The following is a 72089-nucleotide window of genomic DNA, read 5'->3' as shown; positions in this document are numbered from 1 at the left end:
CGTTTTTATATAGATTAGACTGTTGGTTTTTCTGTTTGAATGGTTTTACACTAGAAATTTTTTTGGGCCCCTTTATAGCTTGCTGTTCGGTGTGAGCCAATGCTCCGTGTTGAAGGCCGTACCTTGACCTATAATGGTTTAATTTTATAAATTGTAACTTGGATGGAGATTTGTTTCATTGGCACTCATACCACATCTTCCTATATCTATTAACTTTTATCAGTAGATATGATTTGTACGTATTAAAAAAGTGTTTCGTTTGGTCTTTCCTTGATTAAACCAATAAACTCATCATAGAAACCATGATTAAAATTGTGTACGCCAGACGCGCGTTTCGTCTATAAAAGACTTATTATCAGTTGCGCTCGAATAAAAAAAGTTGAAAAGGCCAAATAAAGTACGAAGTTGAGGAGCATTGAGGACCCAAAATTCCGAAAGGTTTTGCCAAATACAGCTAGGGTGATCTGTTCCTTGGATAGAAAATCCTTAGTATTTTAAAAAATTCAAAGGTTTGTAAACAGTTAATTTAGAGTGAACTGGGATTCAAAAAAGATTGAAATTTGCATTTATACGAATATATCGATCGTTTTTCCTCGACTTATGATTTTTAATTGAACCCTTGGCATCTTCTCATTTTTTGTGGTGGCGAAAGTTAATATTCTATACGACAAGATGTGAACACAAACAAGACAAATCTCTGAACATATGGGTTGGCTATCACTCTAATGCATTTATTTTTTTTATGCAGACGTCGACAAAATTCGTAATAAATCATTGGAATCAAAGAATAATCCAAACTGGCGATCTACAAAGTGGAACACAAGCAAGATAGTGCAATATTTCATGACACAAAATCATACATTTCATTTGTACACGTACTAGACAATACACAAATATACGAACAACACTTTATTTCGTTTTTTTCCCATCTCAAAGTGGCAGTGAGGACTTTAACTCTGAGCATAGTTAACATAATTGCCGTTTCTAGATAGTCGTAGCACCTGTTGGAGTGAAATTCTGTTTTTAAATGGGGATTTTTATGCCGTGATTTAATTCCGCGAGAAGTTTAATATAACTGAAAATTAGAGAGTTTTAAATTTGTTTTTTTTTTTATGTTTTGCTTCCCTCTTCCGAGAAACAGTACTTTTGTGTTGAAATGAAATATCATTGATATGTTCATTTATTGTAAATTGACTGTTTACAAAACGTTGAATTATTGGAAACCCTTAGGTTTTTCTACCCCACGTATAGATTGCCTTAGCCATATTTGGCACTACGGTATACAATTTACGGCATTTAAAGCTCTACAACTTCGTATTTGTAATGATCTACCAACTGTTTTAATTTGAGTGCTACTAATGAGCCTTATGCAGACGAATCGCGCGTCTGGTGTACACAATTATAAGCCTAGTAGTGTCTTAAATGAGTTTCTAGCTGAAAATTGCAAAACTAAATAGTATTTATTCCATAGAACAAACTTTCCAGTTTAAAGAATATATAAAATGATGCAACATTAGGAACCAAAATTATCATGTTCGAAAATGTCCAGCAGTTTTAACAACGAAAATCAGAACGAATTATTGCCATTGTTTTTGGATAAAATTCAATAGGTCGAAAGTTAGAAAGTATTATATATTCATTTTGTTGAAAATATTGAAAAGATATTTTTCTGTAATTTCTAAATAGATGTAAATTTAGTTGCAATGTATTGTAAAGCTAATGATTATATTATCCAAGTACTTAGTTAAGACAACAATAATAATTGCACCGTTTCAATTAGATTGCCTTTTTATAAATGAATACACAATCCAATTCTAAAGAGATGAAAATGCTTTTAAGAGATATAAATGCTTTTCAGATTCTATAAACGGTAATTCTTCTATCCTGGTCACAAACCCATAAACTGTTATCTTTTGATGCCAAACATGTGGGTGATTCTAATCCCTGGCGATGGTCTAACAGAATGGAGCAAGCATCGCCACTTTTGCTTATTAGAAATACAACATTATTACTAGGGTCAGAAACGAAAACACATTCATATGCGTCATTATGGCATATTCCGTTAGGAAAAAACTTCTTTCCAAGATTTAAAAACTCGCGTGCGTTAACGGTAAACTTGATAGATCTGGATTGTATGTTATCACTTCATGCTTTCTGGTTGACTTTAGTTTACTATGCACATTGTGATAGGAAATGCACAAAAATTGGTCACATTCAATGCATTTCCTGTATACCATAGAATTATTTTCACATAAGTCACAAATCCTTTTTGAACTAGTGATCTGGAAGGAGAGTAGTGCCTCAATATAATAATTTCTTTTCAATCCTTTGAGGCCACATTTAGATGTTTGGTGACATAGTGGACAACATATCCGATTTTCTTGCTGATCTCCAATAAGTTGTGTCACACAACCCAGGCAAAATGTATGGTAACAATGTAACAAAATTGGATCAGAATAAAATTCCAAGCATATAGGGAATGTTAAAAGATCATCATCAATTTTAATGTTCGATCTCTCAGAAGCCATTTTCTTTTAACTACTTCCGATTTAGTACTATATCTATCTATTCACGTTAGTTATACAGGTAAGTTAAATAGTTTTATCATCCGACTTTACTAAATATTGGTTTCATATAAATAGATTAGAAACAAAACACCAAACAGGTATTAGGAAGAAAAATAGTTTACAGCATTATATGATTAAGAAAGCTATATTGTTTCATTCCCTCTAATACATTTCATCCCCGGTTTTCGGTAGGGTTCGTGTTAGTTTTTGATGTATTGTTTTGTGGACGTTGTATTTTCGTCGATTTTCGGCGCACCTGAGATCAACCCCGGTTTTTTGTTGGGCTTGTGTTGCTCAGACTTTAGTTTTCTATGTTGTGTTTTGTAAACTGTTGTTTGTCTTTGGTCTCTTTCTTTTTTTGCCATATCGTTTTAGTTTATTTTCGACTTTGTTTGTCTTTGGTCTCTTTCTTTTTTTGCCATATCGTTTTAGTTTATTTTCGACTTATGAGTTTGAATGTACCTTTGGTATCTTTCGTCTCTCTTTTGCCATATCGTTGTCTATTTTTCTTGCATTTTCCTTATAATGCCATAACGATAAACTTTTAGTAATAAAACAAGAGAAATGAAATGATATCTATTTGAATTTGTTAAGGTGGCTGTATGCTTAAGATATTAAGCTACATATTACCTTCAAATTAAGTAGGTCTATTCACTAGGAAAGTAAAAGAATGAACCCGAGGATTATTCAATGAACGCTATCATATTTTTCAATTTTGATCAATGAATAATCTTGTACTCATATTTTCCGTATATCGGGTCATTTTTGTGAGGGGTTATGTTCGCAATCTGGCCTTAAGAAGAAAACAAATAATCTTTGCCGTGTTCATTGTTTGCATGTCGCAGCTTTGTGCAGTGTATTCAATGGACTATGAAGTGTTTGCGAGGCGCCATTTTCGGAAAATCTCCTTAATCTATGAAAATTAGACACAAGCGAAATTTTCCCGATATACGATATATGTCAAAGGTAGTAAAAAAATCACAGGATAAATTTCGGAAAAATATTTCCTTCTGCCAATTTAAACTCATGCAAGATTTTCCCGATATACGATATCTGTCAAAGGTAGGGAAACAATAGAAGAAATTATGTACCAACAAAACTAAATTAGCAAACCGACAAGGCCAAAAACAAGTCAAATCTAACCAATGGATTTCAAAATGTACACAAAAGTGCACAAATGGTTACATTCCGCATGTCTTAGATAGAATCCAGTCGTGTAGAGTACATTTACCAAAAAGAAATTGACATATCAATGAAGTATTTCATGTCAACACAAAAGTGCTGACTGCTGGACTGGTGATACACTCGGGGACGAAACGACCACCAGCAGTGGTATCGACCCAGTGATCGTACAAGCTCATCAAAGATAACAGGCTTGTAATTATTTAACGCCAAACGCGCGTTTCGTCTACATAAGACTCATCAGTGATGCATGTTTATGAAAAGATTTTTAGTGTGATAAAAGCTTTAAAAAATCAAACTTTAAGGAAAATTAATGTGTCACCAGTCTTTATGCATTTTTATATGTAGATAAATCTAATTGATACTTACGTACATAAAATATACGACGTAATCATTATAATGGTATGAGATAAGATCAAGTCAAGATTGGAGACAACAACATCTTTTTCTTTCATGTACATTTTGAAAGCAACAACATCGACTGATTTCTCAAAAATTTGAGTGAAAAACTTTGATAGTCATAGCAAAAACAAATTCTGGATAGGTGGAACTGTGCATTTTTAATAATCAGTCGAGGAACACACATCTTATTCTCATTATTTAACATCATAACACAGTTTATTCTGTGATTTGTTCATTGTTTTTTCTACATTGGCTAGAGGTATAGGGGGAGGGTTGAGATCTCAAAAAAACATGTTTAACCCCGCCGCATTTTTGCGCCTGTCCCAAGTCAGGAGCCTCTGGCCTTTGTTAGTCTTGTATCATTTTTAATTTTAGTTTCTTGTGTATAATTTGGAGTTTAGTATGACGTCCATTATCACTGAACTAGTATACATATTTGTTTAGGGGCCAGCTGAAGGACGCCTCCGGGTGCGGGAGTTTCTCGCTGCATTGAAGACCCATTGGTGGCCTTCGGCTGTTGTCTGCTTTATGGTCGGGTTGTTGTCTCATTGACACATTCCCCATTTCCATTCTCAATTTTAAGTATGACTGAAAGAAATCATAACAATAAAAGAACATTATATAACATTGGTACGTATTTTATTCACCCCGTATTCAAAGTTCATTCAATTTAATTAACCACATTCTTTATCGGATATCATATACAAGATATATTATGAAATATTTTTGGATCTCATGATTTTTCTATAAGGTGTTTAACTATGTGCAACCAACAGAACTAACCTATCTGTACTTAAGAGGTTCTAGATGGGCAGGCTTATTTTAAAGAGAAGAAAATCAAATATACACAGTGATAAATCCCATTACATTTGTGTAGGGTGGCATGGTGTCATGCAAGCACGTACAACGGTATAATATATTTTGTAATGTTTTTTGTACTTGTGTATTTGTTACAAAGATTTGTTAACTTTTATACCACAATGTTATGAACCTTTACTTAATCTTTGATCGAGACGAAAATGGAGTGGGTTGAGATCGATTGAAATAAATTCTTTAAACCTTTCCACACAATATTGTGCCTGTCGAAGTCCAGAAACTCATTACTTTCTGTCTTTTGAAATATCTTATTATATGTATTATTGTCATTTTGGGGGAATATGTGTCGATGGCAAAACTTAGAAAATATATTCTAATTTTTTTTCACTCTTCTTTTCTGAAATCTAATGAGACGCGAGGAGACTTGTTTTTATATGTTCCGTTGGTTGATAAAGTCTACCGTTTGATTTTGTTAGTTTTTATGGACTTCCCCTTTTTGAATTTACCTTGGAGATCGATATTTTTTTACATACTTTTTTCAGAACTTTACATATTTATTTTGTTATCGACCGCTATCTGAGCCTTTAGACTATATATTTGTTTGGTTATCACGGGTTGTTGAGTTGCTGTCTCATTGACGTGTATCCTAATTATATAAGTGTCTGATATTCGTATTTTACAGGCTGAGTTCTTTAATAGTCTGAGCTTGTGAAATTTTATAGCTTCATAGAACTCTGAAAGAAAGAAAAACCAAAGCGTTGATTGTAATTCCTTCAAAGATGTTTCTTCCTGAAAAGGTTTATATCAAAAAGACCAACAAACCACAACTGTAAAAACCAAGAAAATAAAACGATTGAAGTAACAACCTTCACCCTACTAGTAAAAACCATGTCACGTCATCTTTATGTATTGAACCATATGAAATTTGAATTAAAAAAGTTATTAGGCTAAAAATACTTATTATTCAACTAATATTTCATAAATTATTTAAAATCACCAAATACAATACAATCAAACAATTTAATAGATAGCATTATATCACAATATTAAGCAAAACGGTGAATTCAGTGTTTCTTGTATACGATGTACAGTTTGTATCAAATTAATTCCAAAATTACAGCTGTGAAATATGATTGCTATTTCTATTTCTAAATATAAACTTGATGCCATGCCAACTTATTTATATCTCGTGAAATTTCATTTTCTTCTGTGTACACAATAATTTACTGCAAGTAGCTTCATTTTGTGTTGCAGATTAGAGTGGTTGACTCGGAGTCAGATTAAATAATGTTTCTGCTAAGGGAGGCATGTCTTCCTGAAAAGGTTACCCTGTGACACGCATATTGAATATTAATTAATTTCCTTATGGGAGAGGATCGGAAAAGGATGCACCAAATTTTTTGAAATGTATAACGCACGTCTGGATTATAAAATGTTAATACTGGTATCTATGTTCCATACAAAGTAACTGAAGAACTATAAATGGGGGTTGCAATACACATGATTGAAAATACTTTCAAAGAAATGCAAAAATATATATATATTTAAGATAACAATAAATAGTTCATCAATTATAATAAACAATAATCTTCATTGTCATATAAACAAATTAAACATGTTTGTGACAAAGGCATACATATATATATATATATATATATAGCAATGCAATATAAATAATTGAACATAATGTATATAATATGAAAGAAAAAAATAAATCAAAATAAACAAATTATTCTAACAAAAATCGTTTAAATTCCAACAAGTCTTATTTTATGCTAGACGTTTTAACAACAGTTACTGCTATTCTTTTTGGTTTAGTACTGAAACATTTATTTATTTTATTTTGGTCAAAAGCAATTGAAAAATCCTCACAAAAAGGTATATAACATATAAATACGATCTTTTATCAGAGGCGCTGTCTGATATTGAAAAAGTCGGTGTGACTCATAACGTAAGTCGAAGAAGGACAGACAACACCATGCCAAGATAAAATATTTAAGAACAAACAAGAATCACAAAACAATATACAAACAAAATTGAGTAAAACGAATTTCCAACCACCAACAAAACAATAAATAATAATAAATAACTATGAAAATAACTATATAAATAAATAAAGTGCTCAGGAATGTTCACAAACATTTCATGTTTTCTCCGGAGTTTTTGTTGTCTATTGTTTTATGACTTTCTTCACTTCTAACGGGACCTCTGTTAATGTCTTGTATATTTCTTTCAGAATTTGTTGTTTCTTCGACTTTTTGTTTTGCCTGTTTAATAGGAGACGGTTTTGTTTCTAAAGGTTAGGGACCTCACGCTGCTCTTGTATTTTTCTGACTAACAGGTTTCTGGTTGACATTTTGAGTATCCGTGATCACTTACGACTAAAGTTGATCGTAAGTCATGAACAATTCAGTATAACTAAGATCAACTTTAGTCGTAAGATTTCTTTTGAAACTGATTACTGATCTTTGGTCAGAGTTTTGGCTCACAGGTTGTTGATATGATTTTACACTTACTGGTCTATGACTAACTGTTTCGTTAATTGTTCTTTTATAGGATTGTTTGTTTTATTGACTTAATGGATTCCGTTTTGACCTGATCTGACGGCTACTGGTCTTTGCCTTACAGGGTTTTCAACTTTTGTCTTTGTAGGTATTTTCTTTAGATAACCCTTTCCAGTAGTTTGTTCATCCGTAATTGCCTTTGTGTTGCTTTCTTCTCCAGATGCGACTATCAGATAGTGTTCTCCTATTTTCTCCATTAATTTGCCACATTTTTGCCCGGTCCATCGCATTTGTAGCTTTTCATCACGATAAAAATTTATAAACAGTAACTGTGTAAAAACCATACTCATTGGCCCTGAAGGTGGCCAATCCATTTTCTCTAAAAGTAATGGAATGATCGACTTCTTGAGAGAATCGGACAAACTCACTTCCCCAGAACATTTAGCAGTTTCCAGTTGTTTTAAACCTGAAATAACGAACGAATATTTCAGGTCGTTTTAATTCTCGTGCACAATTGTTTTAAACTCTAGAAAAACGAAAAGATGTTTCCAGTCTTGTGTATCTCCTATTCTATTCTTTTTATCAAGAGAAGAATGAAAATAGTCACTAGAAGTCACTACTTTAACTGAGTCGGTCTTTATCCAGACATTTCTTTTGTATCTTAAGACCATGAAAAGTGTATTCATGTTTTATTTTTTTTCACTTTTTTTCAAGTAAACAGTGCTGTGGCACTAGCCATGGTTTGTAACATAGAAAGATATTTCACATTTGATTTTATTTGTAGTTTTTTACTCAAATTATGGGTATATTCTGCCTAATGCAAAGTTTATATCATATAAGTGGGACCTTTTAGATTGTATAGCTCCAAATGATTTTATACATCTACATATACCCCAACGACACTTACCAAGGAGGAAATCCTAAATATTAAAAGGTCAGTTCTATGTTTTTTTTGAAATTCTACCAAAGAAGAAGAACTGGATCTTCCTTCACTGTATTGGATACCTAAATTACATAAGTGTCCTTACGAGCAACGTTATATTGCAGGGTCTTCTAAGTGCTCCACGAAACCTTTAAATTATTAACATCAATTTTATCAACAATCAAAGCCGGGCTTCAAAGTTATCGGGAATTACCTACTATGGTGGTTCCGTGAATCAAATGGGGATACTTAAAAATTCGAAAGATCTGTTCAAGTACATACAATCTAAGTCTCTTTCCTCTTATAATAGTATTAAAATATTTGAAGTTTCTACCCTTTACACAAGTATTCCCCATTCCAAACTAAAACAAAATTGAAAGAACTGGTCATGCTTTGTTTCAGAAAAGAGAATGGCAAACGCAGAAACAAGTACATGTATCTTGTCTTAAGGAGGGATAAATCGTACTTTGTAAAATTCGCTCTTATTCAAACCAAAAATTCTCTGAAACTGACATTATCAAGATGCTTGATTTCTTCATTGACATTGACAACATATTTTTTACGTTTGAAGGACGTGTTTTCAACAAATAATCGGTATGGGTATGGGAACCAGCTTGTTCCTTTATTCATATGAGGGTGTCTTCATACAGGAGCTTCTTAGAAAGAATGAAAAGAAGCTAGAGGTATTCTTTTAACTTCATGATATATAGATGATGTCCTCTCACTAAATAATTCAAAGTTTGGCGAGTATGTTAAACGCATCTTCCCCATCGAACTTGAGATAAAGGATACAACAGATATAGTTAAGTCTGCCTAATAATTTGACTTACATCTAGAAATTGACAATGAGGGTTGGTTGAGAACAAAACTTGCATATGGAGTGTATATCTCCCAGTTAATACGATATTCAAGAGCTTGTATTTCCTATCATGATTTCCTTATTAGAGGGTTGCTGCTTAGAAGGAAGCTATTGAACCAAGAGTTCCAAGTGTTGAGGTTGAAATCATACCTTTTTCCGTTCAATTTTATCTTAAATTAAGCTGCAAGTTATTACTGTTGAATAATCGCAATTTTTTTTTATCCAGGGCATTTTTATACTTACTATACGGTATGGTTTTGTCTTATTGTTGAAGTTAGAACAGTGACGTTTAGTTGTTTACATCCTTATCCTCTGGTATTTTGGTGGATATTTATCTCATTCAGAATCTTACCTCCATTTCATGTGAAACCAAATTAAAACAGTGGTAAAGGAGATAAACAGTCAGTATGTAGATGCGACTTTTTTATACAAACATTTGAAAATCCAACAATATTTTACAAAATTATCAAATGCATGAAACATTCTCCAGAGTTCACAAAATATTTAATCTGCTTCCAAATAGGAATAAACTGTGACGTTATGTGATTAATATAGATTTTCCAAACATTATATGTTAGAAAGAAAAATTTTGTCTTGTATTCATTCCGAATAGAACTGGGGCATATATCAAAATAACTCAGTAATGTACACAAAAGTATTTTCACGTGCTGAAATCTTTTAATAACTCATCTTATTTATGAATAACAGCTATAATCGTACGTAAATACAACTTGACTACAGAAAAAAATATATGCAAATTATACACACACAAATTGTCTACAAAAATATAAATAACAAAAAACTAAATAAATGTAAAACAAAAAAACCCTAAAAATACATAATCTGAAATCAGTCAAACTAATCACGTTCCTCACAAAAAATATATCTGAATACTGGATTTTTCTGATAACTTGCACCTAATGATGGACAATGATCAGCAACATACTATCCAACAGTTATCAGCAGTAATTATCGTAAAAACAAGAGTCAGGAGATACAAAGGGGACATTCAAAACTCTCAAGTCGAAGAAAAACTGACAATATAAATAAGAAGATGGGTTATGAGTGCCAATGAGACAAGTTAGTCAAGTATGATTAAAAAAAAATAATTTGGAAAGAAAGTTTGTACTTGAAAATCTTTTATACGCGCCTTTTGTAGTAAACAAACCATTATGAACTGTTTAGGAATACCAACTTCTTCATATTAAAAAAAAATGATGTGATATGATTGTTAGTGAGACAGCTATCCATCTAACACGAAATAAATGGGAAGTGCGTACGGCTTTGTGTGGTAATATGTAAGAATTCAACATAGGTTTACATCGACAATATTTTGTAATTTTGTATTTTACATGACCGATGGTTTACGAATTTGGTGCTGTCTTAGGTTTAGATTTAAGTCAATTACCTTTACGTTATTACGTGATGCCCGATCACTTGAAATTACTTATTAAAGTATTTTATAGGATAACACGGCGGATGTCCCAAGTGGAGCAGGAACTGATAACCCTTCCGGCGAACTTAGGACCACCCGGTTTCCGTTGGGGTTCGTCTTGATCAGTGTTTAGTTTTTATATGTTGTGGTTAATAGACTGTTGTTTGTCTTTCGTCGTTTTTCGTTTTTTGCCTTGGCGTTGTCAATTTGTCTTCGACTTATGAGTTTGAATATCCCTTTGGTATATACCGCCTCTCTTGTAAAATAAGCTAAATATGCCCCTTCCCCGTATCATGACGTGGTTTAAAAAACACTAACTTGAGTTGAGACGATTGCGCAATAGCAAGTCAATGCATCATAGTAAAAAAGTTAAAATGGACTAAACACATCGAATCAACATTATTGACTACGATTTCTCAAGATAAAACATGCTAAAGAAGAAATATAAAAAAAAATGTATAAAAAAATAATTTGCATGTAGCTATTTCAAATTCGAAATTAAAAAGTTGACGATTTCTCAGATAAGGATAAAAGTTTGCTCACCTTCATAGATGTATGTAAATAATCTTGCTTTTTTCACTTGGTACACTTTCTTAGATATTAAAATAAGTGTTTCCATCTTCACATGCAATAAATGATTTCCATTTTAATGAAACAAATAAACGCTTCTGTTTTTTTGTGTGTAAAAATATTGAATCTAAATTTGTTCATTTTTAACATCTATAGTTACACATGTGTTTAATGTAATGTTTGTAGTAAAAATAATATCGTTCATAAAAGTCAGATTTTTCTCTGATATATTATAACTAATCTATAAAATTAAACAAGACGATGATTGTGCACTCTCTGTAGTTTTGGTTTCTGTTGTTTTTGGGTTCGTTTCAGCAACTATGTTGTCTTTTATATTCTTTTCAGTGTTTTCTGATTCAATGGCTACCTGATTTTCCGTATGATTGATATTTGTAGGTTTGGATTTTCTTACTGGAGAAGGCATTGTCTCTAAAGAATGGGGACTCCCTACTCCTCTGGTATTTTTCTGATTCATAGTTGTCTGTTCAGGTTTTTGATTACCGGTTCTTTGGCTGGGTTTTCGGCACTGAGCAGACTTTACACTTGGTCTTTGATTAACGATTTTAGTACTTGGTTCGTTACTAACAGTACCCTTGTTATTGCTGTGTTTGCTTCCACTTTGTGCCATGGGACGTTGGCCTGATTTCACACTTATTGGTCTCTCATAGACGGGATTTTCCTCTTTTTTCTTGTTGGGAATTGCTCGGTGGTTTCCATTTTCAGTTTTTTGCCCTTTATGTATCACTTTTGGCTTGCTTTCTTCTCCCATTGTCACCATTGGACAGTATTCTCCGATTTTGTCCATTAACTCATCAAATTTTGGCCCGGTCCATCTCATTTGTACCTCCTCGTCTCGATAAAAGTTGATAAACAGTAACTGTGTAAAAACCATACTCATTGGTCCAGAAGGTGGCCAATCCATTTTCTCTAAAAGCAATGGTATAATTGGTTTCTTCAAAGCATCAGCCAAACTCACTTCCCTACGACAGTTAGCTGAGAGTGAATACTTTTGGGTAATGATTGTAAGTACTACTTTACATCCTCGTACACCAGAATCTATTTTCTCATATAATGAGTCTCCTCCGCCCATTTGATGGATGTCCATCCAACAATGCAGACCTAAGCTCGTCAACCGTTGATACATGGCCATAATCTCTTTCTGTTTACCCCACTGATAGGATATAAATACTTCCGGTGACTTCTTTTCCTAAACAAAAAAAATCATTGATGAAATTGTATGCATAAACATGTTAAAACAATTCACAACTCCGCTACAGTACAGATCTAACTAATTTCTCGGATTTGAACAAAGATAATGCGACAGGCTTCACTCATGGAGTAGAAAAAACTGTGACCATCCCTTAACACCAGGTATGCTTCATGTTGTACAATCCTAGATTTTTAATGCTTGTAATTTGCTGTTAGCCTTTTCGTATTTTCCTTAAGTCAATTGGGTTTTATTTCTCCTGTCTGTCTGATTGATGGTTTTTGTACATTTTGCAATGTACAAATTATGACCTCTAAATTTAAAAATATGAACTAGATTTAGAAACAAAGTGAATTTTCAAAAAAAGGAATCAGAACTAGCGTCTTTTCTTTATGCTTTATAAGTAACTGATCTAGGGAAAAACGTTAACAACTTAATAAGAAGATTTGTAAATCAGCTTGCTGAGCAAAAGCAATGCCCAAATGTGATAATATGAAAATGCTTTCTTAAATATGTTTTTATAAATTGAAGTATTATTTTCATTTATATTACCAAAAGAATGCAATAATGATATATGTGGGGTTTATTTCTTATCCTTCGCCTTTTTATGCTCTATGAACATATAAAACCTTTTTTTAGTTTTTCTTTTAAAATTTTAATCTTCAAAAGTATTTCTTTTTAACCAGACCTCATTCTTTGATTCCTTCTGTTTTGCCTCAGATTGCGTCCGTTTCTTTTTTGTTTTATCTATAACTATCACTTCTTGTACAGGAATCCACCAGTTCTTGTACACTATAACACATATGTATAATTTGAATAAAGCGACCTTTTATTTTATTTCATTAATTCATTTTCACTAAATTCTTTCTTCCAGTAACCCTTTATATACTTAGCCTTATCAAATCTGAAGCACAACATAAGTAAAATTAACTTTGGCCCACATGAAACACACAAAATTTCAAAAGATAACAGAAATATTCTGCGTATGAATCTAAACATTAATATTAAGAAATGCATTGCTCGGAATGTTACAGTAAAACAAATAAACATTTAAACTGTATATTTGAGTGTTTTGAATAATGTTATTTTTAACTAGTCTAATTAAAATTAAATCCTTTAATTGCTCCAGTTCTGATATGTCGGTTAATTCCCGATTGTCCCACGTTTTAAAATTTTAGAGTTCTGATTGTCCCACATGAAAAGTTCTGATTGTCCCACATTATTTTATGTAGTAAAATGTTCTGAAATAAACAAGGTATCTATTGTTTGTTTTGCTAAATAAACAAGAATCAATTATTGCATGTTCAAACTATTATTTAATATAAATTTTATAAAAGTATTTTTTTTGTATATCATCAGATAAATGCACTTTTGAGTAAATAATATAACATTTATTAATTATATCTATAATGTTACGTTTATTTATATAAAACAAATATCAATACTGTAAATTATATAAAAAACAATTATATTTTTTTAAAAATATTTTAAGAAATAATGCATGCAATTTAAAGAAAAAGGGTAAACTTATTTACGCTGTACACTATACACGCACTTGTTGATGGAGATATATTTCCACTAGTCTTTGCACTTTTACCAGTTGAGTCAGATGCCATTTACACAAGATTCTTTATCATACAGAATACAATCTGATGGTGGTGACGGCAACACCGTAAACTATTTGTAAAGCTTTACGTTTCAGGGGGTAAAGGAATTGGATGATTCATATTTTGTATATAGATCCCTTGTGTTACGAAGTTCCCTTCTGTCATTTAATCATTGTCCTTGACTTCATTTTCATTGTTTAGTGACTGCTAAAAGCTGTATAGCTTGTTTTCGTCATGTGAATGTCTCATTTATCATAAGTTCTAGGATAACTATAGTTGGTTACTAATATATGGTATCCTTGCAATGTCTACATGTCTGTCAGATATCATAGTTCACATGACCACGACCTCATTTTATGGACCAATGACAAAGGTTAAGTTTCAGTGGTCAAGTCTGTATCTCAGATACTATAAGTAGTGTGTGAAATATTTTTGATGTTTGGAATGGTAGCAGGGTGTACATGTCTTTGTGGCAGAGTTAATCTGACCTTACCTCGTTGACATGGAACATTGATAATGTTAATTTTATGTAATACCAGTTGTATAATATAAAAATAAGGAGATGTGGAAGTAAGCATTCATAGGCAACCGTACGTTCAACAATGAGAAAGCCCATACCGTATGGTCGGCTATAAAAAGCCCCGATTTGGAATATTTTAAATAATTCATTTGAGAAAACTAATAGCCAAATTTATAACAAAACAATTTACCAAAATAATTATGACAAACATGAACAAACGACAATCACTCAAATACCGGCTCGATACTGACTTGGGACAGGCATATACAGAATGTATAATCCTTTTCTCTAAGACTTTCGACAAAATACAGTAAGTTAGTAAAACATGCTGTACCCAGTAGAATGCTAGTTTTAACGGTAATGATGCTTATAATCACACTTTTCTCAGATCTTTTCGTTAGCTTTCAGTAAGGGGACGACCATTTGATTTCGAAAGGTGAGGGGAGGAGGATTTTGAAAATGAATAACTTGGCCTGGTATGAACTGAAAATAAATGACTTTGCACAAGACAGGATGAAAAATTGAGTAGTGCTTGATATGTGATATTTTTTTACTTAATTTATATTCTATGTTTGATTATACTTCAATTGTACCTTTTCTGATTATTTGTTCAACTTTATTTCATATTTCATAATTTACACTGATTGTTAACGTATAACTTTTCCTTCTGCACACTATACAAACAAATTAATCACTATCAAAACAATTCCCGATTGTCCCACATTTAAGCTTCCCAATTGTCCCACAAACATATTCCCGATTGTCCCACAAAATTTCATCACTTTTTAACCTGTAATTTTAAAAAGTTGGACAATCGGGAAGACACCGATATGTCGAGCATCACCTTGATGCGCGACATATCAGAACAGGAGTAATTAAAGGATTCAATTTTAATGAGATTGATTTTTAACGTACTGGTATCAATCAATGATTCTTCTGGTAAAATGCCGTAGCAATTTAACTGCATCAACATTTCCTTGAACTTTGCAACAGGCCAAATCCTTTGATCATCTGTTTCTTCTCCGACTCGCTGAAAAAATCTGACAAAAAGATACTCGCTGAAGATAGGTCCCATAGATCCTTTTGGTGGCCAACCCATTTTCTCCATTAGCAGTGGTATCATTGGTTTACCTAAGCTAACAGATAAATTTACCTGCCAACAACAAATTACAAGATATATTCATGTTTGTCATCAATCAAGATACAAAGAACAGAAGATTTTCTTTCGTGTTATAATACAAAATATGATAATGATACTTTTATTTTTATCAATGTACAAAATGTTCGAAATGTAATTATGAAACAGTCTCTTTAAAATGTTTTTTTTCATTTCTTTACCTCAGTCCTGTCAAAAAACTTAAAGTAAAACATAAACGAATACAAAAAGATACGAGCGTCAGCAATAGCGTACACAATTTGAAAGAATCTGAACATATATTTGTGTCTGCTAACTTGTGTTTTCCATTCGTTTGATGTGTTTGAGCTTTTGATTTTTCCATTTGATAAAGGTCTTTCCGTTTTGAATTTTCCTTTGAGTTCGTTATTTTTACTTTTTTATTTTTTGTATGAAATGGTTGAAAGTTTATTGGTTTACCTCTCTATTACAATTTGGAGACTGTGCATATTTTTCTGACACACAACAAATGATGACTTTTGCTCCTCTGATGCCACTGTCAATTTTCTCAAATAGTTTATCTCCTCCTCCCATCTGACCAATGTCCATCCAACATTCGTATCCTGCCATTTGTAGGTGGTTACGGATAAGTTTGACCTCATCCTGATGACCCCACTGGTAACTAAGGAAAACAGGAGGTGGAGATGAGTAATCTACTTCTTCCTCTTCTACCACATCAACTATAGATAATAATGAAGCAAATTTTTTAATTGATTGACCTTTTAGATACCATTTCTTTGATCACAGTACTTGTAGTTACATCTTTAAATCAAGTGCAGGGATATTTTAAGTTTAGGGGTATGCAGGACAATTTAATTCAGACAAATATCTTCATAAACTTAGTTTTTCATTTTCCAACGGATGTAAAATATTCCTCAACTATTCTCCCTTTCCATCCACATTTAGGACCTACCTGATATATTGAGCAATTGCCTTTTGTCTTGAACATCCAAGGAACATTCGTCACTGCTTGTATGTTATTTTTTAAACCAGTAAGTAAAACTTTATATTACTAGAAATGTATTCTTTTAACTTACCTACAGCTTTCATAGCATTTTCCACAATAGCAGCACCATCCATTCTGCTAATTTCCTGTAAGGCTGTTAATACAGCATAGTTTGCCTCCCTTGTCTTGTGTGTAGCATACCATTCACTGAGAACAGCCATACAAGGATCATGTTGTGATGCCCACGCTCTGATGTCATCATTACTATAACCAAGACGTTGGGCCAGTAATCTCCAATCATGTTCTGTTTGTGGATTCATTATCTTTGTTAAATCTCTTGACCATCGGGGTGCATTGGTCATTGTCTTTTTGTGAAAAAATAAAAGTCAATCCTTATCTTAAATTTTTTATTATTTCGAGGATGTGAATTTAAAAACTAGGTTCCTAATTCTAAATGCAAAGTTCATTTTAATTTTCTTATTATTCTACTTGCAAAATTGACTTAACGACAATATTAAACTTTTTCTTGCGTCATAATTATAAAAATAAGAAGATGGGGTGTGTTTGCTTTACTTGTAAAATTTACGTACAATTACTGTTTTATGCTTTTTGTTGGTGTTCAAATGCATTGTACGTAAGGCATGGTATTTGTGTTACCTTCATATCTATTTCTTGCACTTTAATTTTTGTCTCCTCAATATCTTTTTCAGCAAAGTCCACCCTCTGTGTGACAGTATCAAGCCCCTCTCCTAATTCCTGAATGTTTTCGTCATGCTCATCTACTCGAGTGGTCAGATCACCTACAACCTTTTCAGTACCAGTCACTCTTTGATCAAGCTTGTCTACACCCTCCTGCGTTTCTTTGATGTTTTGGTCCACTTTTTCAAGACTTCAAATTAAAAAGAAAAAATAATGGCATACATCCCAAAAGACCGAAGTTAACAATCTAAGTGAAGTGTGTACTTATAAATAGTAAGCATAACTGAGAAGGAACAAGGATTTAGTCCGTATCTAACTTATTGTCAGGATTTAATCCAAAACAATATAAAGTACACGATGCTTCAGTATTGTAACTTGTTGAGCAGGAACTGCTAACATTTCGGGAGCAAAGCTCTATGATTATCACCGGTACTCTTTGGGAGCGGATCTCTATGTTCTGGTTACGTACGATGACCTATAGTTGCTTACATCCATTTCATTTGGACTCTTGTGAATAGCGGTCTCATTTGCAATCATAATACTTCTCCTTATTGTTTTATACATGTACAGTGGTGAATATCCTGTCAACTCTATTTGGAGTTCGAACGTGATGAGGTGCGTTTAACTCTGATCTTAACCGACAAGGGTTTCCTGCCGCGGGTTGGTGGTTCTCGTCGGGTCCTCCGACTTCCTCCATTAATAAAAACAATTGTCGACATGATATAGCAAATAACATACATCTAAAACAAAAAACAGGTTCATAAACAATGTACACAAGAATAGCACAAGAAGCTTTAAATCTTCCTCTACCGTTGTACAGTGGTGTAATAACAAGACAATAGAACAAACTATAAAAATCAGTGCCAATGAAACTCAAAGGATGTACAGGGTATTGATTGGAATAAAAAGACAAAATGCTTTGTCGGGCTAATTTGGGTCAGAGTGAACACTATAACTTAAGAAATATTCAAGTAAATACAGCAATTACATATATAATTGCTTTCATACCTTCTTCCCTCAATTTGGTCAATAATAACAGTAAAGCCGCCTTTTACGTCAACATCTTTTTCTTTTTCTCTCCTTTTTCTAAAGTATTCTTTTTGCGAACGTAGCAAATCAAGACCATGCACTCCAGCAAATTGTCTGAGCGAGTTCAGATTCACGTGTATGGCAGTTATGTCGTTCGTCTCTTTAAGTGACTTCATTAAGTACTTAAAAACTGGCTCTTTAAATTTCTGTAACAAGAAAATCATGATGAAATCAAACGAAAAAAGAGACAGAAAAAAAACTGACCAAGGCTACGAAAAAGGTTATAATTATAATAATATTATCAAACCCGTGACAAACAAAACAAACGCACATACAGTTGATTGTTTACAACCACTGGCTATCACCAGCCCATTAGTTAACAGTATTGAGTTAACATGAAATATCATTCATATGTTCATTGTCTGTAAATTCAATGTTTATAAAATTTTGAGTTATTCAAAACACTAAGGTTTTCTACCAGCAGGCGTAGATTGCTATAGTCGTGTTTTGCACAAGTTTTACTGACGCACAAAATTTGTATTATATGTTAATTTTATTTTGAAATTTTATGTTTTAAAGCTCAACTTTGAATTTGATTTTGCCGTTCAACTGTTTAGCGCTTCTGATGAGATTTATGTAGACGAAACGCACGTTTGGCGTTCGAATTTATGAGCCAGGTATCTTTGGTGAGTTTTTATGTATACATTTTGGTCATATAGCTCCTAACGATTCCATTTATTTATGCACCACTGTTTTTCAAATGTTCAGGTTTAAGCATTCCTGATAAAGGTAAATCTATATAAGCGCTTTTGGCGCACGTTATTTTCATTTTCTTTATGGGAAACAACATTGTGACAGCAAACATAACGTTTCAGAAGGAATGGTTTCAGCTCAGTAGTCAGTGCCTCTGTACTGACATGATTTATAACACATTTTTCAAAACTTTTTCGTTGACAAGTTAAAAATTTATCAATAACTAAAGTTTCAACTCTTTTTTCAAGAAAAGTTGACCTCAGATAAATTTGACTACTCGTTTTTGTCCCTTTTGTTCATAAAGCTCCTAACGTTGCTACGTTTTCATATACCCACGGCTTTCAAATGTTAAGGTTTGAGCGTTCGTCATTCTGAAGATAAAATCAGAAAAGTGATTCGGACGCACGAAATCTATAAAGAGTAATTTTCATCATCAATCTTTTATAAAAATAAGGAGATTTACCCTATTTTAACGTTATTTCTTTCGTCTTTGTCCAATAGCATCCCTCTATCGTTGACCATACGAAAGAAAGCATATGCTCTTGGTTTTTTTTAATGTATCAACTTATTTGTTTTAATAGTTGCATTCACTTCCTAGTCAAGACACACATGGTTTGATAGTTCAATGATACGTACTGTCTATGCTGTATTTGTGACATTCTTGACTTAACTAGTTCGTTGTTACTATTTTTCTCACCAAATATGTTCCGTAGTCTTTTGTCATATATGAATATTTTCAAAATGTGCCAGTCGACAATGGGTTTAACTTGTTTGCATATCATTAACGTTTTACTATTAACCTTTTCTGTTTGTCTTGGTTTGATCATTCTTGATGAATGTATACGTAGATCCAGAAAAGCGTTTCTAGTTTATAGTGTCATTTTCATTTCATGTTTCTGGACAAAAATCGGTTAAGTATTTACATATTGTAGAACAATATGTGTTTTGTAGTTAGTTGTTTCATTATTCAACTGAAAAATAAATGAATGAATAGAAAAAAATCTACCTGAATGGATTTAGTAACATTAAGAAGGACTGTGTTAATGTAATTTTGTTCCATGACTGGTATAGATTTGTCTGCCATTAAAGTATTCATATGGTGGGCAAATACTTGCGGGTTCTTCTTTGTTATGTTGTCCATGATCCCATATAAAACCTGGGTCTTGAGTGCTTTGTCTTTGTAGTGATATTTCATTATAATATCTACAGCTTTCATTGTAAACATCTAATTTAAACAAAACAGAATGACTTTAGCATCTCGTAAAGGTTTGACCCATGCATATGTTTTTTGTCATAAATGAGTATAATCTTTGTCTTTACTTTGTAAATCTATTTTATTTGTTTATACTACTGAAGCTTTTATGTATTTTTCTTATTTTTATTGATCACTTTATTTTACATCTTAACATAAAAATAGATTCATAACAAAATCGTTCAGATTTTTTTAAATTAACTTCAAATAACCATGATATATCCCCAAAACCATTTCATAGATTTTTCGTAAAATCTAATACTATTTTGCTAGATGATTTTTGTTCGATTAATATTAATAAATCATATAGGGTCGTTTGAACGAAACATATTTTATGTCTGTGTTGAAACTTTTTTTTAACTTGTTTAAAGCTTAACAGCGGTATAACGTTACCGATATTTCGACATTTTACACGACTTTAAAGAGCTTAAAACGATAACCTCATTTCGAAATTTACCCGGGATATTTTATTTTTCCATCAGAAACTCCGATTTTGGATGACTTGTACTTCAAAAGTGATATTGGTGGCAACATCATTAAAACGGGAACTTTATATACGTTTTCCGTCAATTTTATGTGCATATATACAAAAGTGTACTTATTTTTGAATTTTTTATTCAAACATATTTAAGAAAATAAAATATTTGAAGAAATACATTTTCGCATGTGTTTAGTTATTTGTAGTTCCTGAAAAATAGCGACGAAACGTTGATACGTAAGAAAATGCAACACACAGTATACTTTGCTAATGTAAAGCTTGATCTCAAATTCCAATAAGCTCTGGTTTAAAGTATCTGGGTAAATGCGACAAAATATATATGAGACGGTGGACGGACAGGAACACGGACGGACGGAAGGACGGGCAGACGTAAACCAGTATACCATTCCTCTTGAACGGGGTATAATGAAGCTTGCTAGTTAAAACGTCTGTAATTTCACAAATTAATTAGGCATTCATTATTGTGAGTATTCAACAGCTGACGACAATGCAAATTCAATAAATGTTGTACTGTACAATAATTATACAAAAATAAAAAAGGTGAATTTCAGGGGTTGCATAATTTTTCTATGTAGTGTTTGTGGACTTCTTTGTCGATTTTTCGTGTTTTGTTATATCGGTGACATTTCATCTTCAAGTTATGAGTTTTGAATGTCCCCTTTGTACCTTCCGCCTCTTTTTTTGCATATTCATGCTGTCAAATTTTTATACTTTAGTTTAAAAAAAATTGCCGAGCCTAAAAATGACAACCGGGAACATTTGTACTTGCATTTGGTTTTTCAGCTGCAATTTTGGCGAACATGACCAACTGTCTGTAGTAGGTATCAGACTGGTCTTTACATGCATCCATAAATTTGTCCATCACGTTACTAAAACGATCATGGCTACCTGGGTCTTCAACTATATTGGCAAATACGCCTAAAAAGAAATATGTCGTGTAAAAGTACTAGCTCACGATTAACGACACTCTTGTTTCCATTCAAATCGAATAACAAAATAATCAATCCAACTGTTTAACTACGCGTCACAATGATTGTGATAAACCATTTTCATTGTAAAAGTTCTCAAACCTGAACGGCGACTGAGTTAGGGGACCGCCCATTTTATTTCCTGGGATGGCTAATAATAGTGTGTATGTGCGGAATATAAATTTAAAACGGTTACTAGGTAAGCTGTCTTGTTTACGATTTTGTAAACCATTCTATCGTAACTATTTGAAAAAGGGGGGGGGGGCAGAATATTAATTTCGATCCTGTCTCGGACACGATTATTTATTTTCAGTTCTTCCCAGGCTAGCATATTCATTTACGAAATCATCCTTACCATCAACCCACCAAAAATTCAATTGGTCACCCATTAATATTTGTAAATGTACTTCACTTTTCATTTCATTCATATGACTTTGAAATCGATGAACGGTGATGCTGGCGATGCCCCTTACCTCCTGACCTATGGGTCACGTGATTCCGACTGTGCAAACTCATGTTTTTTTCTGTTTACCCCTTTACCAAGAATTTATATAGTAAATCCTTGCCTTTACTAATGATATCATTTTCAAACTGAATCCTTGATATTTAACAGTATTGAATGACTTTAAAAAAGATGATTTTTAGTTAGATTTATATGTTTTCCTAATATTTTATCTTTATTCAACATGAGAAAAATATTTTTTAGCTTATGTAACAAATAAAGTAGCATACCCACAAGACTTCCTAAATGTTCTTCTATGTACCAATCTAAAAGAGGCTGTAAGAATTTTGAACAAATATTTGGACAGTACTGTGATGCACTCTCAAAGGCTGCAATTGTCATTTCCTTTAGCTTGTCTTCCTCCTTGTGTCTATATTTTAGACACACTTTAAGGAGAGGTGAACACTCGTCGCCTAAACCAGCCGAGCAATGCTTCAATAAAAATGCAAATTATAATTTATGGTTGGCGTAGATAAAAGCCAAAATTTCTGAAAAAAAACATTGTGTTTTATATTACTTCATTTGAACGGTCATTAGATGTTTAAGGCGCATATTCTATACAGCAATAAAAAGAATTGTGCAAAGTTTACCTTACAGTGGATTGACGATCACCTTCATAATAGTGAGTGGTGATAATCATAGCGTTTCATTGTAAGTTTACTGTTTTTTAATACCATATGTTAGCTACATTTAACATCTTCAGGGGAATGGAAGAGATTCTGGATACTATATCTCATGAATTTAAAGATTTTTTTCGTTTGTTTCTTGTATGTTTACCAGTTTATTTGTAGTCTCATGTAAACAAAGTTAAATCAAATGACAAACTTTTTATTTACAAACATGTAGTACACAGAATGCAATGAAAAACGATCCGTTCAAACTATCATATACAATGTACAATTTTTCGACAAATAATGACAATGGATGATTGAATTTCATTTAGCAAATAGGATATAAATTGAAATAATCCAGATTTTTTTTTTATTTTCATATCATAAAGATAAAACTGAAATCAGTCGGGTTTTTTTACAAGGACTTGAATAACATTTAATACAAGATATAAAAGTAGGCAATCGATTTATGTCACACGATATTTTAAAAACGAAAAGTATGCTATACGGTAAATAAACATAGACGTTACCGACCCAATCTTGTTTAAAACGACAATAAAAAAAATGCATCAATTGGGTGCGTTCGAGGCACTTTTTTGTTTGGAATTACCTTCATCAGCACTGCTCAAACCAAAACATTTGATCCCAAGGATGCATATCCAGAAGATGTTTAAGGAAATAAAGACGCGATGAGGTATATATCCCAATGGGTCATAAAAAGAATAGCCAAATTCATCTACGGTCAACTTTGCCTCAGTAAGTTGGATCCTTAGTTTCTTAATAGTTTCTAAATTAACAGAGATTTTAAGACTGTTGTTTTATAATTCATGTCAGTATTGAAGCACTGACTACTGATCTGATAAAACTCTCGGGGACTAGCAGCCTACCAGCAGCGGTAGCTACTGTTATTAAATTTAGAATAAAATATTTACATCCCAAAAAGACAACACAAACGATGTGTATATTTAAGACAATTGTCTGCAGAATTTAATAAAAATAAAACAGGATGAAAACGCAAGAAAAATACCATTTGGGTGACAACCATAAACCCCCGCCTCCGCCTGACAAATTGAATATGTATTTATTTATCTCCCCTAATCATACCGGATAATATAATAATCGACGATGTTGAAAATTTTCTTTAACAAATATAGTGAAGTTCTCGGTTTTGATTTTGGTCTGCATTACCAATGTTTTGAAATGTACGGTAGAACGACTTTGCGTCATTACATATGCCAGTTTGAATATTCAACGTTCACAAAGTGCTGCTTTGTTCTTCAAACAAGCAAACTTCAATACAGTATTACAAAGTATCATTGTTTGCCACTATTTTAAACAGAAAAGACACTCTCAAATTATATCATTTTAAACAATCAAACTTGAATTTTCGAAATACTAAGGATTTTCTACCTTAGGAATAGATTACCTTAGCTGTATTTGGCAAAACTTTTAGGAATTTTGGGTCATCAATGCTCTTCAACGTCGTACTTTATTTGGTCCTTTTAATTTTTGAGTCGAGCGTCACTGATGAGTCTTTTGTAGAGGAACTGAGCGTCTGGCTGACAAAATTTTAATCTTGGGATTTATGATGAGTTTATATACCCTACCCCCTTGAAAAAAAACAACAAACTAACAAAGATTTACCAACAAACTTTTCCTAGTAGATCCAAAGATTGTTTTATTGATTAACATTATGATTTGCACAAAAATAAAATTAAAGTAGTAACCTCTTTATAAAAACAAACCAATAATTTTATTTTCTCCTAGTATAGATGAAAGCTAATGTGGCAGTTAGGATTATTATGTCATTGTTATTTCCCTTGATTAAAACCATAAATTTCATATTTCTTTATTTAATAATTTACATGAAGCTTATTCAGTACATATTTGTTAAATTGAATAGATATTGATATTTTGAAATCATTGGTTAAAGATATTTATTTATATTCTAAAGTTTAGTATTTGCATCTGCCACTGTGAGATCAACAGTGGTGGAGAATACCTGGTACAACTTAAATTACAAGTCTAGGTCTGCTTTGCAGATCAAAAACAGTATATTTTGTTCAGCTGAATGGTGCTTTCAATCGGTGGCACAACGTCTGTGTTACCGTTATCAACAACGTTGGATTGTAGTAATAGAACCCTGAATTTGGTCAGCGTTTTAAGATACTAGCTCATAAGGCTTATCCTGATAATTTTTCAGATTTAGATGTGTATTATTTACATCATGTTTGGATATTGAGATGGCTAAATTTGTCACTTTTAAGCATCCTCATAGTTTAGATGAGGCTTTATCACTAGCTATTGAATATGAAGCTGTTCATTTTACTGGTGATCCAGAGACTATTGATGAGACAGAAAGTTCAGTTTGTTGTGATACTGTTCATAAGAATTTTGAAATTTTAATGAATATATTGAGGAAGCGACTGAGATCACATAGGAAACGTAAACATAAGAAATGTTTTAAATGTCATCAGTTTGGTCATGTCAGGTCTAAGTGTCCAAATATGTCTTTTAGAGTTCATGCTAGAGATGAAAAGTCTGCAGATAGTCAAGAAAAGTTCTCAGATATAGACGGGATGTTGAAGAACGATTATTGTAGTTCAGATTGTGTTACATTTGTTTAATGTTTGTTTTCATATTGTGTTGTATATATACAGTTTTAAATTAGGTTTATTTCAATATACTCAGAGATGTTACACTTCTCAGTTTTGGCTGTTTGATTTTCTTTTTCCAAGGGAGGGATGCCGTGCATCTCATCTTGTTATATTTTTCATTTTTATTACTAATTTAATGACTGTTCTTCTGTGAAGTTTGAAGTGTAGACTGTTAGCTAGTTTAAGTAGGAATTGGTTTGTTTTATGAGTTGTTGCTCGTTTGTCTGGATAGTAATCTCTAGCTAAATATTTAGTATTTAGAGAGTTTAAAGATGTCTGACTTCTTGACTTTTATTAGTTATGGCAGAAACCAATAGAGTGAAAGTTAAGCTTCAAGTTAGGAACACTTTTAGCTCATACAGATGGACCCGATCCATTATTTAGTAACTTTTATGCAAATTTGGGTATCGTCCATTTTATTTTGAGAACCTTGCTATAACAGTTGGGCATCATCCAACTTTATTTTGAGAACCTTGCATATATATACAATTTGGGCATCGTCCAACTTTATTTTGAGAACCTTGCATATAAATGGACCCGATCCATCTCCGGTGGTACACCATTTGTGCTACCGTTATCAATAACGCTTGAATGCAGTAATAGGACCCGGTGGTACACGTCAAATGTGCCACTGTGAGATCAACAGTGGTGGAGATTACCTGGTACAACTTAAATTACAAGTCTAGGTCTGCTGTGCAGATCAAAAACAGTATATTTTGTTCAGCTGAATGGTGCTTTCAATTGGTGGCACAACGTCTGTGTTACCGTTATCAACAACGTTGGAGTGCAGTGATAGAACCCGGTGGTACACGTCAGATGTGCCACTGTGAGATCAACATTGGTGGACATTGCCTGGTATAACTTGTCATGGTTTCAACATTAGATGTGCTGTTACAATATACGCCGTTCCACTGAATCTGAAGAACACTTACCAAGAAGACTTAAAGTCGCGTCCGTTTACAGATGAAATCTGATTCTGATGTGTGTTTGTGTATACATGTGTTATTCAGTGACATTTATTTAAAAGTGATATTTTACATGTGTCAGAAAGACATTTAATCTGATGAACATTGATGGACTTTTGTTAAATTTTATTGTCAAATGTTATTTCATATACATTTGTTTTCGTAAAGGAGTAGGAGGGTAGCAGATTGATGCTGTGGTCTCCCTTGAACAGTCTTGTTATATAACTTTAACTGATATATATTTCATTTAATATCTTCTTCATATGACATTTGCATTCAGCATGTTTATTGTTGCAGACACATCAATTTGATAGACATTTCAGTTTGCAGACTTTATTTATGAAATTTATCGTTTGTCTTAGGGGGAGGAATGTGGCAGTTAGGATTATTATGTCATTGTTATTTCCCTTGTTTAAAACTATAAATTTCATATTTCTTTATTTAATAATTTACATGAAGCTTATTCAGTACATATTTGTTAAATTGAATAGATATTGATATTTTGAAATCATTGGTTAAAGATATTTATTTATATTCTAAAGTTTAGTATTTGCATCGTCGCAAATCATTAATAACCTTCCTTGAAAAACTTATATATTTTATATAACTGGTTTGATATTGTAATGTTGAATGGTCTGAGGACTGACGTTCAGTCCAACCTAGGAAAGCCGTGCTTTCCAACCACCGTTTAAGGTTAGTGTATCTGCCATATGCCTTCTTAATACGGGTAAATATTGAAGTCATTAAATGCTCCATTTCTACTTTTGGTTTACATAATAAAAGTTGTAATTGTGGATTAAATTATATATTGTTTTCACTGTTTTTGGTTTTCTTTTACTTAGATATTTTATAGCGCTTTAACATTTTGCATCCATCGTCTCCGTATAAATCAGTTCACAAACTAGGACAAGCTGTGGTCCGCATCCCCGAATCTCCAGCAGAATTGCTCCTGCTACACTATGTGTACAATTTTTCTTTAAAATCTATATTTACTTGATTTTTTTCTGTCGGAAAATTAGGTGATTAGCTTCTATAATCTACTAGAAGATGCCTGCGAAATCGCGTTACGAGTATGTCGTTCTCTGTTTGTTTGTAATCGACGATCCAGTCGTTTTTTTTTGCTAATAATTAAATTCGTAGGTTTAAATAATTTCATCTTTTAGTCAACACATTGGGTAGGGGGGTTTACACATAAAAAGGGGGAGGGGTCCGGAGGTCGGGTGCCTGTGTTTACACATAAAAAGGGGGGGAGGGGTCCGGAAGTCGGGTGCCTGTGTTTACACATCAAAAGGGGGAGGATCACTTCGACACGTTCAACGCCCATTTCATTTTTGGACAGTTCTGCACCTGAGTAAAAAGGGTGGATGTCGTTTATTTTAGCAAAATGATGCACTTACAATAAAATACAGGATCCTTATAGGCCTAACTGTCCTATTTTCTATCCTTTCTTCTTACTCTCACTTGGATTTCGCGGGCAGTACGTCAACTGAGCATGCGAGAAAGCGTATAAGACACGGATCGATAATGGTCTCCGAATTTGGATATTTTCTCAAAAATTGGCGTTTTCTGTGGAAAAAAACATTGTTTCAAAGACAAATTTAGGAAGTACAAAATACTACATTTATACGTCATATCACAAATATTTCCGACTTTGTATGATTTCAGAGGAGTTGCGGCTCAATGAAATCGGTCTCTTCCTTTAGTAGTATAGATATTCAAATCTATATATCTTTATACATATCTGTATAGATTATCTATATTACTTTTAAAGAGAATTTTACACAACTCAGTAGATAAAGTAAAAAACTAGAGGTTCTCAAGAGCCTGTGTCGCTCACCTGATTCTACTTTGGTTTTGGAAATCATGTAAAAATAGATTAAAATCATAACAGATACCATAATAATGATTGAGGCCAAATTTGGTTTAATATTGGTCCGATAATTTATTCATTATATTCAGTGGTTCTCTAGAAGAAAACATTTGTATGTATTTCACATAGGGTCCTATGTTAAACTTATTCCAACTGCTGGCAGCCATCCTGGATGACAAATCAGCTAAAAAGTAACAACACTTGGTCAGCACCTCTAAAGAACCATTTATACCATGTTTGGTTTCAATCCATTGAGCGGTTTTCTAGAAGAAGACATTTGTATATATTTCATATAGGGTCCTTTGTTAAACTAAGTCCCCCGCTGGCAGCCATCTTGGTTGATAGATTTGCTACAAAGTAACAACACTTGGTCAGCACTTCATGAGAAACATTCATGCCATGTTTGGTTTTATTCCATTCAGTGGTTCTCTAAAAGAAGACTTTTGTATGTATTTCACATAGGGTCCTTTGTTAAACTAAGTTCCCCACTGGCAGCCATCTTGGATGATTGATTGGCTACAAAGTAACAACACTTGGTCAGCACCTCATAAAGAACATTCATGCTATGTTTGGTTTCATTCCATTCAGTGGTTCTCTAAAAGAAAACATTTGTATGTATTTCCCATAGGGTCCTATGTTAAACTAAGTCCCCGCTGGCGGCCATCTTGGATGATTGATCGCCTACTAAGTTACAACACTTGGTAAGCACCTCATAAGGAACATTCATGCCATGTTTTATTTCATTCCATTTAGTGGTTCTCTAAAAGAAGACATTTGTATGTATTTCCCATAGGCTCCTATGTTAAACAAGCCCCCTCTGGCGGCCATCTTGGATGATGGATCGGCTTCACAGTAACAACACTTGGTCAGCACCTCATAAGGAACATTCATGTCATGTTTGGTTTACTTCCATTCAGTGGTTCTCTAAAAGAAGACATTTGTATGTATTGTCCATAGGGTCCTATGTTAAACGAAGTCCCCCGCTGGCGGCCATCTTGGATGATAGATCGGCTTCCAAGTAACAACACTTGGTTAGCACCTCAAAAGGAACATTCATGCCATGTTTGGTTTCATTCCATTCAGTGGTTCTCTAAAAGAAGACATTTGTATGTATTGTCTATAGGGTCCTATGTTAAACTAAGTCCCCCGCTGGCGGCCATCTTGGATGATGGATCGGCTACAAAGTAACAACACTTGGTCAGCACCTCATAAGGAACATTCATGTCATGTTTGGTTTCATTCCATTCAGTGGTTCTCTAGAAGAAGTTCAAAATGTAAAAAGTTAATGACGACGATGGACGACGACGGACGACGGACGACGGACGACGGACGCCAAGTGATGAGAAAAGCTCGCTTGGCCCTTTGGGCCAGGTGAGCTAAAAAAGGAAGGATCATGGTAAACAAGCCTTAATTTGTCAATGTATTGTGAACAATATTTGTCTAACATAAATTTTTGACATGGGTAATGTTACACTTACAATGTATGACTGAACTTTGATGTTCTTAAGGATGTACTTAGGTCAGGTTGAGGAATTTTTATCAGATGTCCGAACTCCTTGGTTTTTTTCCTACGATACAGGGTAAAATATTTTGCCCCATAACACCCATTTTTCTTTTCATATAAGACTTCAATAGCTCATAAAAGGCCATTTATCAAAATTTAAGCAGATTCTAGATTTCTTTTCTTTCGATGTGAGACCCAAATAAAACCAATGCAAACATAATGGTGAAAGACCGAGTCAGCCTTTTCCAGCCATTTTTTAAAAACTTAAATATCTCGAAAAGGAGCTTCATAATCTATCAATATTTTTAGCTTATTTTGTTCCTTAACTAATGATCTTCTTACTTAAAGTATCAATTTTAAATTCTAGATTTATTTAATTGCACCTAAGTACATTCTTAAGAAAGGTAAACATGTTGTTTATTAATATTTAACCAGTATCAAATATTTCCACGGGCAATTATTAAGTAATGAAAATAAAAATTACCTCTGTTATATTTATGACATTATCTTACACAACATTTTGATCCTATTTCGGACTGTTGCCATTTTGGGTAATTTATAATTTTACGTTGACCAAGAAAGTCACTTTGCCATAACATCAATTAAATGAGCGGCTATATAAGTTAAACATTCTGCCTGAGACGTTAGGCTTGAATACAAAATGTGTAGGTGTCGGTCGATCCCGGCCTGGCAACAATGCGATATAATATCCTAGTCATTGCTAACAGCGAGTTTACCCATGCACTATGTCATACTAACCATGCCAGCTCTCAAAGAAGTCGTTTTTCTGATGAGAGTCTGTCAAGAATAAATTGAACAGCCAACATCTCAGACAAACAAACAATGGAACAACTCAGATATAAACATTTTTTTTTGACACAATATATAGTTGATCATGCTTCTAGATACAATAAATGTATTGATAGTTTAATTCCGAGATAGTCTGTTATTCTGGGTCCAATCCCATTTTACACTCACACACAAGTCACCTGGTTACGTCAGATATCCTTGCAGTGTTAGGATCAACAAAACGTTGTCTCCATGAAATATCAACTTATAAACAATAACAACAATGTCACCTGAGCATAGGTTTTTACCAGGGTGAAGGGGTCAAAATAGAAAAGTGTTATCGAGCATTTCAGGTGTAAATTTGTTAAAATCAATTAATTGCTCTAGTCGCCTGCTTGGTAGACTCATAACGTGATACAACTTTTTCAACCTCCACGTTGTTACAGTAACTATCTCTGAATTCCCCTACTGCAATAACAAGGTATAAAAAACCTTTGAAAGCTGACTATACGGTATGGGTTTTGCTCATTGTTGAAGGTCGTACGGGACATGCAACTTTTTTACATCCACGTCATTTGGACTTAGTTGGATAGTTGTGTCATTGATAATCATACCATATGTCCTTATTTTATATAGATACTGTGACGACGAGTCGTAAATCGATATTTTTAGGTTTTCCCATATGTCAAAGACTGTTATTTTTGACGTTGATATTATACTAGAGTTCAGTTCAATTGCTATTTTGCTATACACTTATATTTAGTGTATAACAGACATATTGCAGACATGTATAATTGTTTCTTTTTGAAGGTTAGAAATACCCGAAAGTTACCTTTTGAATAAAGTATGACATATATCCAGTAAGTAGTTGGCCATGAAGAGTATAACTTCCGTCTAAGGGGGACAAGAGATTACAGTCATCATCCATACAGAAGAGAAACACTTTAATCATGGACTGGCTGTATTCTGTTGGTATATCCTCCTTTGACCTACAGATTTAAAGATATAAGTGACAAGATCATGCTTTCTACTGTTGAATAGTAAAATTACTGAATTTCAGTTGAATCTATTCGTTTGACGTGTATGAGCTTTTAATTTTGCCATTTGATTAGGGACTTTCCGTTTTGAATTTTCCTCGGAGTTCGGTATTTCTGTAATTTTACTTTTTTCTGAGGTCTGTCGTGTTTTGCTAAATAGTTTAAGCACTTTTAAAACTTTGTTTAAAGTAGAAATCAATTTTACATTAAAAGAAAAGGTATAATAAGGCCACGTTAATTAAGCCATTTTCTTATATTTTACCTATTTTTCAAACTAGGTATACACGATAAGATCGCCTGTATGTATTATAATTTATTTATGAGTTTTCTAGTATTTTATGACAGCATATTAACATTTTCGTCATTGAAAATACCCAGGTTGAATTTTCTTCAAAAAATGGTAAATAACTATTTTATGTTGAAAGCTATACGTGTTAGAAGTTATTACATTGAAATATAAAAACAGAAACACCACTTAATTTCAAAATGCATGACACTCTTTGCTTCCATGTACAAATTTAAGTTCATTTTCAAAATCGGAGATGTTAAATTACGTGTGTATGGTATCTAGAATGTAACAATGTTTCCGTTACATTTTGAAATAGCCTAGTCGATTGATATAATTATCTCACTCAAACATTTTTTTGACCCGATAAAAAACAACTACGCATGCATTGATCACCAAAAAAACGCACATACAAATGAAAAAATAGAGATGTCTCTTTTAAGCAACTATGTCTTTATAAAGTTTTCATCTATACCGATGAATTCTAAGAAACCAAACATTATACTGTAGAAGCTTCATTATCTCTTCACCCCAGTCAAGCCATTCTCAATTTTACATATGAAAACATTTTTATTACCTATTTTGGTTCCGTTACTTTCGGCACCCCTAACGCATATAAGGAACGGTAGTTAGTGTATATTTTATCGTGTTTAATTCGTCAAGTAATTTCTTTTAGCACCGTTACCATTAGTGCAACTAGAAAAGTGTAAACTAACAAAGGGAAATAAATCGGTTGATTTTTTCATTAAGAACATAAATTGTTATTCAGTAGTTTGGGAAATACAATGCATGTATATTTTACTTTCTTTAATCTTGCATTGCAATAGTTTTTGTGATAACTATTTTTAATGTCGATGTAAACTCAAGATATGATATTCTTTGTTCCATTACGGATATAAGAATTATCAGACTCAGTAAGTTGTTATTCACTCAGTGAACGACATTATTACAGATTCACCGATATATATTCAAACTTATGCTTACCTTAATGCATACCATATTGCTCTAAAAATTGTAATGGCATTACTAGTAAATCTAAACTCATGCCAAGGATAACCTGGATCAAGTATAAGTTCTTCGAGTTTCTTCATCAGTTCAGGGCAAACCTCAGAACATTTCTGTAAATATGTAATAAAAATTGAACGAATCCTTACTTCAGTACAATTGTAAGTGTGTAATCATGTATAAACAAAGAAACAATTAAAGGGTACCATGAATGCTTTGATTTCGTTTAATATTCTGGATCGTTAAGAAATTGTGTATGCATTAGGAACTGCATATCTACGTCAAATTTTTAAAGAACATTTTAAGATGCCAAATTTAATTTTATGCAAATTTCGATAAAGTATTTCTTGTCAGTATTGCACCAAATCAAGTATCGGTAAACCGGAGTTTGTTTGTCTAAAAAACGAAATTTTTACTAACATTATTACAAAGTCATAAAGACAATAATCAAATTGATCCATTACAACAATCACCCCATATCAATAACCCAATCCATAAATAAAATGATGTTAAAAAATTAATGCATAGATATTAGATGATTTACGTTAACTTACCTCAAAATCAATTTCACCACTGTATTCCCCTATCATTTTATAGGAGAGTAGCGATCTCAGTTTCATTTTGTTAATTGTCATTCGTCCAACTTCAGTCATAATCATGTGATCAATTTTAAGAACTCTAAAAATGAGAAGCTCTTAATAATAAAACATATCTAACAACTAATTTCACTGAGCGATATTAAACACTTAGGAATTTAATGCTTCTTTGTTTAATCGTATTGGAGATAAAAGCGTTGACCGAAGAACATTTTGTATGAAGCACAGAAGCACTTCATACTAAAAATGTGTGCACGATTAACGCTTTTACAACACTATAAAAATACAAAAAGAAGCATTCAATTCTTATAATTGCATTTTTTTACAACCACGAAACGACGTGTTATATCAATTTTTTTCTTTTGTTTTCGTATGCATTGTTGTGACGTTGTCACGAGAAGCACGCACTCATAGAAATCATAATTCCAAAAACTAATAACAAAGAATACAATTTTCATTCCTTTTTTTTTTTAGCTCACCTGGTCCAAAGTTTTTATTTCTCAGTTGGTTTGACATCCGCCGTATTTGAAATAACGTTCAAAATTGCAACTTATTTACCATTTCTCCCAAAAGCTATGATAATCTTTAGTTCATCCATTGTCATGAATTGGATGTTATATACTATTTTGTCAGTACCATTCCGTTGACAGAGTTACATTTTATATGAATGATGTGCAATTTCCACAACTCATTCAATTTCGAATTATATGATTGTGTCTTTCCCAAAATTAGAAACTTCGTAGTTTCTTACATATGTGATTTGGTAGTATTCATGGTGTTAATATTTATTTTTAATCATCTTCTAAACGTGACGTTTAGTTTTTTCAGTCAAATAATATTCGAAGTGGGTTGAATATGTGGATTTTACACGCAAATCAACTTACTGTAGCATTTTTATTAGATTGTATACAGCTGATCCACATTGTTCAACAATGCTTCTGTCGTCCCATTCATCTCCCTCTGTTGGCAAGTTCAGCTTATCGACTATATCTATCATTTCTATAGCTTCATGAATATTTTGCTAAAAACATCAAAATATGATCAAATTATAATTACAATTAACTTCAAATTTTTGTTATCGTACATTTTTCTTTGTTTTACAGCATGTACATTTCCGACGCTAAAAAACGTTCCAAACGCTTGAATTTAGCAATTTGTACAAATTTACATTTTCAAAACACTGCGTAAATTTGAATTTGAAAACAAAAGATATGGGTTTGATTCATATAATAAAAACTACTACGAAACAAACAATATATACAAGGATTTGTACTGTAAAGGTTATTTTTCATTTTGACTCTTACCGGAAGATCTTCAACTATGATTTAATAAAGAGCAAGATCAAAACGTTCATGCGCTACGTTTTATTTTGGTTTTTTTCTATACCCCATTCATGTGTGAGCAATCAATACATTGTATATAAAACAATTACAAGTACAATTATTTTGTATTTGTGACAGATATCTTCATCTTTTACAAAGGCATTAACATACTAGTAATTAAATCTTCTGATCATCACAATTTGTATTCAAGTGATCCAACAACAAATCAAAAACATAACCCCCGTAAGCATCAACCAGGAACATATATATACTGTTCCCAGCATTAACCAGGAACATATATATACTGTTCCCAACATCAACCAGGAACATATATATACTGTTCCCAGCATCAACCGACCATTATTTGATGTGAACGAAGTTTTTAACAAGTATAAGAACACATTGAAACTCTGAGCTTTCTGTCCATGAAACATGTTTAACTTTTTGTGTTTTCTATATTTCATGTATGACACGCAGGCACCAGATTCATTCAGTCTTGTGAAGGGAATGTTTATAATTTATTACCCTAAACAATGACGAACATTTTGTTGCAAAAATAATCAAAATACAACATATCAACCTTTCGTCACAGACTTTGTGGAATCCCACTCATTTCGATTAATTAGACAAACTTCATCATATCATATTAATTAGAATGCAGCAAATCTCATAACAATAGTTAAGTAGTATTTATCTCCCAATTTGTAAGCAAAAGGAGACGGCTAATGGATACTGCTACATGTAGACGATGTTAATAAGGTCTTTTCGGACTATCATAAAAAAAAATAAGGGTATTCCACAAATAATATAAGTTGTAATCCGAATTTGACAATTCGATTCTAACCTGAAAACGTAGAGCATTCAAGATTTATTCGTAACCGCTATATGCTATTAGTATCATTTATCATACAAGTGGGATGTTTAGCTAGCTATAAAACCATTTTCTTCGGGAAATGCCTGTACGAAGTTAGCAATATGGCAGTTGTTTTTCACTTGTTCTGTTGATTGATAGAGTTTGATTTTATCAGTTTTTAGGACTTCCCCTCTTTGGATTTGCCTTGGAGTTCGGTATTTTTTTTATATACTTTTTTGTTTCGATAGTTTCATGCGTCACAATGGGTATCCTTTACCATTTTTCGTTATATCTTGGCCTTTTATATTAGAAAAAAGAGTAGATATATTGACGAAAGATAAAGGAACTTGTCTGTTTTACATTTGTATGTTAACCTTTGACGGCTTTTACGTCTTTTGTCGACATTTTTGTGTTGCTCTGTCTTCGTATCTGTTATATCATAGGCCTACTCAGTTAATGACACAACCTAGCGTGAAGGAATTTGAAATTCACTAAAACAATATATTACAACTATGTTTTTACCTTCCAATTCCACATCAACTTTAGATTATTGTTATCCAAAATTCTTCTCACTCCTTTCTGCATTTTATATGTTGGAATTGCCCACATAGCTTTGGTGATTTTGAACCAGTGCTGTACATCGCTCCTTCAAAAACATAAAAAATCCATGTTTGGACGAAATCGTTAAGGGCATACAATACAGTTACAGGGGAGGTAATGACGTCGCTAACGTAAAATGTTATTTTTCGCGACGTCAAATTGCGACATATCGAGAAAAGATGCATTTTTCGACTCATTTTTATCATTCAGACTGATTTATCTTGAAAACGAGTTCATGGACCCCTATTTTTAAAAATGACATTAGGCTTGATTATGTATGAAGATTATTTGTGCCAATTATTATGAACAAATCACCGATGAAATTTTTTTAAATTAGATAAATATACATCCAAAAATGCCGTTTTTTGACTAAAATCATGAAAATATGAAAAAAATGAATTATTTCTAAAGAGTTATTACACAAACTCAAAACACACTTATGTAGAGAAGATATTCCAGATGTTTTTACAAAACTCCGCTTGCGTTTATGTTTTGAAACAAAAAAGTTAAGTATGTCTTTCTATTGGTTAAAAATATCCAAAAAACCGAAATGTCCAGTAAATGTCTAAAATTTCGACCCCATTTATCTCTAAAAGTAGCACATGAAGGTATATTTTTTATTACATATTTGAATTGACTAGGTGACAAATAGCTTGTATGCAAACTTTCGTCAAAAATTCACCGTGGAATCAAAACTGTATCGTATGCCCTTAAGTCAAAAATTTAATCATTGATCGATTGATTGTTTGCTTCACGTCTAGTGACTCTTAAATCCTAAACCTAAACTGTCCACTGAGCTAGGCTTATAAAAGTGAATTGACGTTTGAATATGCTAGTGACTGAAATACAGCGAATCAATGAAGTTGATGATAGATATAAATTTTGACTATTTTTCTAATGTTTTATTTGATGTTGTCGCAGATGCAGGTACCCCTTAAAATATAATTTGAAGTCTGAATGGCTGTGTTTCTGGGCAAGGAATAGAATTCATATAAAATTCCTTAATTCAGTTCATATATGATTTAAAACTGTTTATTAAGGAAACTCCAATATTGAATAATAACTGATGTGATTACTGTAGTAAGTTGAAACAGTATCTATTAGTTACATAGATATAAAATTTGTAAAGTGTCTCGCCTACAGTTGGAGGAGAAATTGCGATGACAAGATCTTTTCTGCCAAAATTTCTAAGTTCAAAGTGCTTAACTGAAACAAAAAAACTTAATGGACCAGAATTTTCAATCCACATGCACATCTGCATATTATGATCTAAAAAAAACAATGCACTAAGTTTCTTGTAGATAGGATAGACAATGTAGACGAAAGGGCATAATTGTTGTTTAGTTTCTTCACATGGTAATGTTTGCATTCATGATTTTTATTCTACAAATTTTGAAGTGAATCAAACAAACAAAGGATACAGAAGGTGGTCCGGACAGACCGACGAACAGAAAGGCTGATTCCTTTATAACCCTTTGTTTGCTGAGGGGGGGGAGGGGGGTATAATAATTAGGACGAGAATAGATTAACTGTAATTCCAACAGGTAGGTTCTGAAAAGGCAGTCAACCGGAATGAATTTTTCAATGAGTCTTTAACAGAGAGAGAGCATGACACTCTTCCTACACGAGTCATCGGATTTAAAGTCCCAGTTCATATCGACTTTACATATAATGCACAGCCAAACTGACGCCAACCTTCAGCATGGTTTTACGACCACACGGAAGAAGTCCAGGTGACCATATGTCTATACCACAGTCAATCCTAGCCGGTCACAGCCAAATTGACGCCAACCTTCAGCATGGTTTTACGACCACACGGGAGAAGTCCAGATGACCATATGTCTATACCACAGTCAATCCTAGCCGGTCAGAATATTTGATATCATTGTGAAGAAATATAAAAAAAATCAAAACAAAATCTTTCATTCAGTCATTCGTAAATGAAAAAAATATAAACAAATATTTACAGTTATTGTTCAATTAATACAAATGCTGATTTTTTATTGGCTAAAAGACGAATCATTTGATTCCGTTATATGTCTCTTTTTGTATGAAAACAACCCATGCAGTATGAAAGCAATGCAAATTTATAGAATTAATAGCTCCGTCACATTAATTAATCATCACTGTTGTTTTCGCATTTTTCGCGTACTTCGTACAATAGGTATGCATTTAGGAAAATCGCAAATTTTATTAATTTGAAAAAATTAGTTAACAATATACTTTGTAAATAAGGATAATTGATTTAGATATTATATAACAATTAATAATTATCTTAATATACTGTATAATAATAATGGAAATTTGATAAGCATTTTACGATCTATCTAGTTTAAAATCGCCGACATCTTTATTATGCAAATTTCAGCTATTTCACGTAGAATGATACTTCTTTCATCTCACTAGACACTATTTGCCGAAGTTTTGAGTTAAAGTTTTACTTTTAAATTTAAAATGTTAATAGCATACATTCCGAAAATCTGTAAATATAAGAATTGAATGCTGTATGTTGGATTTAATGTGCGCACGGTCAACGCTTTTACAACCCTATAAAATTACTAAAAGAAGCATTCAATACTTATAATTACATTTTTTTGCTAAGATCATGAAAACATGATTTCTATCAAGTATTTCTTTTATTTACCTGTGCACTTTATTGTGGAAGCTCGTGTCATTATGAATGTTACATTTCATTTTGAAATGAAGGTTAATTTCAGAATGACGCGAGATTGCTGTTAGCCAATCAAAATAACGTATTAAAATGAAACATACATATAATGTAATAATACGAAATAAAAAAAAGTGACCGTCACATGTTATGCAAGACGCGCGCATCCCATGCAAAGTGTGAAGGTCACTTGCATGTATTTCGTATAAATTAAACAAGAGTGCACACGCTGAAATGTCTCGCCTGCTTTACTGACCATTGATTTTATGTTGAAAGTCTTAAAGATAAAGGTTTTACTAAAACATTACAGAAACTTAACAAATTTAAAAAATCTATGACAATGAGGTCAAGGTCAGATAAATTGTGTCAGACAGACGTATACACCTTACAACAGACCAAAAACATAAACTTAACATTGACCAATGAACCATAAATATAAGGTCAAGGTCAGATGATACCTGCCAGACAGACATGTGCACATTACAATTATCCCATACACCAAATATAGCTGACCTATTGCTATTCGTATTTGATAAAACAGACCAAAACACAAAAACTTAATATTGACCATTGAACCATAAAAATTAGGATCAAGGTCAGATGATACCTTCCAGACAGACATGTACACCTTACAATCATTCCCTACACCAAATATAGTTGACCATTTGCTTATAGTACTTGAAAAACAGACCAAAACACAAAAAACTTAACATTGACCAACGAACCATGAAAATGAGGTCAAGGTCAGATGATACCTGCCAGACAGACATGTACACCTTACAATCATTCCATACACCAAATATAGTTGACCTATTGCTTATAGTACTTGAAAAACGGACAAAAACACAAAAACTTAACATTGACCAATGAACCATGAAAATGAGGTCAAGGTCGTATGAAACCTGCCAGACTGATATGTACCCAATAAAATCATTCCATACACCAATTATAGTTGACCTACTGCTTATAGTAATTGAGAAACGGACCTAATCACGTAACATTGATCACTGATCCATAAAATGAGGTTGAGGTCAAGTGACCTCTGTCTGACGGACATGTAGACGTTGCAAGGAACCCATATACCAAATATAGTTATCCTATTACTCATAATAAGTGAGAAATTCACATGACAAAAAAACTCAATTTTTTTTCAAGCAGTCGCTGAACCATGAAAATGAGGTCAAGGACAATGGACATATGATTGACGGAAACTTCGTAACATAAGGTATCTGCATACAAGATATGAAGCATCCAGGCCTTCTACCTTCTGAAATATAAAGCTCTATACAAATAGTTTACGCCGCCGCCGCCGGATAGTAAAACCTGTCTCGCATACTGCGACTTTCGTCGCAGGTGAGACAAAAATCAGCATTGAATTTCAATTTTATAATGAATATAGCACAATGGTACTGTGACCTGATGTTTCATTAAACGATGTCGTACTGATTACCTGCAGAATCCATCAAAACGCATAATTTCTAGAATAGAATTTTTTTTTCTTACTTAAACATGCATATATGGACTCTTATGATTAGCTCCTTTTGTATTATTAATGGGCATTTCCATTTGCAACGAAATGTTTAAAAATGACATGAACGTCCAGCAAAGTAAGATTGATTATTGAAGACAAATATTTTTTGCTAGTTTTGTGAAATTTGGCAAAATTAATGTACAGATGAAAAAAAAAACAATTATCTTACTCTTTTGGCTTAAAGTCTTCCCTTGTTTCTGTAATTAACGTTGGTGCATATTCATCTTCAATCCCCGACTGTTTAAAGTTTTCAAGAAGTTCCAAATATTGTGTTGTCCATTCTCCGAATGATTTAAACGCCAGTTCTCCCTGAAAGTATGTAAAACAAATGTTAAAAATACATATTGCACACTGTTAAAGGAATGTTCCGAATGGCTTCACGACGGCTGCATGTGAAATGACTAAAATAACACAGTGTCTTTATACAAAATATACAATGCTGTGTATGCGTACTTGATTTTTCCGATCTTACACAAATGGTGTTAAAAAAAGGAACGTAGGCACACTCGAAGTTGAATATGAATTTAATTCAAATAGTGTAATGCATAAAAGGATGCGTAATAATAAGATCCAAAAGTTTTCTCTTCTCCTTCTCCGCTGTAATGAGATCCAAAAGTTTTCTCTTCCCCTTCTCCGCTGTTAATAATTTGTCACTAATGTCTTTATGTCTCCTGACCTAAAAAGCAAACAGAATTGACTGCAAAGAACTTCTTGAGTGCAGGGATAAGCTTTAAGGAGCCAACAGAACACATCCTTTTGATAAAGTCACTTTTCAAATTATAAAAGTGAACACTGAATGAGATACCGCAGCGAGAAGGAGATGAGAAAACTTTTGGAACCACCAGCTCCATACTTTAGAAGCTGATGGTCTAAATGAAAAAGACTAAAAAAGGTACAGGAAAGTAAAAGAATAGGTTTATTAGGTGTCATCGTACTTAATATCTCTATAATATTGGCCAATGGACATTGAAAACTTACCTTACTTCAACAACAGATAACGTAAATTAAATAAAAAATCTTGAACGTCATCCAATTGATTTATTACGCGCAGCAAAATAAATGTACAATAAGCTGCAACAGTTTTTTTTATCTGCATCCGATTTCACCTGGATAGATGCAAAGCTAGTTTGTCTAGCGAAATATTGCGTTTATCTTTTTATCGCATTGTGTAAATATTTTTAACATTTAAAAATTCTAATATTTACATACTAAATATATAGTGTTAAAATAACATTGGTAGACATTTTATAGTAGGCAATTTATATAATTATACATAAATCGTCTAGACAATAGTCAACGATCTTTCTTACGAGGGCGATGGATCGTTATGAAAAAAGCCATTGACTATGAATGTAAGCCGTACCTTCTTCTCAGTCGACTTTTGAGACGCCCTGGCCACACTATTAAAGGCAGATCTCAATCGACTGACTTTTACAATCATTGACCACAACACAGTTTGGTTTAGGGAGGACTAGAAAATTAACAGCGTTGTCGCCGAATGGGATCAATGAAAAGGTGTAGTTCAAATCGCACAGTGCTACCTACCTACCGCAGCTGGATGTGTTAGTTTCATTTGGGATACATGAATACGCAGCCTCTGCTGTAGATATTAATTTTGTGTGAACTTTGGAATTTTAGAATTATACAAGCATGGTTCGATTTTTAATTTGTATTACGTTCAAGAATGTTTTAGTATTAACAGAATAGATTGATAAGATTCATTTTACATCATACTGATGAAGGATATCTGTTATCCGAAATATTTATTGATTCTTGTATTTACTGTTTCCTTTTTAAATATTGGTGCTGTTTTGTACACTTTATATATATTATATATAACCCCACCCCAGAGAATATATGATTCACTTTAAAGTTATTCTTTTACATTTATTTCAAATCTATAACGTATAATCGACAAAAATATTTCATTCTGTGGGTGTTGATCGAAAATTTTGGCTGCTAATTATCCTTCGGATTTTGGTGCAGACGTTTTACCGATCGTTATTTTTTTTATAATAAATCAACACAGAATCATGGAGCACGTGAAAAATAAGTGAGACGATAGAACTATATATATTTGTTTTTTAATGCTGTCTATGCTAACCATTTGTTAATTAAACTTTTTCATAAAAGTTGTTAAGGATGTATTCTTCTGATGTTTCAGTCTCGTTGAAATCTCGTTCGGGAATTATTTCCAAAACTTGTGATACAAGTGGACAATATCAATGAATTTAAAAAATGTTATAATCAAACTCGACTTTGTGAAAATAAATTGTGTACTCACAATAAGTAGTTTTTGAGTAATAAAATTTTCAAATTTTATAACCAATCCGATCCGTGTCATCAGCCAAAAATTTGAGAAAATGGTTGAAGGGTACAAAGAAATAATTTTACCAAAAATATGTACATCCCATATCAATTTTTTCTTTTCAAAATTCTTAGATATATATTTTTTCAGTCAAGAAGTTGAAGTAACATGCATTTTGTTCTAAAAAAAAAAAGAAGAAAAATCCCAAATTTACAAAATTGACAGCATGGTCAATTTTGACACGAAAAAACAACAAAATTTTATAAAACTTTCTAATATAAACACCAACCTATAGTTTTTTATGTTAAATTTAATCAGATTGGTCCACTTCATCTGTAGTGAAAGTATGAAAAAAAGTTTAATTGTGAAACTGTGATTTTTTTCATGATAATAGCCCAAAAATGGGTAAAAATTGATGAAAAATGGGAAAATCATTACAAATGGGGTACTTTAAAAAAAAAGTGCACCATCATATTATTTTTTCTTCATCAATTACTTTCTAACAGTCATATTAACCCAAAAATCGATCAAGAAAAAAAAAAATTTAATTCTACAAATTTTTGGCTCCTCAGAGGTGTACATCCTTTTTTAATGATTTGGTGTATTAGAATTTTTCTTTCAGCGTCGATTAATACTACCTTTCTTGCATTTTATTTATCTTTTTCTCCATTGCAGTTTTCCTTCGCACTTGCGTTGTGCGGTGGTCAAATTTTTAACGAAAGGTGTTATCGCGAAAAGTGTTATCGTTAAGGTGGACTGCATATGGAAAAGCTGTCGGCGAATTAGAGTACGGAAAGACAACAATTCAATAGTGGTACATTTCTTAAGATTTTGGTAAAATAAAGGATCATCTGTTTAAAAAAAAAACATGTATGTACACATGTTTTAAAGTTAAACTTAGCCATTTAAGTATATAAAACATATTCAGCCTTTTTTGTTAAATTTAAAGTATCATATGACTTTGAGAGGTGGGGATCCGAACCATTTTTAAGTTATTTAAAAATTAATTATACGAGTGGGTTGGGAATGATCCCCTCCAGAGCCAATCCCTCAGGTGCACTGAAAAGGTTTTTCCATGACAAGAAAAGACATGGTTTGGAGTGGACATGGAAATCTTCCTAATTTCCTAATTTGACATTTAAGTCAAAGATCAAGGTCAGAGGTCATTTCAATGGTAGGCGACACATTGTCTTGACGTGATTTCCACCGTCTCAGAACGTAACGAAAGAATCGACCTCAGGTCAATATTACCGAAAAAGTCTAAGTCATAGATATAAGTTCTTCACACTAAATTCTACTTTCGTTTCATAACCGCCAAATATAAAAAAAATATAACGTCGATTCCATCGGGACGTTTTAAGAGCGTATATGTGGTGCACTTATGTATCCCTATGTCAAAGGATGAAATAGTTATTTTCCGGACACGAAAATTAATTAAAAAAAAAAAAACCCCACTAAAACACAATAAAAAAAAAGAAAGGAAACTTAAAGATTAATGTCGGCATCTTTCGTGGCACCTAAAAAGAAACTCCCCTTTTCCAACACTCATAAAGGGGACTTTTTAATGATCAGGTAAAACGAATTTCTCGAAAAAAACGACACACTTGTTTCTTCAACTATATTTTTTTCTATGTTACATGGTATAACCGGTCAATCCATGTGAAACAAGCTATACGATAGTCACACGAAGAAGATCAACTTGGAAGTGCCATTAGTACCGACTGCTCATTATAGAAAATTGAATAAAATGTGAACCTTTGTGGTTTATTTCGCCTTTTTAAAAAAACAAAATATCTTAATCGAATACTGAAAATTCAGAAACTTTTGCGTGCACTTATTAATGTAATTGTTGAACAATAAACAAACAGATAAATTGTTGCGATTTCAGAAAATGCTGCATACAAATAATGCTATCAAAATTTAAAATGCCAGTTCTTATTTTTGCAAAAGCTATCCCATCGCAATTTTCGTAATAATTAAAAACATCTAAAAATTCTGAATTTACAGTATTTTTTTGTAGTCTACTTTTCAATAATACCATAGCTTTTTCCTTTTCATCATTCGCAGCTTCTTGTACTGTATTATGAAGGTTTAATAACGGTTCTATCAAACTCGCCAATTCTTGTGCTTTGTTGGAAGCAGCGAGTTGTTTGAATAGTCTTAAAAGGTCAGGCTTTAAAGCAGCGCTCTGTTCTTTATACTCCTCTTCACTTAGATAAGAAAATAAACATGAATTATATTTTATTTTATTTTTTATAATCATGTTCAGAAAAACTTTTTGAAATAAATCGTGTAAATAAATAGATAAACAAACGTATTTAGAACTTACTTTATTATCGCCCCAATTATGTCACTAATTATAGCTAGAACTTACTTTATGTCTATTAATACCCACGCTACATCAATCTTTAAAGACCTAAATGTTGCAAAACACTTGTCCTACCTCCATGACAAATATGTTGTTGTCCCCGCAGATAAAGCCCCAAACAACATCGTTTGTGCGTGTAAATCACATTACATAAACTGCTTGATAAATGAATTAGGTATAATTGACAATTCACTTGGAAACTCAACACATACCCCCACGACACTTACTTAAGAGGAAATCCTGGATAATCATAGGTCTATTCTATGTTCCTTTGGAATTTTAACCAAAGATGAAGAACTGGATCTTCCAGCACTGTATTGGATACCTAAACTACATAAGTGTCCTTACAAATAACGGTATACTGATGGGTCTTCCAAGTGCTCCACGAAACCTCTTTCTAAATTATTAACATCAATTTTATCAGCAATCAAAGCCGGGCTTCAAAGTTATTGTGAAACTACATATTCTTGAGGTGGCGTGAATCAGATGTGGATACTAAAAAATACATACAATCTAAAACTCTTTCATCTTGCAATAGTATTGAAACATTTGACTTTTCTACGCTTTACACAAGTATTCCCCATTCCAAACTAAAACACAAATTGAAAGAGTTGGTCCTGTTTTGTTTCATAAAAAAAGAATGGCCAACGTAGATACGAGTATCTTGTCTTAGGGAGGGATAAATCCTACTTTGTAAAAAATCACTCTGGTTCGAACAAAAAATTCTCTGAAACTGACATTATCGAAATGCTTGATTTCTTGATTGACAACATACTTGTTACGTTTGGAGGACGTGGTTTTCAACAAACAATCGGCATTCCCAAACTGGGAACAAACTGTGCCCCTCTTATTGTCGACTTGTTCCTTTATTCATATGAGGCTGACTTCATACAGGAACTTATTAAGAAGAAAGAAAAGAAGTTAGCAGTATCCTTTAACTTTACTTTCCGTTATATAGATGATGTTCTCTCACTAAATAATTCATAATTTGGTGACCATGTTGAACGCATCAATCCCATCGAACTTAAGATAAAGGATACAACAGATACAGTTAAGTCTGCCTCATATCTTGACTTACATATAGAAATTGACAATGAGGGTCGGTTGAAACAAAACTTTACGACAAAAGAGATGATTTCAGCTTCCCAATTGTGAACTTTCCATTTCTTTGTAGCAACATTCCAACAGCGCCTGCTTACGGAGTATATATCTCCCAGTTGATACGATATTCCAGGGCTTGTACTTCATATCATGATTTCCTTGATAGAGGGTTGCTGCTTACAAGGAAGCCATTAAACCAAGAGTTCCAAGTGGCGAAGTTGAAATCATCACTTCGTAAGTTTTACGGACGCCATCACGAGTTGGTTGACCGTTATGGAATATCCGTTTCACAGATGATAGCGGATATGTTCCTAAGTTGTAACCACATTCCCGTCCCCCCTTTTCCGGAATGTGACCTATCGAATTAGACTTATTACCGGGTTTGTACTCACTTGAGCAAACGACGGGTACCACATGTGGAGCAGGATCTGCTTACTCTTCCGGAGCACCTGAGATCACCCCTAGTTTTTGGTGGGGTTCGTGTTACTCAGTCTTTATTTTTCTATGTTGTGTTTGTGTACCATTGTTTTTCTGTTTGTCGATTGGTCTTTTTCTTTTTTACCCATGGCGTTGTCAGTTTATTTTCGACTTATGAGTTTGAACGTCCCTCTGGTATCTTTCGCCTCTCTTTTATGATTGTCTTCAATTAACTCAAAATTTATAGCTAGAACTAATTTTATCATCGCCTTCAATATTATCTCACAAATAGAAGCTAGAACTTACCTAATTATCGCCTTCAAGTATCTAACTAATAATAGCTAGAACTTAATTTATTATTGCCTTCAATTATCTCACAAATAATAGCTACAACTTACTTTATTATCGCCTTCAAGTATCTCACAGATAATAGCTAGAACTTACTTTATTATTGCCTTCAATTATCTAACAAATTATAGCCCGAACTTACTTTATTATCGCCTTCAAGTATCTCACAAATAATAGCTAAAACTTACTTTATTATCGCCTTCAATTATCTCACATAAAATAGCAAGAACTTACTTTATTATCCCCTTCAATTATCTTACAAATAACAGCTAGAACTTACTTTATTATCACATTCAATTATCTCACAAATAATAGCTAAAACTTACTTTATTATCAAATTCAAATTATCTCACAAAAAATAGCTAGAACTTACTTTATTGTCACCTACGTTTATGCCACAAATAATAGCTTGAACTTACTGTATTATTGCCTTCAATTATCTCACAAAAAAATAGCTAGATAGATATAAGAAGATGTGGTATGAGTGCCAATGAGACAACTCTCCATCCAAGTCAAAATTTATAAAAGTAAACCATTATAGGTCACAGTACGGTCTTCAACACGGAGCCTTGGCTCACACCGAACAGTAAGCTATAAAGGGCCCCAAAAAATTACTAGTGTAAAACCATTCAAACGTGAAAACCAACGGTCTAATCTATATAAAAAACGAGAAACGAGAAACACTTATGAACTTACTTTATTATCGCCTTCAATTATTTCACAAATAAAAGCTAGAACTTATATTATCATCGCCGTCAATTATCTCACAAAAAATAGCTAGAACTAACTTTATTGTCGCTTTCAATCATCTCACAAATAATAGCTAGAACTTACTTTATTATCGCCTTCAATTATCTCACAAATGATAGTAAGAAATAGACAATAATTAAATGGAAACATGATTGTTAACCGCAAAATATGAGGTCCATTTTTTCATAGTTGGATCGTTGTTATGTCTTTGTCCGTTTGAGACTTAAGTGGTTATATATCTTTTAACTCTGGGATTTTTCGCAACACCATTTTTCTGTCTAAAAGGACCAAAAGGGCAAGGTCATCATAATTTTTTATGTTTAATATTGCATGCGTTTTATTTCCATGTTTCCAGTTGATACTTATAGCTCGCAAACGACTAGAGAAATGGTTAATTTTTTCACGGAAGTCAATGGAAAAAATATATCATTACTTATAATTCTGTAGTCCATGAAAAAGTCAGAATACACTATTTTTGTTGGTACCTTCTTGTACATTTATTAATTAATGAGCTATAGGAAGGTTAAAAAATGTACTTTAGGCATTGGTAACACGATCGACAAATTAGTACAGGGGTCTGTTTTTCAAAGCAGTCTTAGGACTAGAGCATGCCCATTACCATCTTATGAGATATGTGTAACGTTTTAAAACAAATACATTATCTTTTGGTCAATACAGGTAGCCTCGAATCTATACAAGGACAAACAGCCAGTTAATCATAAACAAAAAATGTAATGTTTTATTCTATTTCTTACTTTATGTAACAAAGTTTTTGAAGATGATTTGTAGCCATCTCAAGCTGTTTTTTACCCTTGGGAAAATCTGGTGACAAGACCAATGCAGATATCCTCTGTAAATGTTGTTTGAGAACATCCCCATCAGGATATCCCTAAATAAGTAGACAATAAACACTTCAAAAGTACAGAAGAAGTTGGGTCACAAAAATATCATATAAAATTTATGAAAAAAAAACATAAAAAAAGTAAAACAACGCCAAAGCGAAAAAGAGAGGTACTGAATTAAAAAACAAAGACTTCTGAATATGCAAACAATAGGCCAAAATGAATCCTGTCCGAGAAAGTTGAGCATTTTCTGCTTCATACGCGTTACCTCTTCATGAAACGTGGTATTTTGTCTTATTTTCTCAAAAACAATATATAATTGTAAATGGACACCTTGAAATTAATTGTTTTCAATGATTAAAAATAATAAATATAAATTTGTAATAAACCGTAAACGAATGATATCGTTTTCCTTTTAACTGCGCTCACTCTACAAAAAACTTCATATTGTGACTCGCAGCTGACATTTTACAATTTCAATATGCAGACAACCTGATAATCGGTACATATGAGTCTTAACTTCCACACTTCTGCTGGTGTCCTGGCGTGTATCAACCCAAATTAACAAATGAATCTGGACACAAAATCCGACCTCTAAAACCGCATGCTGTGAAACAAAACTGTCTACAGTTAATATTTTAAATATACCTCGTATGGATTGTTGCCTTTATAACAGTCTCTCACTACATTAGTGCAATACTGCATTAGGACATGAAGTGTTTCCGGAAGGTCTGCTGTGTGCTCGAGATAAAATGTGTAAAGGTCAGAAATGCAGTCCAAATTTCTAACTCTTTGTAATCGTCTCTTCCTCTAAAAAGACAAGCGGAATAGAGGTAATAAGGGACATAATAACAAAATACAAATATTATTGACTGACAACATTTCTTGCACGATCATTCTTTACCCTTTCTCCAGCCACTGTGATCAAAATATTATAGATTAGTTTGAGTATGCGAACTAAATATTATCTTTTACATAATATAAGATTATTATCATATTTGTTCCGTATAACTATTTTTCGAATTGCAGATTTGACTAAACACTCGTCTGATAATGACTAATGGGAAGAAAAGATGCGATGTGGAAACTAGAAACGCCTTTTCTTCCGATGGACTTCCCCTTTATGAATTTACCTTGGAGTTCTGTATTTTTGTTATACCTTTTCCCTCCACTCTATGTTTAGTCTATCATTGGAATAAAGATATGTTAGCGTTGCACTTTTTTAACACCACAGTGACAACTAAAATGTTTTTCATTGAATCAAAATTTCAAGAATGCATATCACATACATGAAATCTCTCCCTTTTCGAACTTTGCAAACACGGGTTTCAGTTTTTCAAAAAGAATTAAATGTATTTGTGTGGAATTACGTAACTTATTATTAACGTTATTTTAGGTATAGAAAATTAATTTTTATCGACAAAATAAATGTAATGTAACGAGTACGGAAATAATCAAACTCACGGATTTCTATGAGCTTTATAAAGCAACTAGAACATTTGTAATTTCATAAAATGAACTATAGCAAGCTAAATATCAAACAGATAGAAGTACATTTTTTGCCCTTTGGGTATTTTCGTCTGAATGTGCACACGATTCTTTAAAAATCAGCCATTCATAAAAAAAAATGAAATGAGTTCGGTTATCCCCTACAAATATTTTAGAAATAAAAGAAATAACATTTCATTTTAAAAGAAATTCAATAAAACAGGGTTTCGGGAAAAGCCAAATCTAGAGGGATGCTACATGCTATATCTAGGAGCTGTAAAATACGCTTGCGTGTACACAAAGAACACTTTAAATGAGTGGGGGAAAAAAGATTACGAAATCCCATATTTAATTGCAAAAGAAAACGATAAAACTGGTGAAAAAAGGATTATATAAAAATAAGGAGATGTGGTATGATTTCCAATAGGACAATTATCCACCAGAGTTCAAATGACGTGGACATAAGCAATTATAGGTCACTGTACGGCCTTCAACGATAAAAAAAACCATACCGTATAGCCAGCTATAAAAGATCCCGACATGGAAAATGTGAAACAATTCAAACAAGAAAACCAAAGGCCTTACCTATAACAATACAATTTACGGAAAATAAATATGACAGAAATGAACAATGCAACGACAACCACTGAATTACAGGCTCCTGACTTGGGGCAGGCATATAAAGAATATGAGGGGTTAAACATGTTTGTGAGCACTCAACCCTCCCCTAATGCGGGACAGTGGTGTTACAGCACAACATAAGAACAAACAGTTTAAATCAGTTGCAAGTGGCTTTACTCATCAAATTTATACGAGCCACAAATAAACCAACTAACTTAAAAATAATAGACACAAAGCACCGATATAAGCGTATTCGCAGATACTGAAAACTAGTACAAAGCCAATTACAACTAATAAATAAGTCATGTTTTCCAAGACTAGACTAAAGTATCAATCAATACACACCCAACAGACTCTCCATTTCTCTAGAAACAACCTTTAACGAATCTGGGAGGGTAAAAAAACTTTCCTCCTGAAAATCTGCGGTTAAAGTTCTCATTTTTATTAACGATTAATTTATATAATGATCAGGAGACTATAGTCAATTTTTTAATTCTAGAACTAAAGGGATGTTTTGTATTGTTGCGTTTTCTATATATAAGCTATGTTTTATCCTGGAAAATTAGGAAAGTATAGAACATCAAATCATTCATAGTAAGCAAGATAAAACATTCACTTTGTCCAAAACGGATAAATAAGAAATTCATATTTTTCATTTTACTTACTTCATAAACCTTTTTAGAAAACCTTTCAGGAAATCAGTCATTCTACTTTTGTACTCCTTAAATTCCATATCCCCTGGTATATATTTGTGCTCCTTGAGGGCTGCAACCAATTGAGTAAGTTTTTTGCCGTTTAGATTCTATAATTAAACATTGTATTTAAAATATATTTTGTTACCTGGTGAAAATGATTTAAAAAAATCTGGTTTGCTCACTGGAAACTTTTTATCATGCGTACATATTACTACAGTGGTTTTGTATTCGCATGAGGTAAATGATCAATTGTCAGTTTTCGAATTATTTAGTTTCATTTAACATATGGTTTCAAATGCAGTTGCAAAGCTGATTTTAGAGATGCGTCCTCGTTTTTGATTCGATACTCTCAAACGTATGGCTTTCAAAACTTTTGATTTCGAGCGTGTTATTCAAGAAACTCGTGTTATGCACTCTAAAAATTGTACCCTTGGATAATTTTTCAACCAGTAAGTCTGTGCCACTGTTAGAAAATTTTCAGCCCCCTAGATACCATCTAAACAATAGCCATCTGTGCTGGATTGATTGAAATGATAATTCTAAATTCAAATATCACTCTTTTGATATTTCAATTTAACTACCTAAAGACCAAGGTTACATATCCCTTTTGTAAAGTTTACTTAACATTTTGTCTGTTCCGTTTAGGTCGATTTTGCATTTTCATGCTTTAAATTGTCTTCTGATTTTTCTAATCAGTAATTTATATTGCAATGTTAAAATATTTTCTTCAGCTCTGGGTCGGTTTGCTATTTCATGTAACATTTTCCTCATTAAGCCTTTAAGGTATGTATGCAAAACAACATTCTAACTAAGTATTCCCAGTAGTATCTTACATCGTTGAATTCCCGCTCACTTATATTATGTGTTAACCTTATCGTTAACACGGTCATATTTGCCGAAAGGTTCTGATGAACCTTCATTTCCTATGTACATCTTTATGTTGGCTGATTGTTTGATTGTTGCTTTCTTTACATATAATACAAGGAGATGTGGTATGATTGCCATTGAGACAATCATCCAACAGATTCCAAATAACATGGATTTAACCCTTATAGGTCACCGTACGACCTTCAACAATGATCAAAAACATATACCGTATAGTCAGCTGTAAAATGCCCTGACATGACGAAATGTAAAACAATTCAAACGAAATAACCAACGGCATGATTTATAACAAAACAATAAACGAAAAAAACAAATATAACAGACATCAACCAACTACAACCACTTGATTAAGCATATTCAGGACAAAAGACAAAATCTTTAAAAACATTTGATAAATAGATTTAGAAACGGATAATTATTTACCTCCATCAGATCGTTCATGTCAGCTGCGCCTGCAATGAGCTTGTCAATTACATCAGCAAAAGCCGTTGTAGGACCTAAGCGAAGCATAGTCAGAAGGAAGTCAAACAAGCAGTCCTGGCATTCTGGTATGGATAACGTTCCTTCGTCTGTACATTTCCTTTTAGAAGAACATAAAATTTTAGTTTGCATGCATTTTAAGGTAGATTAAAAAGTTTTCTGGTAGTCAATACACTGTATATGTAAATGATGATGTGAAATTGACAAGATATTTTTATCAAAGCATACACAATAGCAAGATTGTACCTGTATAATGCAAAGTTGGTTCCTATTTAAAGGAAAAATATATTATGAGATTTATTTCCTTTTGAAGGTGAAATTTATAAAGGTTATTAAATGTCTGCATCCATATTCTTAGAAGCTATAATGACAAATACATGCGTTCAGTCCAGGAGACCCACACGTAGCCTCCGGTTGTTGGCAATCCTCTTTAAATAAATAAAAAATTAAAATAGAAAATAAATAAAAATGCTTTCAGTCCAACTTATTTAATAATGTCAAATGGTGTATTGTGTGGACCAGAAAAATGATATATATCCAATTTTACAAAAAGGCAACAATACTATTAAAAAGAAAATGCTTACTCTATTACATGTCTTATCCACGCAACTGCATTACATGCTATTCTACAGCCATCTTTTTCAGTTGTAACATTCTGTATAAAATCTTTGTTGCATATTTTGCTCATCAGAATATTAACGGCTTTTTTCAGAACTTCGATATTAACACCTTCGTGGAGAACACCTTTGAGATCACAACATTCATTATGAAGATCTGAATCCGTTCCGTCAGGGGGATGTACAAAATCATATTTCTCTATGATCTTGTCAATCATGGTTGTTTTAATCTACAAAGAAAGTGATACATGCGACTCGAAAAACTTCACCAGAAAATCTAATAATGTCATCGATAACTCATTACAGGTCTGGCAATGTGAATTTGAATATTTTTGTACAGAATTTGGAGAAAAGAGGCTGACATTAAGTCATTAAGTTTTTAAGTTTGGAGATTTTAGGATACGATGTTTCGGAATGACATGATTTTAATTGTCAAAAATTAAATAGCTATTCGTCGTTTCAAATGCATGACTTCTTGTAGGTCAAACTGTAAAAATAAAGGTTTGGATTTATGTGTTATGTTTATGTTTAATGTTAGGTTTCTGTCTTATTCCCACTTGTGTCGTATGTTTGTTACCTTTATTTGTCTCTTCTTAATCGATTTGCGAGATTTGAACATCCGTAAATTACTGTCGCCTTATTTCGCCAATTATATTTTTGTGATATTACTTCTACTTTTCCAAAATTTGAAAGCAATAGTAACAATTCACTAAGTTTTCCAAGAAGCTGTTCGGTAGATCTAGAGGACACGTAGTTGTGGATTTGTTATTATTCGTAGGGTACTAGTTTTCGTGGGTGTAGGGGGGAAACAAATTCAAGTGTTCACTATATTTGTTGAATTTTGAGTAAGAATTTTCCAGCAGGTTGTCGGCATTTCTATTGGAACCAACTGTGCAACTCTCCTTGCTGACCTTTTCCCTATTTTCATATGAGTTGGAGTTCCTTCGGACACTTGTAAAACAAGAAAATCAAAGAAGCTAGATCATTTATTTCACATACAGGTATATTGATGATATTCTTTCCATTAACAATCCAAACTATTATGATCGGGTACAATTAATAAATCCTCATGAAGTAGAGAATTTGAAAAGAATTTTCCAAATTTCATTTTGTACGTGAATTAAGGTGAATATTCAGATACTAAGTTATAGTTCTTTCGTATTCAAACTGATACCTTAATTTTGAGATGTTTTTGGGATTAATATATTAATGATGTGTATATCAAATGAAAATAACAAATTGAATACTCAATATTTTTTTCCATTTGCATTTTTTTTAAATGTGCACTTATATTGTGCAGAGATTCATGGTTTATACAGTGAATGCAAATTTAAAGACAGTAAATGACCGGACAAACATAGACTAGAGACTTAATTTCTGTTTTTGCAGAAAATTGAGGCAAATTTGAAGTCAAAGCTTGACACCAGTATTGTACAGCAACGACTCTTTTTGCTAACAATATTAAAAAAATAATTCACTTTTTGTTTTATTGCAGGTAATGTTTTATCATATACAACACATAGTTTATGCCTTCGTTATGTTTTTCTTACCTGTTCTGTTTTGTTTCTATATCATCTATACCAATTCTTGCTCTTTCCACACAATGGTCGATACCGAGTTAGTTATGGATATTCATTCATTTACATACTTCTTTAGAAGGTCAATGTCAAATATAATTGCTACAACATGCCTATCTATTGTTTTAATATTTGAAAGACCTGGTGCAATTAACACACATTTTATTCAAAAGTTGACGTTAACATTTAATGTCGGTTTTTCCAATGTATTTTTAATGTTGACGGTTATTGTTACGGGTAATTTATTTTGAGGCTCAACATGTATGCCATACAAAGATGGTAACGCGTGTTTATAATGTTTGGAGCTCAACTCTCTTCGCCAAATAAACACCATATTTGATAAACAAATAATAAAAAAATGTTAATTCATAATTTCACAAATAGTCGTTTGATAAACATTTGTATTAAAAACATTTTTTCATTGACATAATGAATTCTATACATGAATGAAACAAAACCTAATATTTATGATATTTTACTGAATGACCATTTAAACGATATATTCATTTAAATTTATGAGCCATAAAATCATAAAAATACATTCTTTAAAGTGAACAATCCCTAAATTCTTTTCATTGTCATTTTAATTTGGTAGCAATTGTAGGCATGTTTAAAGAAATAATATAATTTTAATCATAAGCATTCCGATTAAGCGCTGCAATAGTGGCACACCAAGGAGAAGGGAAATCCTTATGCTAGTTTGAACAACTTAATTTAAATTGAAATAAAATTTTTCAAAATTATATGAAAACACCCACTAACGTTATGTTTATACACTTCTACAAGCAAGTTACAAAAAACGCAGAAAATATGCAATAAACTCTATATAGTTTTATATAAAAGTCTAAATCATGTTTTTCCTGATCACATATAATTTTATTTTGACAAAAGTGCCTTGTACAATTAATATTTACTATACGATTCTTTTTAATAGTTATTATAGGATAGGGAGGTACTGAGATTGAACATAACTGTAACTCAACTCTAGACATGTAGCTCTGCACATATTGGTCATTTGGTTAAGTAATCAGTTATGCTCATTTGGTTCATTGACATAAACATGAAACTTGAATGCCTTATGTGAGGGTCCGTGGAATATTAAGGCCACCGGTCCTTTGAGAATAATTGTTTTATAAGTAAGCGGTAAGAACATGTCATTATTTGATAAGCTTCTTATATTTTAAAGTGAAAAAAATGTATGGCTTACAAAACAGAAAATCTATATGCAAAGATGCAAAGACATCATTACCAAAGAAGATTTACAGTTTTAAGTATTATATAAAGGCGCTTTACTATTCCATTTTATTAAGCATTGCTCTCAAAAATTGTTGAGAAAATGTAAAATTAATGAGTTCACTGTATAGTGGGGAAAATAATTTCAACTTAATTTACATATAAAGATATGCGTCTGCATCATGGAATATATAATATGGAAACTATTAATTTAAGCCACAAATATTCCTTCCTAACTAGACAAAACCCTGTAGATTGCATAGTTACATAGAGCTTTTCTTGATTTTCTTTATCTCAAAGCCACAATAAGGCCCCCAACAAGGATGAAACGCTTACACATTACTACAGTTCACAATGGTATGAATGTTGGCTGTCAATCATGTTACAGTTTAACAAGGAGGAAACGCTCACACATTACTGCAGTTCACAATGGTATGAATGTTGGCTGTCAATCATTTTACAGTTTAACAAGGAGGAAACGCTCACACATTACTACAGTTCACAATAGTATGAATGTTGGCTGTCAATCATGTTACAGTTTAACAAGGAGGAAACGCTCACACATTACTGCAGTTCACAATGGTATGGATGTTGGCTGTCGATCATGTTACAGTTCACAATGGTATGGATGTTGGCTGTCGATCATGTTACAGTTCACAATGGTATGGATGTTGGCTGTCGATCGTGTTACAGTTCAAAATGGTATGAATATTGGCTGTCGATCATGTTACAAGTGTGCATTGAAGTACATGTACACGGATGCAGACCATCGAGTGTATACTTTTAATATAAACTTCCCTTAATCATTCTCGACAACCCACAAAACTTTCAAAAAAAACAAATACAAATTTGATATCATTTTCGTTTAAACTGTTTATTTTCTATGTAAACGGATTTTTCGGCTAATCGAATTAACCCCATAAGAAAAAAAAAATCATATAGAAATACAACATAGAGACAAGCAACAGTCCACAAAAACTACATAAAAAGGATTAAGCAACATAAACTCCACCAAAAACCAGGGATGCTCCGGAAATGGACGAAGATACTGCCATTTACGAACATTTTGCACCGCCATGCTACTCATGGCAAGTACAAAATCGTGGAATGTCTCATTCGGTGATGTGAAAATCGACGAAAAGGAAGGGATTATGGATTTGATATTTGGAACGTATCGTTAGTCATTTGTGACAGATTTTCCATAACAGTCTTCCGAATCATGATGACGTCAAATTTGTCACTACTAACCCTTAGTTCAATAGCTGAAATTAAGGAATATATATTCCTCACGTATAGCTCTGATTCATTGTCCGGGTTTCGCTTTACTTTGGTCAAATTTCGTTTTATCACCTTGTATTAGTTTTGGATTTTCAAAATTTTGGCCTTGAGCATCACTGACATTAATTGTCGAACTGCGCATCTGGTGCAGTAATATTGGTAACAATAATGTTATCCCTAGTAAGCAACGACGCCTTATCAAAGTGAAGTCACGATTAAAAGCGAAAGCTTAGAATATCTCATCGACTGGGATATATATACTTCCGATACAGACGCTACTGGAAAATTGCTACTTAGAAAGGGAAAGTTAACAATAGGAAAGCTGAAGTCTATTCTCTTAAAGTTAAGTTCTCAGCCGATACATACTGTTTTTATAATGTTTAGCTGAAGGTTAAGAAATAAGGTACAATTTTTAACTGTATCTGTGTTATCTGTGTTATCCTTTATTTCAAGTTCAATGGGATATATGCGTTCAACATAGTATTTGAATTATTTGATAGGAGTACACCATCTATATAGAGCAACATGAGGTAAAAGAATAATGCTAGCTCATTACCATTTTTTTGGATAAGCCCCTGTACAATATACGACCTCTGTCCCAAATGAATAAAGTAACGAATTAAGGCAACCGTAGTTTACTGATATTCAAATCTCATGAATCGATTAAGAAGACAAATCAAGGTAATAAACAAAATCTGAGGGAATCGCATGATCTCCAAACGAAGCGGGACCGGGTGCGCCGACAACATGAAAGTGTCTCGTACCATGCATGCATAGCCTGTCGTGCGATTCCAAACCCTGTCAAAATGCCATAATCGGAAATAGGACACATTCGTTGAAATTACAGATAAGACGATTCTTGTATCTTCCGTTTTAAGATTGCTAAAGGATGGCGTTAGTGAATTCGAGACACTGACATATTGCATTTATCAATCAATTCGTGATGGTGACCGTGAAATATATGTCGTTCTTATCATAACTCTGTTCGATCCATGTTTGTCTTTAGAGCACATCCCCCTTAATGAAGTCTGTATAGTGTGAACAAGGAAGAGCGTAACGTATATCAATTGAGGTATGTAAATGAAATACGATTTGTCAAAGGGTATGTTACATTTTTACAGCTGAAAAACAGTAAGTCGAAATCATCACGTTACTCATAGATTCTAGTTTGAAATCGTCTATCTGTGTCAATATTGAGAAAAAGACCAAGATATGAAGCGGAACTTTAAGCTTTGGTAGTATCCTTAATCTAGAGTTCACTGGGAAATATGAGATGCACGAACTCACTGAAATTTGAATTATTACATTACAGGACATTATCAATATTTCTGAATATGAAATAAAGACTTTTTTTTCTTTTTTTTTCTTTTCGAATGTCCTGTATAAATTCTTCTTCAAATTAGTATAAAACAAGTACGTCAGTAGGAGTGCACAATTATAACCCATTCAAATACACACTGTCTATTAAAATATCAATCCACTTACTCAACACATATCTTGTCGATCAAAAAGTCCAGTATCTTAATAACATTTTTTTCTGTCCTTTTGGAATCAGTGCGGTTCGTCTTAAAGAAAGATTCTCGTTACCTAAAACAAGATTTTTGTTAAAAGAGTTCTGTTTAATGAGACGATGAATTCGATCTTTCAATTCAGCATGGGGTATAGAAGTCTTAAGCATAGACAAATCAATAGTTTTGATAGTACTGCAAAAATAGTACTAGTAAATAAAACTGAGAATGGAAATGGGAAATATGTCAAAGAGACAACAACCCGACCAAAGAGCAAATAACAGCCGAAGGCCACCAATGGGTCTTCAACGCAGCGAGAAAATTCCGCACCTGGAGGTGATCCTCAGCTGGCCCCTAAATAAAATTGTGTACTGGTTCAGCGAAAATTGACGTCACACTAAACTCAAAAACAGATAAAGGAACTAAAATTTAAAAAAACATACAAGACTAACAAAGGCCAGAGGCTCCTGACTTGGGACAGACGCAAAAATTCGGCGGGATTAAACATGGTTTGTGAGATCTCAACCCTCCCCCTATACCTCTAGCCAATGTAGAATAAAGAAACACTTAGCAATAGGCACAATAAAACTCAGTTTAAAAGAAGTCCGAGTCCGATGCAAAGACCCAATGAGTGAATCAATATTAATACCAAAATATGCAATTCTTCATGACCTGACAACAGTATTGTAACTATATCCCTTCCGAATAAGTCTCTTTAAAGGTTTGGTTAGCTTTTGAGGTGAATGCCGATATTTTTGTGCTTTGTAAAGATTATTACCATAAAATATTGGATGTGAAATACCTGAACGTATAAGATGTCTGCATGTTGATTTATATTTACGAATGATGTCCTTGTAAATGTTTTGACAAGTTTGTGATATCGAAAACCCTGGTGTTATAATTTTTCAGTAATACAGAGATTTTTTTCGTTGAAATCAAATACGTTGTTACATACACGAATCGAACAAGTTGAGATATATAAACACCATAAGATGGTGACAAGGGAACGTCACCATCTAAAAATGGATAATTAACAATAGGAAATGAAAAATCATCTCTTTTATCATAAATTTTGGTATTAAGCTTCCCGTTAAAGATATAGATATCAAGATCCAGGAAAAGGCAGTGTTCGTTGTTAGTATTAGTTCTATTTAAAGTCAGTTCAGCAGGATAAATCCTTAGTGTACATACTGAAGTCGTCATAATTGAGAGCCAATATATCAACTTAATATCTAAAAGTGTTATTAAATTTTTGAATCCGATGTTGTTTCGATGGGTCTTTGCTGATTTTAGTCATACATTGTAACTCATTACAATACAGAAACAGGTCCTTAATAAGTGGTGCATAGTTAGTTCCCATGGGAATTCCGATAACCTGACGATATACGGAATCTCCATTGCGAACAAAAATGTTATCTAGTAAAAATTCAAGGGCAGTTATAGTATCAAAGCAGGTCCAATTTACTTAGTTCTTTTGTTTGTTGTTGCTAAAAAATTACCTAAAAGAGTTTGAACATATATATTCGCATTCCGACTTTTTAAATGCCCATTTAATCAGGTGTGTGAATTTTTAAGTCAAACAATAATGATATTGTTAGCAGCCTTATCAGCCGGGACAAAAACAAATTCCTTGGCGAGTTCTTTTAGCTTATGTTTGATACGAGGAATTGGGCTATTATGGTTGTTGTTAGGAGTAAAATGTTCTTTAAAATGTTGAATACGTATATCAACTATGTTCATTATCGAATTAAAAAAAGAATCTAATGATTTCTTGTCAGCTTATAAAATATTAGATAAATGTTTTCAATTTGTAAGACTCCAGATCTGATTGACACCGCTGGTTGTATAATCATCCCCACAATATTTTTGAAGTATATCTTTTACTGTAGAAAGAATGTTGGTAAGAACTTAACAGAGATTTTTGGTCGAACATCCTGATGAATCGGCTATATGTCATTCTTTAGAAAAATAGTTTGTTTTATGTTTAGGTACCTAGTATAAAAACGGGATCTTTTCATCGTCCATTTTTTTAGGTTAATACATGTACCAGAGAAGAGAAGATCGAATTTGTCAATTTTTAACATCTATTTCGTGAATGAAGTAGATATATAAGCGGGATTTTCATTTGAGCTATGATTCTTTTTTCTTTATTTAAACAATCAAAATAATTATTACGGCATATATGAAAACAATATTGCTAGAGGATTTGCCTCACGGAACAATATGATATTTGTCGTGTACATAGGATAAAGTATCCACAAAATCGGGTTTATTTAAAGAATTTGAAACTCGTGTGCCCATTATACGTCGTAGAATGTTAAAGCTCGTCTGAATGCATGACCAAAGGTTCAGCCATTGAGATAAAGTTCCAGTTGTGGTTCATCAGGATGGCCCTTTATCCATTTTCTGACTTATTTCTCAACTGTATTTCTCTGTAACCACAAGTAGTACTTCCGGATGGTGGTCAGTATTCTGGACATTTTGCAAACATCTCGCTTAGTTGTTCATTGTTACCAAGAACAAGTCGATAAGGATGGGAGCACAGTTGGTTCCCAAAGGAAAGCTGAATGTCTTTTTAAAAACACCTCCACCAAGTATAAAAATATATTATCAATCAAACTTGATGCCGTTAGTCTGTGATTTTTTGCTTGAATCAGAGTGGTTCTTTACCGAGTATGATTTTTCCAAGCTTAAAACAAGATATTTTTTCTACGTTGGCCATTCTTTTTTTTTATGGAACAAAGTTTGACCACTGCTTTCAATCTGTCTTTTTGTTTAGAATGATGAGTATTAGTTTGAAAGGAACGAATCAAATATCTTTATACTATCGCACAAGGAAAGACTCTTGGATTGTGTATACTGTAACATATCTTTTAAATACTTAAGTTTCCCCATCTAATTCACACCGCCCCTTAATGGGTAGTTTCACAATATTTAAGAAGGCCGGCTTTAATTGGTGACAAAATTAGATTATTACAGAATAACCAATCGAAGAATTCAAAGATAGAAAAATATTCAACGAGTGACCGAAAAACACATTAATTCACGAATGCGTGTACTGCATGAGTTAATGATCAGTGTTGTTCGGTCACGTTTTGAATTCTTTGATAAATTATTCCTTTTATTACATTGACAATGGGCTTTTTCATGGGAATAAAGTAGAAAATACAAGGAACTTTTTCTTTTTCTACCAATTCACAATTGCTTTGATGCAACGTCTTGACAATACTTGTTGCTGTATGACGTCAGAGAAGTGAAAATATCGAGTTTATTTCACATGTGAAGTAATGGGTTTTATTTCACTGGGAAATCACGGTAATTCATTGCAACCAATGTAATAATAATTATAACTTGGAAAAAGGATTCGAAGACCATTTGACAATTCCTGCAATATAACGTTGTTTGTAAGTTTTTTAAATATGGGGAACACCGTTTGCAAAACAGTTATAACTGTTATGTCAAACAATAATGATATTGTTAGCAGCCTTATCAGTCGGGACAAAAACAAATTCCTTGGCGAGTTCTTTTAGCTTATGTTTGATACGAGAAATTGGGCTATTACGGTTGTTGTTAGGAGTAAAATGTTCTTTAAAATGTTAAATACGTATATCAACTATGTTCATTATCGAATTAAAAAAAGAATCTAATGATTTCTTGTCAGCTTATAAAATATTAGATAAATGTTTTCAATTTGTAAGACTCCAGATCTGATTGACACCGCTGGTTGTATAATCATCATCAAAATATTCCTGAAGTGTATCTTTTACTGTAGAAAGAATGTTGGTAAGAACTTAACAGAGATGTTTGGTCGAACATCCTGATAAATCGGCTATATATCATTCTTTAGAACAATTGTTTTTTATGTTTAGGTACCTAGTATAAAAACGGGATCTTTTCATCGTTCATTTTTTTTTAGGTTAATACATGTACCAAAGAAGAGAAGATCGAATTTGTCAATTTTTAACATCTATTTCGTGAATGAAATAGACATATAAGCGGGATTCTCATTTGAGCTATGATACTTTTTTCTTTATTTAAACAATCAAAATAATTTTTACGGCATATATGAAAACAATATTGCTAGAGGATTTGCCTCACAGAACAACATTATATTTGTCGTGTACATAGGATAAAGTATCCACAAAATCGGGTTTATTTAAAGAATTTAAAACTCGTGTGCCCATTGTACGTCGTAGAATGTTAAAGCTCGTCTGAATGCATGACCAAAGGTTCAGCCATTGAGATAAAGTTCCAGTTGTGGTTCATCAGGATGGCCCTTTATCCATTTTCTGACTTATTTCTCAACTGTATTTCTCTGTTACCACAAGTAGTACTTCCGGATGGTGGTCAGTATTTCGGACCTTTGGCAAACATCTCGCTAAGTTCTTATTGTTAACAAGAACAAGTTGATAAGAATGGGAGCACAGTTGATTCCCGAAGGAAAGCTGAATGTCTTTTTAAAAACACCTCCACCAAGTATAAAAATATATTGTCAATCAAAATTGATGCCGTTAGTCTGTTTTTTTTTGCTTGAATCAGCTAGAGTGGTTCTTTACCGAGTATGATTTTTCCAAGCTTAAAACAAGATATATTTCTACGTTGGCAATTCTTTTTTTATGGAACAAAGTTGGACCAGTGCTTTCAATCTGTCTTTATGTTTAGAATGATGAGTATTAGTTTAAAAGGAGCGAATCAAATATCTTTATAGTATCGCACACGGAAAGACTCTTGGATTGTGTATACTGTAACATATCTTTTAAATACTTAAGTTTCCCCATCTAATTCACACCGCCCCCTAATGGGTAGTTTCACAATATTTAAGAAGGCCGGCTTTAATTAGTGACAAAATTAGATTATTACAGAATAACCAATCGAAGAATTCAAATATAGAAAAATATTCAACGAGTGACAGAAAAACACATTAATTCACGAATACGTGTAGCGCATGAGTTAATGATCAGTGTTGTTCGGTCACGTTTTGAATTCTTTGATAAATTATTCCTTTAATTACATTGACAATGGGCTTTTTCAATGGGAATAAAGTAGAAAATGTAAGGAACTTTTTCTTTTTCTACCAAATCACAATTGCTTTGATGCAACGTCTTGACAACACTTATTGCTGTATGACCTCAGAGGAGTGAAATATCGAGTTTATTTCACATGTAGTAATGGGTTTTATTTCACTGGGAAATCACGGTAATTCATTGCAACCAATGTAATAATAATTATAACTTGGAAAGAGGATTCGAAGAGCATTTGACAATTCCTGCAATATAACGTTGTTTGTAAGTTTTGTATATATGGGGAACACCGTTTGCAAAACTGTTATAACTGTTAGACGGACAACATTCGCATCAGAATGAAGTGTTATTTCAAAATTCTAGATAATAACATTGAGCTCTTAAGTTTGTCGCCACACAAAATACTGCTTGTGTTGTCAAAACAGTTGTGTATCAGTATTCTATCCTTGAATCTGAATCTGATAGATTTGTTCCCCAAATTTTGTACAAATCAAGGGAATTAAGTAAAAAAAAACATTTCATGACCTGGACTATGTCACGGAATATACGTATATGCACTAACTGTCCAAATCATTGTCTCTAGTTTTAATATATATGGTGTCAATCCTTTGAATCTATTGATGCGCCTACAGTTCAAATATTAGTTTTATTTAATTCATGAGGCATCATTTCTGGGAATCTGATAAGAATTCCAGCGGTAGCATTTATATCCTTTGAAAGTTAAGATGTCACAATTACCAATGAAAATCCCTTGCAATTATTCTTTACTTAATTAATTCTTTATCTTATTCTTGAGAGGAAGAACTTGCTTATAACAATGTATTACTTCTTAAAATGAGGAATCTACATTTCTAATCACCGAGAAGCTGTTCGTGTACAGTGTATTAACAGTTAAATCCGTCTTTTCGGTTAACGAACAATGTCCTTAACCGTCAATATAAGTGGAAAAGAAGTAACTGTTCCTCTACCATTTTTTATTATTAAAATATCGAAATAAAAACTTTCAGAATTTTGCATAACCCATGCCCGAATGCTTGACGATGAAAGGGGACTCGTGTTGTTGATGCTGCCAATCTTGTGTTTTTTGTTCTTTATTTTTCAATGTCTGTGTTGTCAACCAGTGAAAGTCGTGTTTATCCATCGTACAGATATGGCAAACCTTATTTCATTTCAAACTTTCTCATTTGGTCAGGTTTTAAATAATTTACACGTACCAACATGTTTTAAACTTGGTGATACTGGATATTACTCATCAAGCTATTGAAACAATAGCACCTAGGCAGCTGACCCTTCTTGAGCATCTTATATCATCCCTGTTTAATGTTCAATTTTAGATTTTTGTGTAGAGATGTCTTGGCTTTTTGCGTTTTTTATCCATGCTCTTGTCTGGGTTTGTTTTTCTAATGATATTTGAGTGCCATGGTGTCTTCTTCATCTTTTTTTACCAACTTAGCAACAACATATTTTCACAGCAGTTTTCAAAATGTTTATCAAGAACAACCCATTTAGTCTTTGCACAACTCCTCGCCACATTTTAAACAGCACTGCACATAACATCATTGTCCTCGCTTATTTTTTATCTACCGTTATAGTATCTTTCAACCACATTTTATTAACTCATTTCAAAATGCTGATACTTTTGTGATACATGTCCAATAGGGTATATGCCATCCGCATTCACTCGAAGTAGCACTACGGATAAAAGGCTGAAAGAGAGGCAAAGGATACCAAAGGGACATTCAAACTCATAAATCGAAAACAAACTGACAACGCCATGACTGAAAAACAGACAAACAACAGTACACAAAACACAACATAGGAAACTAAAGACCGAGCAACACGAACCCCACCAAAAACTGGGTGTGATCTCATGTGCTCCGAAAGGGTAAGCAGATCCTGCTCCACATGTGGCACCCGTCGTGTTGCTCATGTTAGTACAAACCAGGTAATAAGTCTAATTCGGTAGGTCACATTCGGGGAAAATGGGACGGGATTGTAGTTACGACATTTGGAACATATCCGCTATAATCTGGGAGGATATTCCATAACGGTCAACCAACTCGTGATGGCGTCCGTAAAATTTACGAAGGGATGATTTCAACTTCACCACTTGAAACACTTGATTTAATAGCTTCTTTGTGAAACATTCCCAAACCTAAAGCTTACATATGCTTATAAGGTGGATTGAAACTTGTTAATTACTATAGCCATTTCTTGACAAGACACCGTATTTGTATGCTGTATTTGTGCGCTATTACCGGTCAATCCGATTGCCCAACCTTCTCCTTTTATAAGTGTGTAAATTTACTGTTGGCTTGATCTACATTTACCATTTTCAAATTACCTTTTCAACACTTATCGCACAATATCGCATACGGGTACTAGGAGCCATAAATAGGATGGGAAAAGGAAAAGAACCAATAATGTAATGTTACAGACCAGCTGTGGATAAGTGTGCTCAATTTCCCCTTATTAATCCATTCTTTAAATGTTACATAGTTTTTACCAGGGTCTCGTTCCTCAGTAAAAAATTATGTTAGGATCTTTGTATAAGAAAGAGAAGTACACCTACTGTGACCTCATGTAAATGTCTTGTTCATGATGCATGAGAGTCTCTGAAAAAAATCTGCTGTTCATGAAGTACATGTACTAAGTTTCCTTGATTGAACACTTGTTCAATTATTGTTTTCTATACAATCACATAAGGTTCTCAACAATTTCATTCCTATATGAATACCTAGAGCAAAACTACTCTTTGTTGTGTTAAAATATGATTGCCCAGTTCCACTGTTCCGATTTGGCAAAGCAAAAGATTACAAGTGATAATTTATACATGTGTCGGAAAACAATTTATGCATTGCTGGATTGTATTATGGAATGTCGAATCGTAGTGACATATTTGATCTCTGCCTGAAACATTGTTCAATGCAGACTGATATATAAAGGTGGATAGCCATTTGTCTTGGCTCTACATGCGTGAAATGATGTCCAGACATACTTAATGTGTCCATTATCATCTGCTTCAAGCCATCTGTGTTATCATTTTGTTAACTTATATATACCATGTAAGGATAGAGTTGCACAATTGACTAATTATGCCAGGTCGGCATTCATGTATTTCTTGTTAGACAATTGACATAGAGTGCATATCCATAAAACGGTTATTACTAGATTTAAGGCATGATTATATATGGTTAGTGCAAGGATATATCTTATCCTTTACTAATATTTTTAGTTACTAATTTAAAGCAATAATACGAACAGCTGTCCTGGCGCGTACCATATATTGGTTAACGTATGAGAGAATATAAGAGAAATGCATATATTTCAAACCATTAGGTTATGACGAATTAGCCAGGTCAAACTAAAAAAAATGCTGAAATATGGAAATGTTTGTACTATGTGACGATTCTTTAGCCGTAGTTGAATTCCTGTTGTTGTCAATATTGTCCACGGCTGCTGTTGTAAAACCACCAGGATTCGCGGAAGGATCCAGCAATTCAATACTGAATGTTTCATAGATGGAATCTTCTAGAACTGTAGATAAATGGATAATTGGATCATACATAAACGACCAATGTACACTGTACATTTTGACATTTAGAACCTCCTTTACTGGTCCTAGCATCCCATAGAAAGGTCATATACATTAAGAGATAGTTCTTGTTGAGTTGAATGTAGTTTTAAAGAAGAATAAAATAGAAGCAACTTCGAAATGGATAGCGTCGTATTTGCCTCAATGGAATAATTCGACTGCATCTGAATATTTGCCAAAACGATAATCAACTAATGTTTTTGATGACTGTGACCTACATCGTGTCTTTTTGAACTATCTGTATGTGCAGCTTATTCACGTATCGTTGTCATACATGCAGATGGTTGCGGTTGTTTGTTTAATTACAACACCAAAATAATCATTAAACAGAAGATGTAAGCAATTGCCTTGTTAATGGAATGGCAAGCCTCATATACTGCAATTTTGTTTAGATTATTACTATGTCCTCCTCCACCTGATCATAAAGAAAACTGTTCGAGTCGAGAAGTTTTCGTTCTAGTTAAGTGTTGCTTAAATATTGGAATAACGCCAGTATCTATACGTGATCCCTCGTTGTAGACTACATTTCTGCAATAATGGTACCGTAGTTACGACTTTCTATACTTTCTTCACAAATCTTTTGATGTTTGGCTTTAGTATAAAAATTGGGGAATACACTTGGTATCATAGGGCACTTACTGAAGGTACGTCAAAACAAAAAACTTTGTTACCTTATATAAGGGATATTTGTTGATTTTTATATCTTATGGCGGCCATCTTGGAAAAAGCCGCCATTTTGAAATTTCAACTTGGGTCCATAGGTAATACTGTTTGAAGCATCCAGCACTACTAACATTCTAAACTTGAACTTGTATAAGTGATTTTTGTTGTTTTGGATATTTTGAGACGTTGTTGAAATTTCAAGGTGGATCCATAGATAATATTTTTCGATACACCCCGCACTACTGTCATGCCAAATTTGGCCTTGAATTTGACCTTATATAAGTGATATATATTGTTTGAATATTTTATGGCGGCCATCTTGGAAAAAGCCGCCATATTGAAATTGCAGCGTGGGTTCATAGCTAATATTTTTGAAACACCCAGAACTATTACCATGCCAAATTTGGTGCTTTAATCACACATTTATCTGCAAATTTTGAACTATGCTGAAAATAATTATGGATAGGTCACAGATGCACAAATAGATGAGTAATCTCTTAAATATTTTAAAATATGCCTTAAATTTATGAAACATCAAAGTATCACATGGAATCGTTCAACACTCAGCATCAGAAACACACGCTTGATGTCTAAATATAGAAAACTTTGTGTATGTCTAAACTAATTTTATATCGAAAAATGTAGATTGGTAGCTTATGGTATATTTGTTTTTTGACCTGTAATACGTCATTTTATTCACGCTGAGGGTTAGTTAAGAACTAGTTACAACTTTACGAAAAAAGAGATGATGTAAGTTTTCCCATTGTGAACTTTCATTTATGTATAGGAAAATTCCAGCAGCGCTTGCATGTGGAGTATATATCTCTCAGATGATAGGATAGTCTTAGGATTGTGTTTTCGTTCATGGTTTCTTTAATAAAGGGTTTCCAGCTAACAAGGAAACGGTGAACCAAATGTTCCAAACGGTAAAGTTGAAGTCATTCCTACATGGTTGTAATTGGCGCCATCTTGATTTGGCTGAGTCACATGTTCCATTTGTTGTAGCCATAATATTGTCCTCTTTATATTATCTTCTTTGCTACTTCTGCGAACGCATTTTATGATCGTGCGCATCACACATCCGGTAATGTTTGTGTTGTTCAATCATTAGTTTCCGAGGTAGTGATCTGTATATCGGCTTTTCGTTTTCTTTTGGTCATAGTTTTGTCTCTGTTTCTTTAATTTATGACTCTACGACGTGTTTATAAGATTTGCTTATTTACCAAAATACAGCATATTTTCTTTAAAAAAACTTCTTGTACCGTTTTAACATCTAGATATACAATTTCTATATTTCACAGAACAAAGTGAAATATACATTGGAAAAAAAGTAAAACAACAAAAATACCGAACTCAAAGGGATATTCAAAACGGAAAGTCCTTTATAAAATGGCAAAATCAAAAGCTTAAGCACATCTAACAAATGGAAAACAACTGTGATATTCCTGACTTGGTACAGGCATTTCCTTGTGTATAAAATGGTGGATTAAACCTGGTTTTATAGCTAGCTAAACCTCTCTCGTGTATGATAGTCACATACAATTCCATTATATTGACAACAACAAACAGACATAATAGGTAAAAACGTCAAAATTGGGGTACAGCAGTCACCGTTGTAATATAATCTTAATCACTATAAAAACAAATAACTGTTTCAACAAAGAAACAAAAAATGGCATATAGACAAAGTGACAAAATGAAAGACAAGAATTCAAAATTAACCAAAGCACAATAACACAATGGCGGGATGTATAAGTACCGAGCCACGTCAAAAGTATATAACCAAAAATGGACCCAACAGTAAAGGTTTAAAAATATACAAGGACAAATAAAAAGAACACTACAACACGTAATTAAGATGATAAACAAAGTCAGAACCTAGAATCTATACTTCAAGACCATCGTGTATTATTTGTGAAGTTGATACGGAATATTTTTCAACAAGGTCTTGGTATCTTCCAATGAACCTTTTATAATCTAAATGACCACGTTATTACTGGCGAACTGAACATTGTCAATAACTCTTATGTGCGAAATGTGTTATCGATAGGCCCAAAGTATCGGAGCTTAATTTCATCAATTAGAAACAAAACTTTCAAATACTGATGGATTCAGTGGAGGATTATGTCAGGCAATGGGATATCGCGAAAAAGAAGACGTAAATACTCTTTTCGAATGGGCTAAGGCTGTAAGGTCGTTGATATAAATAAGATTCAAAAACTGAATGGTCTACGAATGCACATGCTACATCGATCTTTAAAGACCCAAATGTTGCGAAGACAATTCACTAGGAAACTCAACATATAAACCAACGACACCTACCAAGGAGGAATACTGAATAATCATAGGTCTGTTCTATATTCCTTTGGAATTTCAACAATCAAAGAGGAAGAACTGGATCTTCCTTCACTGTATTGGATACCTAAATTACATAAGCGTGCTTACAAACAACGTCATATTGCTGATTCTTCCAAGTGCTCCACGAAACCTCTAAATTATTTACATCAATTTTATCAGCAATAAAAGCCAGCTTCAAAGTTATTGTGAAATTACCTACCCTAGTGGCGGCGTGAAACAGATGTGGATACTTAAAAATTCGAAAGATCTGTTAAAGTACTTACCATATAAGTCTCTTGCCTCTTGTAATATTATTAAAATATTTGACGTTTCTACCCTTTACACATTCCCCATTCCAAAATAAAAGACAAATTGAAAAAAATGGTCATGCTTTGTTTCATAAAAGAAAATGGCAAACGTAGAAGTACCGTTTCGTAGGGAGGGATGCACGTACTTAATCACTATAAAAACAAATAACTGGTTAAACAAAGAGACAAAAAATGGTATATAGACAAAGTACATAAGGAAAAATGAAAGACAAGAATTCAAAATTGACCATAGGACAATAACACAATGGCGAATGTATAAGTACCAAGCCAGGTAAAATGTAAATATACAAGGACAAATAAAAAGAACACTACAACACGTAATTAACATGATAAATAACGTCAGCACCAAGAATCTATACTTCAAGACCATCATGTATTATTTGTGAAGTTGACACGGAATATTTATCAACTAGGTCTTGGTATCTTCCAATGAACTTTTTTATAAAAAGGACGAGACGTTATTTGTCATAACCTTGGCTCATCAACTTTCTGCTCAGACACTGGTGACGTTTTTATAAAGTCTGAGTAGCAAGCTGTTGAATTCCAAATGAGTTGGGAAATGTATATCCCATATGCAGGTGAAGTTGGTATATTGCTGCTAAGGTGGGGAAAAATTTATAATTTCAAAACAAAATTAAAATCGTCTCGCTTGTCATAGATTCTGGTACTGAGTTGACCGCTCATGTCAAATTCGAATTATAAGTCTAAAAATGAGGCGGAGGAAGCCGTGTCTGTTGTATCTTTAATTTTAGTTCTGGAGAATATATTTATGAAACCCAATCAGAAAAGTTTGGATTGTTAATGGAAAGAACATCATCAATGTATCTGAATGTGAAATTAAATGATCGGGTTTTTTGTTTATCTTTTTTTTTTGCAAGTGTCTGAAGGAACTCCGACTCATATGAAAATAAGAAGAGGTGA

The 72089-nt window shown here is 33.0% G+C and overlaps 1 protein-coding gene across 1 annotated transcript; it reads right to left on the bottom strand.

Moving 5' to 3' along the window:
* Nucleotides 1-13119: 13119 nt before the first annotated feature.
* On the bottom strand, nt 13120-55374 carry LOC127733711 (uncharacterized). The gene is made up of 22 exons (XM_052243025.1): nt 55178-55374; nt 53595-53857; nt 52954-53110; nt 51616-51752; nt 49490-49651; nt 48755-48888; nt 45054-45225; nt 40877-41016; nt 36431-36554; nt 34618-34754; nt 33692-33815; nt 33117-33250; nt 31642-31798; nt 22644-22845; nt 21713-21861; nt 20199-20417; nt 18419-18645; nt 17369-17600; nt 16803-17076; nt 16186-16445; nt 15507-15744; nt 13120-13256 (listed from the first exon to the last, which is right to left on the bottom strand). Exons 5-22 carry the CDS (start codon nt 49544-49546, stop codon nt 13120-13122), a joined length of 3117 nt encoding a protein of 1038 aa, XP_052098985.1. The 5' UTR covers nt 49547-49651; nt 51616-51752; nt 52954-53110; nt 53595-53857; nt 55178-55374.
* Nucleotides 55375-72089: the final 16715 nt, after the last annotated feature.

The sequence above is a fragment of the Mytilus californianus genome, unplaced genomic scaffold (genome assembly GCF_021869535.1).
Source record: "Mytilus californianus isolate M0D057914Y unplaced genomic scaffold, xbMytCali1.0.p SCAF_3, whole genome shotgun sequence".
NCBI lineage: Eukaryota > Metazoa > Mollusca > Bivalvia > Mytilida > Mytilidae > Mytilus > Mytilus californianus.
The sequence above is the reverse complement of the archived record's forward strand: the minus strand, read 5'-3'. Positions and strand labels throughout refer to the sequence as shown.

What these genes read in the sequence shown, in the direction of transcription:
- LOC127733711 (XM_052243025.1), bottom strand. Translation starts at nt 49,546, where the DNA reads ATGCAGTATTGCACTAATGTAGTGAGAGACTGTTATAAAGGCAACAAT. An exon ending in ACATTTAGGAAGTCTTGTGG is followed by an intron (nt 21,862 to 22,643) that starts GTATGCTACTTT and finishes ATTTCTTTTTAG; the next exon opens with GCGTATTTGCCAATATAGTT. An exon ending in TTGCAGCTGAAAAACCAAAT is followed by an intron (nt 20,418 to 21,712) that starts GCAAGTACAAAT and finishes TGTTTAAATTAG; the next exon opens with ATGTTTACAATGAAAGCTGT.